The 60,948-nt window shown below is 34.1% G+C and overlaps 1 protein-coding gene across 1 annotated transcript; it reads left to right on the top strand.

The window, feature by feature from the left end:
- The first annotated feature begins 18,832 nt into the window (after positions 1 to 18,832).
- On the top strand, positions 18,833 to 19,502 carry LOC105792092 (14 kDa proline-rich protein DC2.15). Its single transcript, XM_012620490.2, has one exon. It carries the CDS (start codon positions 18,902 to 18,904, stop codon positions 19,292 to 19,294), a length of 393 nt encoding a protein of 130 aa, XP_012475944.1. The 5' UTR covers positions 18,833 to 18,901; the 3' UTR covers positions 19,295 to 19,502.
- Positions 19,503 to 60,948: the final 41,446 nt, after the last annotated feature.

Here is a 60,948-nt window from a genome sequence, read left to right as displayed (position 1 = left end):
CTACTTTTTATCCACTTTTATAGTTAGAGTTGCTGATGAGGCAATTATGAAAAAGCTAAAAGTAATTTTTTAACCCTTAATGTTTATAGTTTTTTAATTTAATAATTACTCTTTACAAATACATAAAATTTATATTTTTAAATAAAAATTTTGAACTTTCATTTAAAAATTTATTGAAAAGTTTTCCAGAAATTATGAAAAACTCTTTAAAATTAGAAAATAGAAAAAATTATTTAAATAATTATTTTAAAAAATTTAAAATTATGAAAAACATAAAAAGTTTCAAATTTCAAAAATGTGTAATTTACTCGTTGAATGGTATTAATGTTTCCCCAAAGTTTGAATTATTTGTTCATTTCAGTAATAAATTGGATTTGAACAAAATTTTTTAATTCAATTCAAATCAAAATGTTTTTAAAATTTTTATAAAATATTAGTGTAAAATAATTTTAAATATGATACAATTCAAATTAAATTTAAATAAATTGTATGCACGATATAAAAATATATAAAATAAGACGCCAAATTCAAAGGTAAAAATTTTATATTGTGTATTTTCAAAGAAAGTTCTAGATTGATCAGAGTTGGTATCATTTTTAAAACTTATTCTACGCTAATATTGTATATATTTTAAATAAAATATGATTAATATATAAATTATTTGAATTAAATTTAAAATACTTGTTTAAATCCTATTTAATATGCAAAGAACGAATAATTTAAACTTTGAGGGCCACATCTACAACAAAGTTGAGGAAAATGATAAAATAAAAATATATAAAAATTAATGTGTAGGACTAAAATTTAAATTACGCATTAATGCATTTGGCTTCCACTGTTTTAGTTAGGCCAAAACGACTCAATAATTGTGGCTATATTTGCCTCTTCATTTCTAACCATTTTCTTCTTTCCATTATTGAATATGAAAATTAGCTCAATATTTTAAATTTATTGAAAATTTTATGTGAATACAACTTGAAATATCACAATCAAATTAAGTAAACCAGTTTTTGGCTCATGTGATGTACAGATTTTATTTCTTTTCTTTTCTTTTTCAAAATTTTATAGTCATGTATTAACATTTAAGAAAATAAAATATTCATAATCTCAAAATAATATAATTCGAATAAATATAAATTAATTAAATGAGAATTTTTATAAAAATATTAAAATATTAAAATACATACCGTTTAGAATATTATTGAAAATATTTAAAATTGATTTGTGTTGGGAAGAAAGATGGAGAAGTGAGGAAGAAGATGAAGTACAGAGAGAGAGAACATGGGAAATAAAAGAATTAAAATATATCTAATATTTATTAATTAATAAATGTATTTTTAAGTAAAAAAATAAGTAATATTTTTAAGAAAATATAAAAGTTATTGTGTGGCATTTTTAATGGATTACAAACTATAATATCAAATTTTACCAAAACAATTTAAATACTAAAATAGAAAATGGATATATTTTAAGGATTAAATCGTACCTTATAAATACATATTTTAATCTTAAAAATGTTGTAACACAAACATAAAAATTACCACAAAGTAAAATAAAATAAAATAGGATGTCTCAATTGGGGCTTTTAATTGACCAAAACGTTATCGCTACTTAATAACGAGTGGATAATGAGGTCCCCATTGGGTATATTTGCCTACCTATTTCCAACCAGTTTTAGAAATTATATAAGTATGCCAAACCATCATATATAAAAATGATAATCATGCCTGGGTAAAGATAATATAAATAATTATATGAAACTTGAATTTGAAATATTATGTATAATAATTAATTAATTTTATCATTATAATAAATTTTAATAAATATGTATTTATATAATTTTTCACTTACCTAGTATATATGTATCTATACTTATGGGATGATGAAACACATAACACATAATAGACTCTAAACATCCTATTTATGTTACTAAATTTGTATCATTTTATAGTTCCTTTTGGCAGTCTTATCTTTCTAAATTTCAAACCTATGAACTCTTAATTAAGGCTATTCATTTTCCCTTCATTATGGTCAATGTTCCATTCGCATTAAAGCAAATTATAAAAATTAAAAGAATAAGAATCGAATATATATATTAATCAAGAGATCGTAAGTGTTTTCTTTGTTACGACATCTTGAAACATAATTATAATGTATATATATATAAATTAAATAGCGAGTAAATCAATCCAACCTTGATTCTAGTATCACGGGATTAGAATTTTTGCCTGACAAACCACGTGACTTTAGGCGATTTCTTGGGTTCAAATCCTGCCTAAGTTAGCTTACTCTCAAAAAATTAAAATTCTAATAAAAATTCTCCAAAGCATTGAAGCAAAATAGAAGCAAACTCGAAAAACAAAACATGCTATGAACAAGCAAAAAGCCACAGAAAATAGTGCACACCAAGTGTTTGAGTAAATGCTCTCAAAAGTATTCTATTACTTTGAAAGTTTACAATTAAGTGCCTACAAATGAGGGGGAATGTCTCTATTTATAGTTGAGTTCCCCTAAATCCAATAGTACAAATTGAGTTCCATCGACAATTAAGATTTGTGTCTATCTACAAAATGAGAGCCCTAAGGGATTTCAACTCTATATATCTTTATCCTTTAGGATTTTCATTAATTACCCTGGTAACTCAAGTTTTATTGGAGTGTTTCTCTAGGCCACCAAGACTTCAAGTAGACAAGCTTCTCCAAATATTCCACGAGTTGGGTCAGTTCAAGCGGGTCAAATGAGCCCTATTTAATCTGTTGACCTCCATAAGGCATTCTGTGCACAATGGTAATGGACTTTGGTCCAAGGCTTCTTCTCCAACCATCTCGTAATGCCATCATTGCATTCTCAGAATGACACTGGTTTGACTCATTCCGAAACAGTCTCAATGCCTTGGCTAATTCCCAACTACTCTCTCTGTTAGGTAGTTTCGCCTTTTGGAACATTTGCCTTGATTTATATCTCCGTTATTGCCTAACTCACACTTTATTTCTCTCTTGTACATCTCGATTGTAAGAGGCCATCGCTCTTACTTACCCCCATTGTGACTTGCCCCGATCGAGGCACAAATAGACTTTAGCACTCCCGCATTAAACACCAGGTTAACCTTAAGTATTGCTGCTAACTCTGGTTTGTAAGCCCCTCGACTTACTCACTTCAGAACTCTGAAAGGGAACTTGTGTCTTTGCTAACCCAATGAAAAGTCATAATGTAAAACACTACATATGTGTTTGAACTGTATCTCACTTGTAGCATTTACTCTCTCCCATTGTCTAGTTTGCATCATCACTTTCCCCCCAAATTTTGATGCACAACAATCCTTTCTCATAAGTGGTAACCCCGCTGATAACTCAATTGGTTTCATATTAGTATTTTGCCCCTCTAGCATTTCCAAAGGGGTTTTTGTAGCACATTGATCTACCAAGTTAATATTCCCACCACATGAAACATCCTTGCCTAGTTAGATTATCGACAGCACATTGGTTTCGCCCTTTATGTCTTGACTCACTAGGACAACACATTGTTGTTGTCGAGTATCCAAGATATAAGTGTAATCGGCAAAAGGAATCAACAAAGCATCAATCTTGTCACCAAGCACGAAGCCCTAATTATCTAAGTGAATTACCTTAAAGTCTTCTTTGTCTTTCTATTGATCGATCTGAAACTCAACTCATTGTGCTATTCCCAAGATTAGGACCTATTTGGAATTAATAGTCTAAATCTTCTTAGTTGATTTACTTACTGAGAGACCAAGTTTACCTACAAATTTTTCAGAAATAAATAGGTTTGATGCCCTTGTAACAACAAGAGCACTTCTTCTTTGCTTGTGATGTTGATGTCCACAAGCATCAACCCTTTCTACTTGCAATCTCTCTTCCCTTTAGTAAAATCGAGAATCATTGATCCAAGCTTTAAAGCTTTACTCTTTGGATTTGCTTCAACTTCTTTACTGTTTGCAGACAACTTAGATTGCTCTAGATTGTTGGAAAAAATTCAGTTTGAAAACAATTTTTTTGCACAACAGAAAATAAAAATATTGAAAATCAAGTCAGTTTATGATATTTATAGTAATAAACCTTTAACCAAATTTGCACATATGTTTTCAGATAGACAGATCCTTTTTTTTCCTAGCTTTCAATCGAATGACCTTTTCTGCTATTCTCGTACCACGAAATATTTCGAGTATGGGCTCAAACGATTCAAATCAAACATAGAACTAGAAATAGTTTTCTTTGTTTTAGTTTAAAAACGGAAAATCTTTTATTAATAGAAACCACCAGAATTGTTATTCTCGAAAGTAGTTTTAATACTTAGAGAATAAAAATCTTTCTATTTTCTAGCAGAGTAACAATATCTGAAAGTTCAGTATTTTGCCTTATTGGTGCCATATATTTAAAAGAAGAAGTAAATCCCTTATTGAATTGTAGAAGTTTATTTCAACTAGAAAAATAAACTCCTAGTCTAACTAAAAGTATAGGGGGTGACAACCCTAGTTAATAATACTAGGGTTTATCGCCCCTCCCTTTAACATGAGGAGCTTTTGGGCCTTTCCCATGTCAGGTCCAATTATAAGTACTTTTTGAATTTTTCACCCAATACTTTATAATTCGATCTAACCTAATATTTATTTTTCTATTTCCCAAAATAAACATCTCAATATATTTCTAATTAAATAATCTTCTCAACCCATTTCTAATTTTGTTAAAATCATGACGACTTTACCATAAAAGAATCTATGAGAAAATATATTTAATATTTCTACACTTAACGCTATGTTCAAATTTATTTTCATTTTCGAACTCCATTTAATTCAAAAAACTAAATTCATTTATAGGTCATTTTCATTTTGGAGAAAATCACATTCATTTTCAAATGGTTCCATTTCTCCATTTTCATTTTTCATTTTGGATAAAAGCATAATCATTTCCAAATATTTCTCATTTCTCCATTTTCACATTCCTATTCATTTCTGTTCATTTGATTCAACATGAAATTCATTTTTGGTTTCAATGAGTTAGTGGTGGGACCAATTGAACATATGTGATTATGACTCAAATGATTTATAATTAAGTTCCATCTTTTTGCCTATTAATTTTAAACTCATTTAGCCATGAAGTCATTCTACTATAGAATCGTGACTAAGCTCTCCCTAATGACATACCATCACGAAAGTAACTTGATTAGTGATCGTCTAACGACATTTTCATAAGTGTGTTACCCTCATAAGATATTCTTAATCTCTTTGAGATAACATTCATTCTCTCAATATGATCATATTTTATCTCATGATAATCATTACATCTTCCTTCATGAAAAACCAATTACTATCAAATAGTAATCAAATCATTCATCACAAAGACGAATAATTCGTGACCACGCTTGCTTTTCATTAACCATGTAATGTTAATGAAAGGATATCATTTACCCATGTCTCGGACTATGAATTTCACTATTGTGAATGACATTACATATTGTAGAACTCTATTTTTGAAACCAAAAGTAAGTTTTTTTTTTGAAAAGTTCTAATTTAAGCTACGAAACTTTATTTTTAAAATTTCAATTTTGAAAAGATAATTTTAAAGCACAGTTTTATGCGAGCTCCTATGCGAGCCAATGTTTTAAGAATATTTTGAAAATGATGGTTTTTAAACTATGTTTTAAAGCCATTTAACGTGCGATCTTTTTATAAACAAATGTTTTAGCTCTACTTTATGTGAGCTCTCTGTTTAGCTCTACTTTGTGCGAGCTCTCTGTTTAGCTTTTCTTTGTGTGAGCTTTCTGTTTAGCTCTACTTCGTGCGAGCTTTCTATTTTGTAAGCTCATTTGAAAGCCTTCTAATTGGTATACAAAAGACTGTGAGTACTCATCAACTTCTTAATAAGCATTATGTGACTAAACTGGTCTTACGACTTAAGGCCGACTCTGTACGAGATTCTGATATGTGCGAATTGGTCTTGCGACCTAAGACGGATCTTGTTCGAATTTTTCTAAAAATTATGTGCGAGCTAACCCTGTATCGGGTTTTTAAATTATTCTGAAAGTATTGACCTTGCAATTTTAAGGCGAGCCCTTTTTAAAGTAATTTTTTAAAGAAAGGATTATTAAGCATGATTTTTAAATTGTTTTCACAAAATATGTTTTTTTTATACAAGCTAGGTCTCACACTGCTTCGGTAGAATTTTCACTGCATCATTAATGATATTAATCTTGACATACTGCAAATTTTTGATATCGTGCTGTTGTTCAGATTATAATGACAGTGCTTAACCTGGGCATATCCTGGTATGACCATGCGTTGATATCTTTGAATTCTTGAAGTAACTCAACAATGTCATACTTTGTCTTTGAAGTTATATCAATTCCAATCTTCACCAAGCTCACAACTTTTAATGATTCTTTGTGAGGTAGGATCTGTCTATCCTCTACCATCCTCAATAAGTCTGGAGATAAGCTACAATCCATGTCACCTTCAAAGTTGTGAGATCCCTATAAACACATGTCTCACCCAAAAGGAGATTCTGAGTCTGTAGCAGTGTCACTCATGTCATTGATATTTGGGGACCCATGGTGGGTACCAAAGAATATACAAAAGAATGTATGAATAATATGAATGAATGAATGAATAATTTGGTAGAAAAAATCTAAAAGAATGAAAAAAAGAAAAATCGTAAAGAATGAAAGAACATTTGCTCAAAGATGTATTTCATTAAAATAATAATGTTCAGATGTGAGCCTATTTCACAAAGAAATTCCTATTGCTTCTAGGCTGAAAGCAACAAGTGTGTTCTGAACATTACTCTAACAGACTCTAAATATTTTAGGGGTTTCCTCTGCAGTCGCATTATTTAAAACATCTCTAAGACAAATATCTAACAAGGACCCTTTTAATTGTGTCTGCATATATGGCATCGATGTGCAAACTTCTCAACCACTTCTTCATACATTGCAGTCCCTCCATCCTCAATCATGATTGGGTAACGGATTTTCTGCACTTGATGAGTCACCCAACTTGACAATACCCATGTTGATGAATTTTTCAACTAACTTTTTGAAGGTAATGCAATTCTCTATTGAGTACCCCGTAATTCCCGCGTGGTAGTCACATTACGCGTTTGCATCATACCACTTAGGATACGGAGGTTGTGGAGGTTTTAAGTAATGAGGAGCAACTACATGCGCATCAAACAAGCTTTGATACAGATTCTTATATGACATCGGAATTGGTGTGAACTGGACCTTCTTAGTACCTGGTTTCACTCTAGATTCTTGTCTTAATAAACCTTGTTGGTTAGTAGCCACCTTTCTTGGCTGACTCACAATAACTGGTTTAGAGTAACTCGTGTTGTTCACCTCATTTTCTCTTTTCCTTGAGATTGACTCTTGTTACTCTCCTCTGCATCAATTTTCCCGCTCCTTATGGCGCTTTCAATCATTTCACCATTCATGACTATGTCAGAAAAGCTTTTTGTGGCACTTCCTAACATATGTGTGATGAACGGGGCTTTCAATGTATTTATAAAAAGCATCGTCATTTCTTTCTCTAAGAGCGGTGGTTGAACTTGGACGACGACTTCCCTCCATCTTTGTGCGTACTGCCTAAAGCTTTCGCTCGGTTTCTTCTCCATGTTTTGAAGGGTAATTCTATCAGGAGCCATGTCTGTCACATGATTATACTGTTTCATGAATGCTTGTGCCAAGTCCCTCCATGAACCAATCGTGGTACGGCTCAGCTGATTGTACCACTTAGATGCTGCCCCTGCTAGGCTATCTTGGAAATAGTGTATTAAGAGCTAGTCATTGTTAACATATCCAGCCATTCGCCTGCAGAACATGGTGATATGAGCTTCTGGGCAGCTTGTCCCATTGTACTTTTCGAACTCAAGCATTCTAAACTTATGAAGGAGTACTAAATATGGCACTAAACTCAGCTCTTTTGCGTTAATGCCTCGATAACTTTCGGTGACTTCCATCGCCCTGAATTTCTCCTCGAGCCATTTGCACCTTTCCTCTAGCTGCTTTGGTAACTCCTCATTTATTCTTTCCTTTTCAACCACTTCATCGAAGTTAGGAATGACAGAGTTAACAGGGTAGTTTTCGAGGTTAGAGCCCAATCTAGCTTGAAAGTTTGAAGCACTGGCCTGGGACTGCTGAAGCCTAATTGTGACAGTGGGTTTGTGTGGATATTCAACTTGAGTTTAAACATGTGGAGGAGTAAAGCCTGGAGGATAGAGTGGTTCATCGACATCAGCCACGGGACCCTTTCCCTTATCACCTCCTCCAGTCAACAGTTTGGTTAGCTTCGCCATCATATCATCTTGGGATTCTCGCATCTTCTCAGACATATGCTGTTGCATCTTATCTAACCGCTCTTGCACCTGTAGCTGAAGTCGGTCTTGCATCTCCTTTTGACACTGTTCGAGTTTTTCCAATCTCTGATCCATGTCCTTAATCTTTGCTCGAGTACCGTAACGGTGTTTGGTTGATTGGTTGGTTTCTAGGTTAACTAAGCAATGATTTTAGTTAATTAGGATCATTTAATAATCTTTGATGCATATGATGTAAAGTAATGCAAATGCATGAAATGAAATGTGAAAAGAGACGTTGATTCATGTTCAATTTTTACTAGAAAACTTTACTAGAAAACAAATCTCTTTACATAAAGCGGACATATATATACGGCTTTACCTCATACTTCAAGTGAAGACATCGACCCTTCAGATATTAAGATACATCTCACGAATTTGATCTCTTTTTTGTTTGATCTAGATCGTAAATCCTTGCTTATTCACGTTCCTTAGCTTCTTTATGAGATTGGGACCTTTGATGACTTTTGAATAAACTTTGACAATTTGGATCCTCAGGTCATACAACAAAGTCGTATACTCCTCTTGTTAGGCTTTTCGTGCCATGTTTTCTTCGGACCACCGTATTATCTTCCACCTTATCAAAAAACCCGTATTCCATAACAAGCTTTCTAATCTAGTAATCAAACTCAAATCAACATCTCTTTTCTAAGATGCAAATGCAATGCAATCATGATGTCATGCAACCAAAAAAAAAAAAAACACAAGTCAGTATCACACCAAAAAGATATAATCCAATACAAACATGAAATAGCAAGAACATTTATTCAGGAATCCACTAGGGTTTGGTATAGCTCTACCTAGGGCAAGTTCTTAAAGCTTACTATATAAGGTTTAGTTTCTAGAGTAAGGGTACCCGAACTAGCAGATTCCTCGATCCTCACCCATTATAGGCTCATATGAATCGAGTTCAGTTCAGGGGGATACATTTCCCTATGGCTGCACGGAGATGAAAATCTCACGAAGACATAGGTACGGATGTATCCCGGAAGCGGTCCACTACCCTGCACGGAGGTGAAAACCTTACGAAGGACTAGTTTCTCGCTCCCACTTAAAGGGGTAAAACTGACCAACTTATGAAATGCAAAATGCAAATACAAATTAGTCGACTCGGACCTATCATGCAAACATATCACAATGAATGCGAGGGGAACTCATGAAATTTTTTTAAAAACTTTTGATTTTCGACACAAAGACAAATATAATCAGTTTATGGCTCGACTCTCAAAGTCCCCAGTGGAGTCGCCAAGCTGTTGAAACCGTTTTTTGAAAGCAAAAATTTCAGTTGTCGACTTTAAAAATAAAACTGGAGTCACCACAAATCTTTTATTAAGGTGTGATCGGCCCACCTTAAAAATTATTTTGGTCTACGAGTTTTAAGAGAATGAGTTCGGGAGTCAGTTACGCATGAGGAAGGGTTAGCACCCTCGTAACGCCCAAAATCGGTACCAAATTAATCATTTAATGTCTTAGTGTCGAAGGTTAAAAAGATTTCTAAAACCAGCTCAAATGATGAAATTTGAAAAAGGATAATCAATTGTTCAAGTTATGTAAAGAAATCGAGTCCCAATACGTTAGGGTACAATTCCTCATAATCCCGAACTTTGAATATCACTTTTATTTTATGTGAAAATCTTCATTTTGAGAAAGTAACATTCCACACCTAATGCGTTAGGACACAACAAGTTAAGTTCCCAAAAATTATTTTTATACTCATGCATTTTGAATAAAGAATATCCTCGGTTATTTAAGATTAACAAAGAAAATCAGAACTCAATACGTTAGGGCTCAATTTCCCTCGAAAATCTCAAACTTCGAATATTGCTTTTATTCAAAAAAAAAAACCTTTGAATCAAGAAAATAACTTTGATGTATGGTTAAAACCAAACTATATTTCCAAAAGGGTATGTTAAAAATTAATGTACAATATGATACGAATATTTTAATTTAAAATATATATGTACATGTATTTACAAAATATGTAAACACATGCACAATATACAAGTAAATTTGAAAATATGTGTATGCATATATTTAACACACATATACAAGTATACGTATGTAAAAAACATGTACAATGTAACTTATAATAATCTCCGGAAAATATGTATGTGTACAAAATAAGGAAAATACATATGTCTTGTAAAATATAAGTGTACATACATATATACTTATTTATAATAACTATGAAAACAAAAGGAAAATATATATATATATATATAAATTATGCATGTATTAAAATATGTATATATATATGTGCATATAAGAATGAAAAACTATAGGAATAAAATAATATAAAAACAAATATGAAAGTATGAGGATATGTATATTTACAGAATAAAAGAAATGTATAAATATATATATAATATCAAATATATAAAAGTTAAAAGAGATAAAATATATATAAAACGTATGTAAAATGCATGTATTTATATAAGTTTTAAGAACATATATATTATATAAAGAAATATGTATATATACTATATATTAAAAATGCGTGTATACATATAGAAATAATAATAAATGATAATAAATTATATAGTAATAATTTTAAAAATTTAAATTTAAAAAAACAAATTGCAAAAACAAAATAATAAAAAAAATGAAATTAAAATTGAACGGGACCAATTTGCAACGCGCGCATTATATGAGGGGGATCCAAAGGGAAATTTACCCAAACCTCTCAAGCACTACGCAGTAATGTGGACCGAATTGAAACAGAAATAAAATATATAGAAAAATTTGAAAGAAATAAAAGAGTAAATTTAAAACAATTGCAAAACCTCAGAGTCCAATTGCGCAAATTACCCATTTAGGGTAGAGAGGCGCGGACCCAACCTGCGGGTCGGGTCAACGCGCGGACACCCCCAAAGAACGGCGCCGTTTAGCTCTTTAGTTTTATAACAATTTTTCTTTTTTTTTGAAAAAACATTTGCAGTAGAAAGGAGGAAAAAAAACAAAATCCTCTGCTAGGGTTTCTTCAACCCCAGCCCGTTGCGCCGCCGATCACCTGGGCCAGTGCTCCGATGGCGACGGAGACGCCCAATCCGGCGAAAAAGGTAAGTTTCTCTTCCCCCTATCCCTTTTATAAATTAATATAAACACAAAAATAATGAAAAGAGGATAAAATCGAAAAAAAACACCTTTATATTCAATGGAAAAAATGTATTTCTCTCTTCTTTTTTCTGTATTTCGTATTTGTTTTTGTATTCCTTTACACTGAAGAACCCCCTGTTCAATATAAACACGACTTTAAATAGCCGAAATGAAAAATGAGAAAAAAAGAATCAAAAGAAATCCCTTCTGTTTCTGTTTGCTATCCTATTTTTCCATTTTCTTTGCTATATTGTTAGTGTTTATTGCTATTATTGCAGCGATGTATGCTATTTTTTCGCAGGTTTGGTAGCCGTTGAAGAGGTGCGCTTGCACGGAGGGTCGTGCTGTGACAATCGTGGAGGCGTGGGAGGGTAAGGCCGTTGCAGCGCTAAGTTCGCTACTATTGCCTAGGGTTTTCTAAAATTTTAACGCTTTTGGGCTGGGGTCTGTATTGGGCTTAGGTTTAGTTTATTGGGTTTGGGCCTGTTATTTTTTGTTTTGGTTTATTATGTGGGCCCAGGCATAATTGGGCTTGTACACTTCACTTCTTTACTTTGGTTAGCTCTCAACCTCTAACTCCGATGCCACCTCCGCCTCCAAGTTCCTGCAACCGCCTAAATTTAAGGGTCTGTGCTCCGGTGTTGGGATTTCTGGCCTTGAATGTAACGGTTGGCGAAAACACAGCAGCACGATGTTGCGCCCTCATTGGTGGTCTGGTCGGTACTAATGTAGAAGTTGGTGCTTGCATTTGCCCAGGACTCGGAGATACATTGGTTCGTTTACTACTCAATCTCTGTGATAGGCCGGTACCCTCAGGCTTCAGTTGCCCTTGAACCATGCAATGCATGCATGTCTATCTACTCAATAGCCCATCATCAATCCTTTCCTTTAAATACCACTACTTCGTGGATTGCTTTTTTTTTGGCACGTTGTCTCACGTACCATAAAAGCAATCGGCCTTAATAATCCTGGACTTACAATACTTATTTGTAATTCCAATATAATCAGTACTATGTTCCGATATAGAATAAAATGATGGGTTTAAGTGTGTTCTTAACATAATTATCGAGCTCCATTGTTTTTTATTATATGCGTTTCATGATATTTTTATTTTTTAATTTCTCTTTCCAAATAAAGCTGTTAATAGTGATCCTCGAAAAACATCCTACTTATATAAAAGAAAACAACATATGATAGTATAGAAAAATAAAGGAGCTCATTAGCCACCAATACGGAGGTTGAATTTTTTATTAACGAGTTTTTCGGTAGAGACATGTTCCTTTTTTATGTCGGTTTGGAATTGGATAGTTGAATTTAGAGTAAAAACAAAAGCAAAATTAAAGAGAAAAAAAAATATAGACCATGCAATTTAAAAAAGCCTTAATGTATTGTATATTACCCAAACAACAATTTTAACCCCCAATTAAAAAGATATAATTTTTTTACACAAATTTGTTTGTTATTTTCTTCCTCAATTTGTTTATCTCATCAAGCATTCAAAAGAACATGATACTTCATCATTTAAAAAAAATTGCTCCATTCAAGTGTTTTAGGGCTAGTTACATTAATAATTTTAGTTTAAAGAATGAACTAGTGTCACAAGTCGCGGATCAAAGCCCGTGACCATTGCGTACAGAATGTCACATGGAGGTCAATAGATAAAATGAGACTCATTTGACCTACTTAAACTGTCCCGACTTGTGGAATATATGGAGAAACTCATCTACTTGAAACATTGGTGGCCTAGAGAAACACTTTGGTAAAACAAAAGTTACTAGGGTAATTAATGTAAATCCTAAGGGATAAAGATGTAAGAGTTTAAGTCTCTTAGGACTCTCATTTTGTAGATAGGCACAAATCTTAACCGTTGATGTAACTCAATCTGTACCGTTGAATTTGGGGGAGTTTAACTATAAATAGAAGCATTCCCCCTTATTTGTAGACACTTAGTAACCTTCAAAGTAATAAAATACTTTTGAGAGAATTTACTTAAACACTTGGTGTGCACTATTTTTCTATGGCTTTTTGTTCATTCGTAGCTTCTTTTGTCTTTGGAGTATGCTTTCTCTTTGCTTTTATGCCTTAGAGAAATTTTGCTAAAATTCTCATTTTTTGAGACTAGGTTGAATTAAGAAGGATTTTAACCCAAGAAACCACCTAAGGCCACGCGATTTGCCTGTAACACCCCAAACCTGACCGAGAAGATTCGACCAGAATCCGGCATGCCACATTAGCCATCAAAGTGACTCTCCATTAACTCCCAACCTAACCTCCAACACACCACTTATAGATAACATGTTAATAAGGTGTTTAAACTTTAACAAAGCAAAGGAAATCATACTTTTATAAAACACAAGAGTTTGCATGCAAGATAGATCAGAGTACATAATCATACGAAACAATAATTCCATATACTTAGCAACATTTATAGGTTCTCATTATACTTTAGCACTCCCACAATACCTAATTATCATAAGAGATCGCAAACCAACACACAAGCATGAGCTCACAAAGCACAACAACTTGCATGCAGTAATATAAAACTTTAAGTTCACAACAGTTTGCATAACGCCTAAAATTCTCATAAATCATAGTTTCACTAGATATCAGGCTTAGCAAACAAGAAAAATATGCATGCAAAATATTATTATACTTAACTAGGGTTTGCATAAAATCATGGGTTCGCACACACATAAGGGTTTGTAAAGCAAAGGGTACACATGTAAATATGATAAACATACCTAGGGTCTCACATGTCATAGAACCATCACAACAGGTGTACGCTTGTAAATATGATTCACAGTACACAATGATTCACATGTAAATAAACTAACACTACAAGCGTACGCAAGTAATTTATGCAATGTTAAGTATGACTCTTATTTCAGTCAAATTTGAGAAATAATCTTCCAGTTAAACTCTATTTATTTGTTTCAATCAAACTCTTATTAGTCTAGATTATTTTATTATTATTTACCTTATAAATTTAGCCTATAAATAGGCTCTTTTACTGTAATGTCCCAAAATTTCTAATTTCGTTATTGTGAAAATATGATACAAATATCTGTCAGCTTTAGTGGTTATGTGTTTTGGGAGTGTTTGGGAGGTCCAAAGTTCGAGCCTTCGCTTGGGAAAATTTTGGTATTTTGAATGAATTAGACCTTACTCTTGTTCAGTAGGCTTTTATTTGATTGTTGGGTAAATTATATTAAAATAAGTCTGCTGGTCTGGAGGTTAAATGGCATGTTATTATGGTGGAGATCTTGTGTTCGAATCCCTATGCAAGCAAGGGTATTATTTTTTTTGCTTAGATTTTTGGATAGAGTTGTGTAATAGGGGGATTCTGAGTAGTGGATGTGTAGTGGGAATTAGGGGAGAAGATAAAGGGATTTTGGGGGTTATCGGGATTTTATTTTATTTTTTCCCATAATCGAATTCTGACTATCTTTTCCAAAAAAATTATGTCGTCTATTCTTCTCCCTCTCCTCTTGCCAAAATTCTCTGAGTTTTTTCATATTTCTCTTCTTTTTCTTCTTCTTGATTTTTCCCTAATCCATTTATTTCCTTCCGTTTTCGCACGCGGTTAGTGCTCGCTTAGTTTCAGTAAGTATTTCTCTTCGTTTCTGTCATGAATCTCTTAGCGGCTGAAGCGGTAATGTTTTTTCTCTACGATTTAGGCGTAGGGGGAGGCTCAGATAGGTGAATTCAGTGTTCTCGTCTTAACAATAGTTAAACAGAGGGTTATCGTTGGTGGTAAGTTGGGTTTCTGTTCGTTCTTGGTTGTCAGTTCGCTTGTAAATCTGTTAAATTGATGTTCTTGATTATAGGCTTTGAAGTGCTCGGGGACTATTTTAGCATCAAACAAAACCAGGTGTGTACCCAAAACTCAAAAAAAAAAGGATTCGGCGAAAAGCCAAAATTGCTTGCTGTTTGGACAATAGCAGTAGGCTAAATTTGAAAAATCGCCATAAATTGTAGAAATCGAATTAGAGGATAAAAAAAATATGGAATTAAAGCTTATTGAGCCTAGTTTCTCATAGAAGAAATGATACAAGTAATGAAATTGTAAATCATGAGGTATAATAAACTTTGTGAGACAAGGTTAGAATGAATTTTGGTTCCCCTGTTCTCACTTTGGAAAATCATCAAAAATTGGAGAAAAATAATTAGGGGTTAAAATTTAATGTTTCAATTATTAATGAGTCTATTTTCAATAAAAACAAATGGAAACATCATCCAAATATTGTACTAAGAGATAATTAATTTTTAGCAAAGAAGGGACAAAGTTGTCAGACAACAGAACATGGGTAAGTTTGAAGATTTTACTGTACTTATTGGCTGAACCAAAAATTTTGAAAATTTTATGGCAAAAAATTATTTGAGTCTAGTTTCAAAGACATCAAGCGGATCTTAATTCAAAATTCCGTAGCTCAAGATATAAATAATTTAGTAACAGTGACTCAAGTAGACAACTTTGAAGGAACATATAAGTAAATAGTGAAAACATATATGAATAATTAACTAGCATGGTTTTTATTAAAAATGGATCACGTGGCCAAGGCCAATTTTGGCCGAGTGGGCCACGTGAGCATGTGAGCTCATTTTCTTGAAAAGTTCTGTAATGTTGCACGGGTCACCCAAGTCGACTGTAGACCTACTATAGGGTCAATAAGCTTTACTTAGATCCTATATGTGTGATCTATCTGTCTGATTTCTATACCGAGCATGACTTATGATATCTGAATGTATGTACTATTAATTGCATAATGGCATGACATATTTTATATGTTACACTGCATCGGGGTGGGTTGATGATATTTGGAGGAAGTGTCTGAAAGGCTATTAAGCCTGTTATCTGGTAGCTCAGCTGCAACCTTTTGATTATGTGCCGCATTTCGGTACAACATGGTGTGTAGGGATGGTGAGGTTGATTTAATCCCCACATGGTGTGTAAGGTTGGACGGAGATGGTGGGTAGAGGCTGGTGGGTAGGATTCTGATTTACTATATCTGCATTCTGTATCTGATATGGGCCAAGGCCCTAATGTATTTCTGAAACTGTATCTGAACGGGCTAAGGCCCAAACTGATTCTATGATGGGCACAAGCCCCAGATTGTATCTAACTGAATTATGTTGATTATGTTTTCTATGGGGATTACACACTGAGTTTGCGAAAACTCACCCTTTCTCTGTTTAATCTGTATAGGTAATCCCCAGACTTGACGTGCCGGTGCAATGGAGGACTCAACGGTGGCCACACGTAAATTTTAGACTATTTTCCATTAATGCCTAGAATTTATCACTTATTTGGGGTTTTTGATGTATCTTCTAGATTATGGACTGGTTTGCTTTAAATTTGGGACTTTATACTATTTTTTATGGATTTTTTAAAATTACAACCCCACAAAACACGATTTTTTTCTAAAAACTAAGGTTTTTCGTAAATAGAAACGATTTTTCCTAAATTAATTGGTTACAACAGCTTCCGCCAAGAGACAAGTTTTAAAGCAAATTAACTCGTTTTTTTCGAATTAAATAAAAGCTAACTTACTGTAACGGTTTTTAAACTCAACAATCTTGTCTTCAAATCCCTTTCCATGTGACATCGCCAAATTCGGCCATAACGTCTAGGCCGGGTTTGGGGTGTTACATTTACAACCTTAGAAAGAACACCCATTAGAGATTAGAACTCATTAAACTTTTAGAAAATTTTGTGTTTATGTTTTGAGGGTTCTTTGTTTTCTAGTTTTTGGGGTTTAGTTTTTATCTCCATCTTTTGTACTTTTCATTCTTTTGCCATTATAGTAAAATTATCTTTGCCTATGGTATTTAATCCTTTTTAGAAGGGTTTTTCCACGTTAAATTTGTCTGTTCAATTTCTCAATTTCTTCTGTATTTTTTATTTGTTCGTTGCTTAATCAGGTTGATCCCTAACATGCAACATAAATGGATCACAAATCACGATACTCAGCAAAATAACAAAATACTCATGCATGATTAACATCGATTTATTAATAACAAAAATAGAACATACATTTCAAGTCATGGTTCTCAAGAATAAAATTAAACTTAAAAAACATAGCATATTATACTTAAGCTAAAGAAATTTATGCAGTAATTAAATCAAACATATAAAATAATGTTCTAATCTACATAACATAATCCTATCTCTCATCTTTATGCTTCGCCAATATCAGTCAGGTGCCTCATTAGATCATCGACCTCGCCAATGCTATCCGCGACCTACTTACCTAAGAAGTAAGACAGGAGTGGGTGAGTTTATTGAGAACTCAGTTAATAATCAGAAACCATTAGGTTATGGTTAAAATTTTTTTTGTAAACAATAGAAAATTTAGTTTGAAAATGCTTTGCGTGCGTTTGAAGATAAAATGAATGTGGACTTGGTTAGGTTTCAGTAGTTTATGCAGTCGAGAGAAGCATCCGGTTTCCAATCAATGTGTGAAAAAGAAGGGAAAAAAATCACCTGGTAATGACAATTAAATGTATATTAATGTAAATGGAATGATTTCTTTTTCAAATGAGGGCACTGTTCCAAATGGATCTCTTGTGGAACCCATGGTAGGTCTCTAGGTGCTTACCCGTGACACTTCAATCCTGTTTTTCAAGCTTGAAAACTTCCATTGACAATGTGCCAAGAATAGGAACAAAATCGGTTTGTTAGCAGTAACTACGAGCAATCTCAATGGTATTATTATAGAGGAAAATTAAAGGATTAAATAATGAAGACTCTGAACGTTTCTAGTTGCATTAGCTCATTACAGTTAAGTTTTTTGACAGCAAGTTGTATTGGGATCTTGAAATTGGAGTTCAATGTGAAAGATATGGGTTTGGTAGGATGACATACATGATACAGTCAGATTGGAATATAGCGAAATCAAAACAAAACAAAAAATGAAACCCAAGAATAAGATGAAGGTCTGGCAAGCTATACTTCAACAGGGAAGTAATTATGTTGTTCTGAATCTGGATCCATTTTGTCTTCAGCAGTTAGCTTTTGTGAGTTGTAACTATCCTAGTTCGGAACAGAGCCAGAGAAGATATTTTGTAAAAAAATAAAGTATTAGCTACCATTGTTTAGAAGACTATTAAAATCTGTCCCAATATTAGATTAATAATAAGGCTATTAGGATGAATGATATAGATAGATTAAGTGATTTGAGGGTCCCATTTTCTTCCACCATTAGAGGCTGGGACTTGCTAATATTTTGGTGTAAATCTCCACCTCACAATCACAAACGTCTGAAGTTAACGAACAATCTTCTGCCTCAACCAATTCAAATCGCAAACATTAAATTGATTTATGGTAAAAGTTTATTAACTAAGCTTACATTATAATACAACCGAGTTGTGCTCTTAAAGCACTATAAAACCCCCTTCCTTCACTCCAAATTCTCCATACTATAATTTGTACATTAGGCAAGATGGCTTCAAAAAGAACAGCATCGCTTGCCCTCTTCTTTGCCCTCAACGTTCTCTTCTTTTCTCTAGTCAGTGCTTGCGGTTCTTGCCCTTCCCCCAACCCAAAACCAAAGCCTACTCCTTGCCCATCCCCCTCAGGCAAATGCCCCCAAGATACCCTTAAGTTAGGTGTCTGTGCTGAGGTGCTTGGTTTAGTCAATGTAACTGTTGGTTCGCCCCCAGTGCAACCATGCTGCTCCCTTCTCCGAGGCCTTGCTGATCTTGAAGCTGCTGTTTGCCTTTGCACAGCACTCAAAGCTAACGTTTTGGGCATCAACCTTAATATCCCAGTTTCCCTCAGCTTGCTTCTTAACGTCTGCTCAAAGAAAGTTCCATCTGGCTTCCAATGTCCCTAATTATTGTTTCCAATTCTTTGTCTTCTTGGTGTTTTGTGTGGCTTTGAAGGTCTAATTAAGTTATTATGGTGATTGGTAATTGCTTGTTTCTTAGTGGATTGAGATTGAATAAGTGTACTACTTTCATTTATTAAAGTTTGTTCATCTAGTTTAAAGGAAAAGTATTCAGTTTGTTTATTTGAATAAACCATCCATTGTTGACTTGAAAGTGATGCTTGTATTTGGTCTTATTATATAGTCATAAACAATTTTTGTTAATTTATTACATAAAATTGTTAAATTATTTTATTTCTTTTAAATGTACAAATCCAAGACACCTCGCTTGTTTATATTGCAAGCCCTAGCAAAATATATATGAATTGGCTATATATGTATATATCAAATGAAGCCTTCCTTCATGACACTCCATTATATTTCTTTTCTTTTTAATCTTGATGGACAATTTTCAATCCTAATTCTTTATTTCTTTTATTAAGATTATATTTAATTTAAATTTGATATTTAATCTTTATATTTTTAAAATTTTTATAAAATTTTAAATATTTTATACTAATTAAAATAATTATGTGAATGTAAGAATTGCTAACTCTATTAAAATTATTTGTTAAATTTAAGTTCATTACAATGTTATTTTTTATTATATGACTACCAAGTATTTTTACTTTCAAAAGTCACGTCAACAAATTTAATGAATAAATTTTAATGGTGTTGATAATTAAACCTAAATTTTAAATTCAAAAAATAAATGGACTAAAATTTTGAAAATAAAGGTGTGAGGACTAAATGCTAAATATACAAAAAGTACAAAAACTTAGAGTTCATTGTGTCTTTTAATCTTTTACTTTATAATTAATCAAAATGTGTGGTGTGGTGGTTTGCCACTTCATCCTTTAACCATGTGGTTGAGGGTTTGATTTCCGCTCAAAAAAATGGAACACATTCTATAGCCAACACATTTATCTTTTCGGAGAGCACCTGTGATGAGGAAAGTAATCACTGCTATCGACTAACCTAAAAAATACTTAACCTAATGTGAAACCTGAAACCATACTAGTGTGTGTATATATATATACGGGTTAATATTTGGTACACATACAATTTTTTTATTCTACAAGCAGCTTTAAAAATTGTTATGTGTCTCTTTTTTTGTTAATATTTATTCTTTTAATATTTTATTATATCAATATAAAACATTTGTCAATCCTTAACTCCTGCTCCCATTGTCGAGTTTATGGGTGAATATTTAACATATTAAGAATATACTTTTTTATACAGTAGAGTCTAAAAACTCCACAAATAATATATTAAACCTCATATAAAATAAAAGATGCTATTATGTAATTATCTATAAAGCTTCGTTTATAATATTCACAAAATAACTAACCTTTGTATATTTCTAAAATGAAATTATTGAATGAGAATAAAGAAAGAAAAAGAATGGAAGACGTGGTAGCGTAGCATTGCTGATTTTGATTTTGCAAACTGTTGACCACAATCAGATATCCTGGTGTGGGACATGTAAGTGGGTTTACCACAAGACGTCGCAATCATTCTTAAAATTTTCATGTCGTTTATTCCTTGGATTACTAGAGTAAAGTAGAGATGTGATTGATAGACAACACAGTGGCCGTGGTCCATGGCGCATTACAACCAATGAGGCACAGTGTTGAGCCCGTGACTAGCAATTTGTTGAGGAAGCTGATGTACGCCTTCTCACATGGTAAGGGAAAAGAAACCTCAGTTTTTCTTCACGGTCATCACTGCACAAAAAAGGCAAAGATTCCTTGGCCATTCTTACTGTTTGATTTCCCACTAGCAAAATCTCCTTAGAATTAAAACAAGCTCTTCAATGGTCAATTCACTCTTGGATTTGTGACTAATATGATAAGAAATATATCTGGTTTGGGTTTCAACTCTTCCTTCAGTTTACAGCTTTAAGGAGTCCGTCTCTACCGTTTGATTCATGTAAGTTACACTTTTAAGGTAATTTAAAATTTCATAATAACATTAACATTTCATTTCACATATTACTTTTTACCCGTAATCTTAACTTTACAATAGTGTTATTTCATAATATAAGACTAATCTCAATAGTAGATCTTCCTCAAGTAATTTTATATTCTCGTGATAATGTGAGTTTTTGACATTTTACCTTCATCTTTAATGACTTTATTCATTTTACTTAAATCGAAATAAATAAATAATAGCTAAATGAATTAAATTATCTGATTCTTTTATATATTTTTAGGGTAAGCTATAAAATAGTCACTTAATTATTAGTGTTCTTGTTTTGGCCACTCAAATTTAAAATTTTCTATTTTAATCACTAACGTTGTCAAAATATAATATTTTAGCCACTCCTTTATTAAATAACCATAGCCTCTTTTTAATGGAATAATAACAAAATTTTAACCCTTCAATGTTTATAAATTCTATCAATTTAGTTCTAATTCTAAAAATAAATAAATTTAACCCTTCATTTTACATATTCTCTTAATTTAATCTTCCTTCTTAAAAATTTAAAATTCAAAATTCAAAATTAAAAATGAATAAAATAACATCATCCTCACTAACTTAATAACTTGAAACATGACTAACTACCACTAAATATCCATGACTAACAAATAAACAACCCATTAAATTAGCCATGAAAAAAAACATATGAATCAATGGTTTAACTTAATTTCCTAAAATAACACTTGTTGAGCTTGACACCATAGTTAATGGCCCCTTTAACATATCTAACCACCTTTTTTTGCAGCCTTTAAGTGTAATTTGCTTGCACAATGCATGAAATGAGACCAAATGCTTACAACATACAAATTGTTGGGCCTTGTTGATGTGAGATACATCAAGCAACCAACTTACTTTTGTAGTGTCCTTCATCCACTTTCTCAACTCTATCATCTTGGCTAAGCTTCTCGTTGGGATTCATAGGAGTACCCATGATCTTGCATTCTTCTATGTGGAACTTCTTTAGAAAATTCTTTGGCATACTTCCTTTAACAAATGAAAAAATTTTCTTGGTTTTGTTTGATCTCCATTATAAAAAAAAGTCATCAATTTAAGTTCAGTCATCTCAAAAACAATCATAATTTCTTGCTTAAATTTAGTAATGAAAGTTACTTGTAATTAGGAGATCGTTCACATAAAATTAAATAATGATAATGTCAGAGTCATAGTGTTTAACATAAAGAGTAAATTCAGAAAGACTTTTACTAAAGCCTAAACTTATCAAACGCTCATCAATTCTACTATACCAAGCTCTCAATGCTTGCTTTAAACCATGAAGAGACTTTTTTTAGAAAATAAACTTTGTCTTCCTATGCTTTTACTAGAAACCCTTCAAGTTGTTCCACATAAATCTCTTCCTGAGGAAGTCTATTGACAAATGCTAACTTGACATCCATATTATACACCTTCCAACTCTTTTAGGCTGCAACCGAGTAGCAAATTGATTCTAACTAGTCTAGCCAGTAGTGCAAATGTGTTTGAGTAGCCTACACCAAAAATATGAGCATAGACTTTGACCACGAGCCTGGCTTTGTGCTTATTGAGAGAGCCATCAACATTCTAACTTGGTTCTGAACACCCATTTTTCCCTAATCACTTTCCTGTATAGTGGTTTACCAACCACCTCCCAAGTCATGTTTTTTTTTTTCAATCATAGACAGTTTCTCCTGCATTGTGGTTATCCATTTTAATCCTTTTGCTCCTCCTCATACCCAGTAGGTTCGCATACAACTACATTGTACCTTTGATAAATATCATAAAGAAACCTAGTACATCTAACATGAGGTTTATCCACTATCTCATCAGAATTTTTCTGGGTACCATTTGGATCTTTTCAGCTTCATTGTTCATTTTCTATAAAATGCATATCTCGACTTATCATAAAGTTTCTTGTTTTAGGCTAAAAAACCTTGTAAGCGTTGGAACTCTGCTATAACCCATAAAAGTGCCTATGGTAGCCTTTTTATCTAATTTGACTCGCTTAACCTAAAGCTACTAGGTAAAGCACAAACAACCAAATACTTTAAGAAATTGAAAAGAAAGTTTATACCCATACCAAGCGTCGAACATAGTCTAATCCTTCACAAATTTAGTGGGAAGCCTATTTTTAAGAAATAAAGCAGTGCTTGCAGCCTTAGCACAAAATTTCCGACTCCATGTTTATACATATCAAATTCAGAGCTTAGTTGAACTAAGGGTCATGATTCGAGTAAAAATTTTTGGTGAGATTGCAACAAAGAAACAAACTTTTGAAGTTGACTTTCAAGTCTTTATCTCCTTGTGATTCTTAAATTAAGTGATAGTAGGATTGTTGGGTAAATGAAGAACTTCGTAAGCCTCTTGTAGTACTTTTCAAAGATCCAGTGCATAAGTATCCATTCTCATTGTCCAAATCTAATAGTTGTCTCCATCGAAAACAAGAGGAGCAACAGAAAAACTAGTTTTAGCTTCCACGGCTTGAAGGCTTTTGACTAAAAACTATTTGGGTTCACTCGGATACTCTCATAAGAAAATAAGTCAGATACCTATTGTTGTTTGATGAGGCTATTTAGGAATATGAAGAGAAAAAAAGAAAGGAGGAATAATGATATTTAATTGAAAATGAAAGGTGATGGTTCAAACTGGAGTAAAAACTTGAAGTTATATAAGTGAAATTTGACTAAAAATAACATCATGCCCACTAACTTAGAACATGACAAAGTAATAAAAACTTGAGAACGATGGGTGTAACTTATTTCCTAAAATAAAGCCACTAATGCATGCAACAACTTTTTCCTTTGAAAACCAAAATGTTAACCTTTTTTCTCCCTTGAAAACCAAAATGTTAACCTCTCTATTTATTTTTGTATTATAAAGGAATTTGGAGGAGCAAGGAGAGTACACGTCCTGGCTAGCCAAACTAAAAAGTCTTTTATTGTAAAATCTTGTTTAATTTTTAATTTTTTATTTTCCCGTTTAAGATTCAAAAGCTTAAAATTAAATTTTTACAAAATAGAGATTTAAAAGTGGTTAAACTTGTAAAAATAATAAATAAAAAAGAGTGAAAATTTAAATTATATATTCTTCAGCCATCAAAATATAGAAAAGATTCAATAAATTCCACCCAAACACAGTAATTGCAATTTCATTTACCAATTATATCCTCCCAACATGCATTGTTCTAGATTATTATTACTTTGTCTCTTTTAACTTCAATTATCACAATTCTTTCTGGTTTCAAACTATTGAACTTGTACCATATGAAATGTTTCATCTTAGTTGAGTTAAATCATGGTCAACTAAAACCAACAACATACATGCACTTCTCTCCACCAAGCTTCTGTTGTATTGATAAAGTGATTTTTTTTTTGGTTTAAATAAACTTCTGCTTCACATTAGCTCTATATCCTTATTTTAAAAATCTAGTTTTTTTAAGTTCCTCAACATACCATTTTATTCAAGTTGTACATATATTTTAATTTGGTTATCTTTAGTCTCTATATTTTTAAAATTTTAAAATTTTAGTCCAACCACATAACAACTTTTAAATTAATTAGGTTAAATTTTTCTATTTCTAAAATCTTATACCCCAAACATATTGTCTTGTCAACTTACTATTTTCACATAATATTCACAAAAAAAGTTATGTTGTTTTAGTTAAAGGATATAGCAACTACAATAAGGGGCGAAGCCAGATGGGCTGACAAGAGCCCAAGCCCCACTAAAATGATAAATTTCAACTTTAATCCTTTTATAATTTATAAATTTTAAATTAGTATATAGTAAAATTACACTTTGGCCCCGCAAAATTGAAATTTTTTATGTAATCCTTTAAAACTCATAAAGATATAAACTGCTTAAATAGATGAAGTGTCGTTGACAGCACCAAAAATATCATATCCCTGTAAAATAATGAAAAGAATAGTATAAGGGAAGTAGAGTCAAATCCTCAAGGAGTAGATTTGCACAAATTTGTGTTCCTTGAGATCTTGGGCAGAGTCATGCCTAAGAAAAAGCGGTGTACCTGGAAAAAAATTAAAAAATAGAATTAAAAATATGGAGGGATTGAAATTGTATAAATTGAAATCAAAATTGTAAGGAGAAACAAAATTGAGAAAAGAGATCCTTTGATTGAGAGATTCCAGCCTTCGGTTATCTCGATCCTCCTTGGGTTCAATTCTAGGCTTTTAGGTGATCCTTCTCGAATAGAATAAGCCAGTTATAGTGGAAGAGGATGCCTACAACCACCAGCTCCACTTAGATTTTAGACTTACAATTAAAGGAATCTGACTCTAGCCAACCCTCACTTTTGTGGGACCGTCTTACACTAGATCATCACTTCTCAATGGCGAATGCCACACCATTTTGTCTCTTGGGCTCAACAACCACTGACGCAGTAGGCTAACGAATCGACTATGCAACCTTCCCAAAACATACAACGCGGCCGCCTTGCGCAAGATGAAAAGATCACTTTTGGAAGGACATGGACGAAAGCGTCAGTCCAGTAATGCGGAGAAACGATGAATACCCGTTGAGAAAGCTAAGTGCAGATTCTAAGCCTCATAAACCTTTTTTGAGGAATCTTGACAACCTTTGGCTAGATAAGTTTAGTGGCTCATGTTTCTTGAGAAAAAAAAGAGATAAGTTTAATCAAATGGAATTTTATTAAATAATAAAATAAACAAAAAGCTAGAGCTTTTTGGGAGAGGGAGCTTTCTACAGAAAAGATGAGTGCAATTTGTGTCACTCATCCCCTATTTATAGTACTTAGAAACCTAGTTTGTTCCTATTTAAATTCTAAAAGATAAATGAAGATAAAAGCTAAAATTAAATCTAAATAATAATTTTAACAATAATCCTAATATAATTCAAATTTAAATAGAGTCTTGTGTTTATAAAATCTCTTCTTTGAACTATTGCTCCCAAGTCTTCCACACTTTGTATTTTCGGCACCACCTCTTTCCTATTTTGCATGCTGGCCCATTTTGGCTTTAAATTCACGCTTTTTGCCCCTAAATTTCCTTTTGCCTTCAATTTAATCCCTACCAGATAAAAAACCAAAAATAGCTCAAATTAGCGAGATCATACTCAAAATAAATATGTATTTAATACATAAAAATATGTAGAGTATTATCAAATTCCCCCTACTTAGCCCATGCTTGTCCTCAAGTATGGTTCCTATCCACTGTGAAATTTAGATTTTACCATGAAAGAAATATCACTCCAAAGTTTTATAAAAATTAGGCATAATGCATATGAAAATAAAGAGAACCTTTAGCTTGCTTTAAGTAAAACTGAAAAAGTATTCCAATTTAAACACACAAAAATCAAATTCGACTTAGATTACTTCATGAAAATTAGGTAATTTACTAAACTTACCAAGACACCCTATTTGTTTCCACCTTTAGCCCCCAAATGCAATTCTTTATTATTATTTTTACTTGTTTTTCCTTCTATTTTTTTAAGAATATATTGAACCTTTTGACGCGAAGAGAGATGACAACCAAGCACCCCACCCCGGTTACTCAGCCCAATATACTCTTAATTTATTATAATTATATATGCTTTTCTTTTCTTAAGAATATATTGAACCTTTTGACACGAAGAGAGATGACAACCAAGCACCCTCTCCCGGTTACTCAACCCAACACATTCCTAAAAAAATTTTGTTTAATTCCGGTTAGCGGAGTTTTACCTAACACATCACACAACCTTTTGACGCGAAGTAGGATGACTATCCAAGCACCCTACCCCGGTTACTCAGTCAGTCACATTTTAAACTGCACTCATAACTATGGAGACATCAAAATTTATTATAATGAAACAAAATTTTAATTTGGAGGACTAAGAAAAACAATCAAGTGTCAAAAATAAGTTTCGGGAACTCCCTAACAGTCATGAACATAAATTTAGCATACAATTGTATTAAGTGTCCTCTTTGCATTAAACTTAATCAATTTTACTATAAGCAAGATAGGGTTAACTCTATTAATCATAATCATTTTATCCTGATTGAAATAAAATAGTGGAGATGAAATCAATATAGAAAAATCATAACTAACCCAATAGATAGGAATCATGCTCGCAGATCAAACAGTGGGCAGTTTCTGGTCAAAATCTTGGGCATGAAAAAGGGCAGTATATACTAAAAAAATGTAGGCAAAACAAGTACAAGGCAGTGGCAATAGTAACAAAACAACAGATAAAACAACAAAGACAATGAGGAATGCCTCCCCCTACTTAAAACACATTGTTCCCGATGTGAAAAAAAACTTCTCATGTAGTCACTGTCGTTCGCGCAGAGCTGCAATGAGATTAGCCATCTGCTACTGAAGGTGTCGAGTCATGCCTCAATGCACTCCAATCGTTGTTCGATCGTCACAGAAAGGTAGTCTTGATTAGGTACCTCGTGCGAATTTTGCTGCCGAAAAATTCATTCAATCGGTGAAGATCGGATACCTAGAGGGATAAAACAAAAGGAGGAGGGAGTGCCAAAAAGCAATCCCATCGAGTCGAGACAGTGAGCATCTAATGGATCAGCTTGGCAAGAAATATGTAAGTCTAAAATAGGAACATTAGAGCCATGTAAAGAAAATAACAGTTGTATAATAAAAGAGCCTAAAATTAAAAGACGCTTTGCATTTATAATATGCTCAAATTGAAGCGCATACCAATAGCCCAAATTTATTGGATGACCGGTGTGCATACACCATAATAAGAATTGTAGTAGGCCTATTTTGGCCAGGCCCTAAAGCATGCCCAAATCCAAACAAATGAATAAATAAATAATCAAACAAAACCAAAATACAATAAAATAAACCCACTACAGGCCCAATTTCAAAACACCCAAAATTTTAACCCAGACCCGAAATAGACCCAATCCCGACTGACCTAAACTAGTAGTCAGAAACCCTACGGTTTCGAAAATGACACAAGTGCCGCAACAGTGACTCCCAGCAGGCTCCCCTCCACGCACACCCCCAGCTGGCTCCCGTACATACCACGTCCCCTAACGCTGCACTCCGTACCTGCAAGAGACGAACAAACAAGCAGCAAAAATAGACAACAACAGCAAAAAAGGAGAGCATATAGCAGATTGACAGCAAAATACTAGGAAAAATAGGAAGAAAATGTAAAATTTAGAAAAATTTATTTTTTCCTCAGATCGGCTATAAAAAGGACCGATTGAACTACGTAGTTTTTTTACGCATTCAATACACAAGAATTGAGAATACAAAAAAATCAAAAACAGAGAAAGGTGATTTTCTGGGTTTTTATTCTCTTCTATTTTGCTGGTTGCTTGATTCTTCTCTTTGCTTTTTTTTTTAGTTTTTATGTTCATCGATCGTCGTTTAAAAGAGAAACAATAGAAAGGAGAGGGGAACGTACTTGGAAGAGCGATCCTGGCTCTCTCCGTTGCCATCGGAGCAGTGGCTAGAATCAATGACTGCTCAAGTACCCTTAACGCCCAGAACGGCGCAGAGAAACTTAGTTCTCTTAGGGTTTTCAAAGTTAACAGATTTTAGGTTTTTTTTGTTTATTCAAGAAGTTGAAATGTCGTCGTTAAAGTCAGTACAATGACTTTAAAATGGCGTTGTTCTGGGGACCGGATCCAATTGGTGACCCGATCCAGGAAGGATCCGCGCATCACGGATTATTTGGTCTATTTCTTCAATAGGTCCTTCCGTGTTTAAGGGGATTGCGATTGGATTTCCTTTAATGTTTTGTAATTTGTACCTCATATTTAATCTTATTTTCATTTAGACCCAAGCTTAAGCGGTGCCGTTTTGGTTGTTGATTGGGATTATTTCATTGATTGCGTATAATTTTCTGATTGGTCCCTCAGTTCCGAAATAGATTTCAACTTAATACATGTCTAATATTCTTTTCCAAATTCGACAAGTGTTTTTTAGTTTTTTTTTAAATTTTAGAATCAGTTTTTACTTTCATTTATTATAAAATTTAACGTATCTTTTTTATATTAAACTTTTAATAATGTTTTAAATTCATTGTTGCTATAGTTTTAAAATTTATTTGATTATCATTTTAATTTATTATTAATACTTTCAAAGTTATTATACACTACTAGTTGGAACTTGCTCTACATATTTATTTAATTTCGTTTTCTTTTCAAATGTTATTTAAACTCTATTTTATGTTTTAATATAATTATTGTATCACTTTAAAGTTTTTTATCATATTTAAATTAGTCTCACAAAAAATGTTTTTAAAACAAATAAATTCTTATTTTGATCTATTATTTTTAACACTATCTTGATATTCGCCTAGTATTGTTTTCAAACTCTTTTATTAATACAAAACTTTTAGAAAATAACCCAAAAGTTCTTTCAAATTATTATTTTAAAAATATTTTAAGTTCATTAAATATTATTTCAAATTTCTATTGTATACTTTATTTTCAAATCTAATATTATAATTGGCTCCATTATTTTTGATATATTTATTTGCTACTTTATTTCTTAAAATAATGTAGTATATAACTTAAATCTTATTTTCGTAATAAAATTATATGATTCTTTATATATATATATATATATATATAATATTTATACGCAAATATTTTTAATATTCATATATATGTATATAATACATAGCAATTAATTTTGATTTTTTTCATAGTTTTAAACATAAACATTTCGTTACTTAAACTCTATTTATTTTATTTGTTTATTGGTTGTTTATTTATTAATACTCAAATTTGTATGATGTGATTAAAGTTAATGTTGGTATTTGTACAACACTTTCTTAATTGTTTTTAGTTTCAATTTAGATTGTATTTCATGTTTTACATTGTATGTATTGTTATCTAATCACATTCCTTTTGCGAGAATCGTATTTTATTAAGGCACTATAGTTGTTTTATTACTTAATCCCTAAAAGCTCGATGTTCATAAGTTCTCGAAAGAATCGTGCCTTAACTTACTAGGCTTCGATTCTTCTAGATGAATTTGGATAATCAAGTATTTAATTTATTAAAATCATTCAATTTTTAAATTAAGCATTTAAGATTTCGAAATGTTGAATCTTAACTCACTGGATACAACATTTTGTTGTCTCGTTTTTAAAATAAAGGCAATATTTGAGGTTTAAGAATTTAGAGAAATTGAACCCTAACTTACTGGATTCTGATTTCTCGATTGACTTAAACGATCAAGTAACCTTTTTTACACTCATGATTTCCTTAAAAAAAGCACATTTAATTTCAAAGATTGAATTGGAGCACCCTAACTCACTGAGTGCAGAAATTTATTTCTTCGAAATAAGTGTCTTATCATTCAATTTGGTTTATTCAAGTTTTCTCATCAAGGATCGTATTTTAAAATCTTTTCAATATTTCGACATTAAGACATCAAACAATCAATTCGGTACCAATTTTGGGCGTCACGAGGGTGCTAACCCTTCCTCGTGCGTAACAGACTCCCGAACCTGTTTTCTCAAAATTTGCAAACCTAAAATTATTTTCAAGGTGATCCGATCACACCTCAATAAAAGATCGGTGGCGACTCCAATTTCCATTTTCAAAGTCGATCCCCGTTTTCCAAATTAAAAGTGGTTTCGACAGCTTGGCGACTCCACTGGGGACACCAAGAGTCAAGCCATAAAATTGATTGTTTTTTGTCTTATTATCGAAAATTGAAATTTTGATTTGAAAAATTACGATCCTCTTTTTGCACTTGTTTGTATGATTGCTGTAAGGCGAGTTTTATATCTTGGCATCATATTGCATAAAGACTGTTGGTCTTACCCTTCTAAGTGGGAGTGAGAAGCTACTCCTTCATGAGGTTTTCACCTCCGTGCAAGATAGTGGATCACTTTTGAGATACATCTGTACCTATGTCTTCGTGAGATCCTCATCTCCGTGTAGCCATAGGGAAATGTATTCCCCTGAACTGAACTCGGTCTATATGAGCATATAATGGGTGAAGATCGAGGAATCTGCTGGTTCATGTACCTTGACTCTAGAACCAAACCCCATATAGCTGACTTAGGAGACCAACCTGGTTAGAATTATTCCAACCTCTAGTGATTACCCGGATAGGTGCTTGATTTTCTTATACCTGCTTTGAATTGTTGTTGTGTTATACTGACATGTTTGTGTTTTGTTGATATGTTGCATGTCATTGCATATTTCAAGGAGTGTCAATTCAAGTTCAGTTACTAAATTAGAAAATTATCATGGCAAACGAAGTTCTTGATAAAGTGGAAGATAATGCCATTGTCCGTATATGGTCAGAGAAAGTGCAATTAGAAAAGGGAGACAGTCTAGTTAAGGATTATGTGTCAGAACTATGGGACTACACTCGTATTAGTGTGACGCAAAATAACCTTCAAGAGTTAAAGGAGATATGGGATAGCTGGACTGACGAGGCCAGGCAGTTGTTCTATTCTAATTATGGAGATCTGACGTATTTGTTGGACATCAAGGTGGATGAGCAATTGTTTCGGGCCCTTGCTCAATATTGGAATCCTGCATATAGCTGTTTCACTTTTGGCAAAGTAGACATGGTGCCTACAGTGGAGGAATATACGGCTTTACTACATTGTCCAAGACTTCAAGTAGATAAAGCATATTCTAGAGCTGCGTATGTCCCGGCATTATGAAAGAAATTGATGAATATTACTGGAATGAGCGAGCAGTGGATCACGACCAGGATCAAGCAAAAGGGTGAGTGTAAATGTATTCTATGGAAGAATTTGCGAGACTTGATTTTAGCGCATCCGGATGGGAAAAAGAAGGTCGATGTGTTCGCTTTGAGTATCTATGGGTTGGTGATCTTCCCTAGGCACTGGGGCATGTTGACAAAGCGGTTTCAGATCTTTTTGATCGACTGGATAAAGGGGTCACGCCTGTTCCTACGATTTTAGCTGAAACATTTAGATCTTTGAACGCATGTAGACGAGCTGGCGAGGGCAGATTCATAGGTTGTGCGCAATTGTTGCTAGCTTGGTTCCATAGTCATTTCTAGAAGGTCAACAAGATTTCATATCGAGTTTTCTCTGAGCATTACTCCCCATTAAAGGAGATAGTAGCTACACCAAGAAGGGATGACATATCGGAAGAAAATTGGCTAGCAATTCTTCAAAATCTTCAAGAGGAAGATGTAGAGTGGAGAGCCCATTGGTTAATTCCTGACAGAATTCTTTACCATTGTGGGAGTTTTGATTGGGTTTCGTTGCTCGAAATTTGGGGAGCCGTCGGGTATGCACCTTTGTTGTTACTAAGGTAGTACAATTCAAGACAGTTTGTGCCGACAACGCATGGTTTAGCTCAATGTGAATTCTCGTATCGATGAGACAATTACAAGAAAAGGGTAAAAGAAATTTCTCAGGCTTGGAATCAGGTTCATAAGATGAAAAGGCTAGCGGTGGTTTTGATGACGACTTTAGAGTATGGTGAGTGGCGAAGTAAGAGAGTTAATGATAACATTCTGGAGTTAAACTCAGAAGGTGTTCGACCAATAGAAGAGTACCTACAAGTGATTCCATCATAGTTGGAGATTATAAAACAAAATTTTGAAAGGAAGAATTTAGAGCTTGAAAATAAGATAAAGCGGTTGGAAGAAGAAAAGATGTATTTGGGACTAGATGCTGATGTTCAAAAGTTAGAGGCTGAAAAACTTAAGAAAGGGAAAAATAAAATAGAGGAGGACCTAGATAGCTTAAAGACGGACTACAAAAAGCTACGAGTATCGATGAGAACTGCTAGGATGGGAAAGATTCAGACCAGTGGCAACAGGAGATTCAGGAAGAAATAAACAAAGCCGATCGGTGGGAAAGAAAAGCTCAGGAGACTCAAGTACAAAAGGAGGGTTTAGAACGACAGATGTTAAAAACTCAGAACCATCAAGTAGAATTTAAAGCTAAAATAGTAGAGCTCGAGAGATCACTCGCTCGATATAGAGGTCGTAATTCTGTGATAGAATTAAAAGTAAGCTTGGACAAGATTGGAGAGATGAAAAGAAGATAGAAGAATTAGAGCATGCATTACAAGGTTGTGGACAAAGGATTGAATTCTTGGAATGAAATGAAGAGCATTGGAAGGAACAACTTTATCATTCTCAGAATCAAATTCAGAACAGAGATTACATTATGGGCAAGGCCATGGCTCAGATACGAGAGGTAGCTGATCATTTGCAAACAATGGTGATTTAGGCTGACGTTTTAAGTGTAAAGTATGAACTAGAATCGGACTGGGGTCAGGAGTTAGCTTCATTGTTGAAAGAAGTTAAAGCTCTGAGCATTAGGGCAAAGCGATATCTGTAATCCATTTTATGTAAAGAATTTTGTTTATCAATAAAGTTTTCTAAAAAGAAATTGAATCAGAATTGACTCTCTTTTTGCATTCATTTCATGCATTTGCATTACATGTCATTATATGCATTCAAGATTATTAAAAAGGGTTTTAATTGGTTAAAATTGTGCTTCAGTTAATCTGGAAACTAGCAAAAACTCATCAACCAAACACCGTTACGGTACCCGTGCTAAGTCAAAAATTATGGACCAAAGGTTGGAAAAGCTAGAGCGACTTCAGAAGGAGATGCAAGATCAGTTGCAGATGCAAATGAAAGAATAAATGGAAAAGATTCAGCATGACATGACACAGAAGATGCAAGAGTCTCAAAATGACCTGATGACTAAGTTGACGCAATTACTGACCAAAGGAGTAGATAAGGGGAATGGTCCTATGATTATTAATGAAGAAGAAAATAATGGCGAACCACTTTATCCTCTAGGTTTTACGCCTCTGCATACGCAAGTTCAGACTGAGCTGCATCCACGAAGACCTTCTATTTCGATTAAGCCGCAGCAGTTTCAAGGTAGTGCCTCAATGCTGATGAACTTTCAGGCCGGATCAGGTTCTAATCCCCGTGATAACCTGAATAATATGGCTGTCCCGGATTTCGATGAGGTAGCCGAGAAGGACAAAGCGAAGGAAGAATTTCCAAAACAGTTCGATGAAAAATGGAAATGGATGGAAGAAAAGTTTAGAGCAATGGAAAGCATTGAAATCTATCATGGAATAGATGTAAAAGATTTGAGTTTAGTCTCGGACTTGGTGCTTCCTTACAAATTTAAGATGTCGGAATTCGAGAAGTATAGTGGGACCAGTTGCCCCTGAAGCCCATACCAATATGTTCTGTAAGAGAATGACGGGGTATATTAATAATGATCAATTATTAATACATTGCTTTCAGGAAAGTCTTACAGGAGCAGCGTCAAGATGGTACAATCAGCTGAATCGAACCAAATTGCTACTTGGAGAGATTTGGCGCAAGCTTTCATGAGACAGTACAGTCATGTCTTAGAAATGATGCCTGACAGAATAACTTTGCAGAATCTGGAGAAGAAATTGAACGAAAGTTTCAGGCAGTATGCACAGAAATAGAGGGAGGTGGCGGTTCAGGTGCAGCCACCGTTTTTGGAAAAAGAAATGACGATGCTTTTTATTAATACGTTCAAAGCCCCGTTCATCGCTCACATGTTGGGGAGTGCTTCAAAGTATTTCTCAGATATAATTATGAACGGTGAAATGATTGAGCATGCTATTAAAAGTGGAAGAATAGATGGAGGGGAGACTAATAGAAGGGTCACCCCGAAGAAAAGAGAAAATGAAGTGAATAACATGAATGCCTACAGTAAGTCTATTATAGTGAATCAACCGAGGAAAGTGGTTGCCAATCAGCAAGGATCATCTAGACAAGAGTCATGAGCTAGAAAAAATACTAAGAAGCCCCAGTTCACGCTAATCCCAATGTCATATAAGGAGTTGTATCAGAATTTATTCGATGCACATGTTGTTTCTCCTTATTACTTAGACCCTTTACAACCCCCGTTTCCTAAATTGTATGATGTGAACGCACAATGTGATTATCATGCGAGAATCACAGGGCATTCGATAGAAAATTGCACAGCTTTGAATAAGGTGGTTGAAAGACTTATCAGCAAAGGTGTTGTCAAATTTGACGACTCACCTAACGAGGAAAATTCGCTACCTAATCACGCTGATAAGGGGGTGAATATGATGAGCGAAAGTATGGGAGAAGAAGTCAAGAATGACATTGCTGAAGTAAAAACTTCGTTAAAATGAGTTTGGAGAGAAATGACGAAGAGAGGGTTAGTTATTTCAGATCTTGAAGGGTATGAGACTGAAAAATATTGTGAATTTCACCGTGAAGTAGGACATGAGATTCAAGAATGTGAGGGATTTAGGGCTCTGGTCCAAAACATGATGGATAATAAGGAGATGAGGTTTTATGAAGAAGTGGAGGTTAAAAGGAATATATGTGCATCAGAGTTGGGGACGAAGACTCCGGAAAGGAATCATCCTGTGGTCATTATCTCACGCCCTAAGAGCAATGAGGCTAGGGTTCAAATGACACCAAAAATCGTAATCCAGAAACCATCAAATTTCTCATATAAGGATAGCAAAATGGTGCTGTGGAATTATGGGTGCAATGTGACAATCACGGGAAAAGAAGTTGAGAGAAGTCAGGAAATGGGTTCTTATACGCACAATGGAAAACGATATGATGCTCAAACAGAATTGCCAAGAGAAAAGAATTTGATGGCGGAACAGAGAAAAGGGAAAGCAGTGGAAGACGAGCCGTTGGTTAATGAACCAATAAAAGAAGAAGAAGCAAATGAGTTTTTAAAGTTTTTGAAACACAGTGAATACAGCGTTGTGAAACAACTGCGCAAACAGCCAGCCCGTATTTCTATATTAGCTTTGCTCTTAAGTTTAGAAGTACATCGAAATGCACTATTGAAAGTACTAAATGAAACATATGTGGCTGATGATATTTCAGTAAACAAGCTGGATCGGTTGGTCAACAATATAAGTGCTGACAATTTTATCTTCTTCAGTGATGACGAAATACCATCTGGAGAAAGGGGTTCTACTAAAGCCCTGCACGTTATTGCCCAATGCAAAGGGTACACACTTCTAGGGGTCTTGGTTGATAACGGATCTGCACTGAACATATTACCTTTATCTACTCTTAGTCGGTTACCAGTGGACAGTTCACACATGAAAGCGTGCCAGAGCATAGTAAGGGCGTTTGATGGAACGAAAAAAAGGGTTATGGGGAGAATTGAGATACTGCTAAGGATTGGCCCAGTTACTTATGAGATGGACTTCTTGGTAATGGATATTAAGCCTTCCTAAAACTGTTTATTGAGAAGACCATGGATACACTCAGCCGAGGCAGTACTTTCATCGCTACATCAGAAGGTGAAGTTAGTATCAGAGGGTCGGTTGATAACAATAAATGCAGAGGAAGATATCATTGCAACAGTAACTGGTGATGCACCTTATGTGGAAATTAACGATGAGGCAGTGGAATGCTCTTTTCGGTCATTAGAATTTGTGAACGCGATGTTTATTGCTGAAGGAAACAGAATTTCGGAACCAAAAATATCCAAGTCCACATAGATAGGGTTGCGATCGATGATTGGAAGAGGAGTTTCACCCGGGAAAAGATTGGGAAAATATCTTCAAGGAAAGATTGAAGCACCGATGCTGAAGGAAAAGTTCGATAGTTTTGGCTTAGGATACAAGCCAGACATGAAGCAGAAGAAGAAAGAAGTGAAGAAAAGACAAGAGAGAAGAAGGCTACATTTGTGCGAATATGAAGTTAAGTGGGTGCCTTTGACATTTCCCCACATATCTACATCTTTTGTGTCAGGTGGGTTTATTCACCCTGAGCGAGGAGTGTCTAAAAGCGAAGGCATTGAAGAAATGTTGGAAAATGTTCATGTCAACGCTATAGAAACAACGGAGAAAAATGCCCTGTTGGAGATCTGCCCTTACGAACCTAGGAGCGAACTAAACAATTGGACTGTAGAAGAAATCTCTGTAGTCTTTAGGGCTTATTCAGAGTAATACTCAGAAAATTCTTGTTGTTTTTAGCCTAAGAATTATAAGAAATCCTTTGTGAAATAGGCTTGAGTGTGAATATCATTATTATAATAAAATATATCTTTACATTCATTTCGGGCAATTATTCTTTTATTCTTTCCATGCAAGTAAATATTTTCCATTTGATTGATTATCTTTCAAATAATTCTTTTATTATATTCGTAACCTTATTGTACAAGTAATTATTCATAAATTTATAAGTTCTTTGTATATCCTTTGATGTATTCCTTCATAGGTCCCCAGATATTAATGACATGAGTGACGCTGCTTCAAACACGGAGCCTATTTTTGAGCAAGACATATGTTTAGAGGGATCTAATGACTTTGAAAATGACGAAGACTGTGGTGTATCTCCAGACTTGTTGAGAATGGTGGAACAAGAGGATAAGCAGATCCTACCTCATAAGGAATCATTAGAAATTGCGAGCCTAGAGGAGAGAAAAGAGGTGAAAATTGGAACTGAAATCACCGCAAGGACGAAACGAGACCTCATTGAGTTGCTCTGAGAGTTCAAAGATGTTTTCGCGTGGTCATACCAATATATGCCCGGGTTAAGTACTAGCATTGTGGTACATCGTCTGCCCATAAAAGAATATTGTAAACCAGTTCAGCAAAAGCTCAGGAGAATGAGACTTGATATTGTGCTAAAAATAAAAGAAGAAGTCAAAAGCCAGTTCAATGCTGGATTCTTGCAAGAGGTCAAATATTCAGATTGGGCAGCAAACATCGTCCCTGTTCCCAAGAAGGATGGAAAGGTATGAATGTGCGTGGACTACAGAGACTTGAACAAAGCTAGTCGAAAAGATAATTTTTCGTTGCCTCATATTGATACTTTGGTAGATAACACGGCGGGCTACTCATTATTTTCTTTCATGGATGGCTTTTTCAGATACAACCAAATAAAGATGCATCTTGAAGAAATGGAGAAAACCACATTTGTTACTTTATGGGGAACATTTTGTTACAAAGAAATGCCCTTCGGATTGAAGAACGCAGGGGCAACCTATCAAAGGGACATGGTGACTTTGTTTCATGACATGATGCATAAGAAGATTGAAGTCTACATTGATGATATGATTGCAAAGTCTAGAACGGAAGAAGAACATGTTCAAGTCTTGAGAAAATTATTTTTAAGATTGAGGAAATTTCAACTCAAGCTCAACCCAACAAAGTGCACATTTGGAGTCAGATCAGGGAAGTTATTAGGCTTCATAGTCAGCGGAAAGTGGATTGAAGTTGACCCAGATAAAGTTAAGGCAATACCAGATTTACCCCCGCCACGTACTCAGAAGGAAGTCCGAGGTTTCCTAGGGAGATTGAATTACATTGCTCGGTTCATTTCACAACTGACGGAGAAATGTGATCCAGTATTCCGTCTTCTGAAGAAACATAATCCGGGTGAATTGAATGAGGAATGCTAGAAGGATTTTGACAAGATAAAGCAATACTTGGCTAATACTCCAGTACTTTCATCGCCAAGTCCAGATAGACCATTGATATTGTATCTAACGGTGTTTGAGAATTCCATGGGATACGTATTGGGCCAGCATGATGAAATGAGAAAGAAAGAAAGGGAAATATATTATCTCAGCAAGAAATTCACTGATTGTGAAATGAGATACTCATCAATTGAGAAGTTGTGTTGTGCTTTAATCTAGGCAACCCGAAGACTAAGGCAGTACATGTTGTATCATACAACTTGGCTGATCTCAAAGTTGGATCCTTTAAAGTACATGATAGAATCAACTGTTTTAAATGGGAGAATGGCTAGATGGCAGATCCTCCTCTCTGAATTTGACATAATATAAGTAAGTCAGAAGGCCATAAAGGGAAGTGCAATAGTTGATTTCCTAGCTAGTAGAGCTTTGGAGGGCTATGAGCCTTTGAACTGTGATTTTCCAAATGAGGATTTGATGTATGTGGCAAATACTGAAGAAAATTCTCAAACGGATCTCGTATGGAGGTTAAATTTTGATGGAGCTTCAAATGCTACAGGAAATGGAATTGGGGCAGTCTTGGTATCCCCAAGTGGAGATCATTACCCTGTCGCTAGCAAGTTAGACTTTGATTGTACAAATAATATGGTAGAATACGAAGCATGCATTATGGGCACTCTTGCAGCTATTGAACGAAACATTAAAGCGCTAAAAGTATATGGGGATTACGCATTGGTGATATACCAACTCAGAGGAGAATGGGAAACTAGAGACCCTAAGTTGATCAGTTATAGAAAGCTGGTTCTGGAACTAATTGCTGAGTTCAAAGACATCACTTTTTGTTACCTTCCACGGGAAGAAAACCAAATGGCTGATGCGTTGGCTACGCTAGCCTCGTTGATCCAGGTAAATAGGTTAGAGGTGATAAAGCCTATTCAGATAAGTATCTATAAGAACCCAGCTCATTGCTACAACATTGAGGAGAAGGAAAAAGATGATCATCCTTGGTATCAGAGTATCCTACAATATGTGAAGAATCGAAAGTACCCTGACCAAGCGATAGAGAATGAGAAGAGAACACTGAGGAGAATAGCCATTGATTAAGTTTTAGATGGAGAAGTGTTGTACAAAATAGGAAAGGATCAAGTACTGCTAAGGTGTGTGGATGCCATGGAAGCTAAAAAGATCCTGGAGGAAGTCCACGAAGGCATTTGTGGAACTCATGCAAATGGTTTTACAATGGCTAGACAAATCATGAGATTTGGGTACTATTGGTCTACTATGGAAGGAGATTGTATCAATTATGCCAAGAAGTGCCACAAATGCCAAATTTATAGAGATAAAACACACGCGCCTCCTTCACCTCTCCACGTCATAACCTCTCTTTGTTCGTTCTCCATGTCTATGGATGTTATTGGGCAAATATCACCAAAGGCTTCTAATGGGCATCGCTTCATCTTTGTGGTCATTGATTACTTTACCAAGTGGGTGGAAGCTGCTTCATACGCAAATGTCATGAAATCAGCAGTCAGCAAATTCTTGAAAAAGTAGATCATTTGTCAATATAGAATGCCTGAGAAAATCATATCCGACAATGCATTGAATTTGAACAATAGCACAATAGATGAAGTGTGCAGCCAATTTAAGATCAAACATCATAACTTATCGCCTCGCCCAAAAATGAACGGTGCAGTTGAGGCAGCCAATAAAAATATTAAGAGGATTGTAGGGAAAATGACCGAAACTTACAAAGATTGGCATGAGAAGTTACCATTCGCTCTCCTAGGTTACCGAACATCTGTCAGAACTTCTACTGGAGCAACACCGTTTTCTCTAGTTTATGGGATGGAAGTCGTTTTACCCATTGAAGTGGAAATTCCTTCCCTCAGGGTATTGGCTGAGCTAAAATTAGATGAAGCGGAATGGGTTCAGTCTCGATACGATCAGTTAAATATAATTGAAGGGAAAAGGTTAAAAGCCATTCAGCATGGTCATATGTATCAAAAAAAAATGATGCGAGCCTATAACAAGAAGGTTCGTCCCAGAGAATTCCATGAAGGGGATCTGGTGTTGAAGAAAATTCTTACTATACAAAGGGACTTTAGAGGAAAATGGATGCCAAATCGGTAGGGTTCTTATGTTGTAAAGAAGGTCTTTTCCGGTGGAGCTTTGATTCTGAGTGAGATGGATGGTAAAAACCTACCAAATCCTGTAAGTTCAGATTCGATTAAGAAATACTTTACTTTAAGAAAAGGGAACCAAAGTGAAAACCCGCAAAGGGCGCTTTGATTCCTAAAACAAATGATGGAAAGGCCAAGGTGAAAACCCGCAAAGGGCGCCTTGGGACCAAAGGGGATTTGAGTCGAAAACCCGAAAAGGGCAGCTCAAATATTGATCGGAATTGGGCATGAGGTGATTTAGGCTGCTCAAATTTTGATTAGATTGGGGCATATGATGATCTTGCTATACCTAAATCAACAGGAAAGGGTATGCGACATCTTGGAACATCGATAAGTACTGCAGATCTCCTAAACTCATGTCAAACTCAGAAAGGTCTTCAAAAAGGTCGTACAGAGAAATTCAAGCTGTGCTAACTAGGGCACCTAGTTCTTATACTATTGAATGTGCTATTCTTGAAATACCTTTTTCTTTTTTCCAAGATTAACTTCTTTGTTATTCTCTTTGTACTTCTTATTATTGTATTTCTTTCAAGTAATGCTCAAGAATTGACTTTACCCTTATCCATTGTTATGACCTTTTTTGCAAGCATATTACATTGGAATAGTGGTTAATGGACTAATAAAACTTTCACAAGGGAAGTTTTACATATTACTCTGAAAAAGTTCCTAAATAATACAGTAACCCAAAACAGGACTACTGTCTAGAACGAACCAAGTTTAAAGGTTAGAAACCTAAGAAGGAAAGTCTGAATTAAGACAATCCCTTTTGAATTTTGTTGACGGAAACATTGATTGAACAAAATGTCACCAATAATCATGAGTTAGTAAGAAGAGATCTCTTTGAAAAATCTTCGTGCGTAAATATTGGATGTGACACCAAAGAATGACGCGCTGGGTATCCTTAAATTACGATGGGAAGGGATTGAGAAAAGACTAGATCTTCTTATTTTTGAGTTGCATATTGAGAAAGAAGATACAACTTTTCGCGACCCAGTGAATCAAACTTGGAGGTTTACAGTGGGGGCAATTTAGTTAAGTGTTTCATTGAAGGCGCTAGCCAAGAAGGAAGGTTTTAAAGCACGGCCATGACAACGCCTTAATAAACTTTGAGTATTGATAACCTAGGTGATAAAAAAAAGGGATCACTCTCAAACAATAGCATCTGGCATTCGTGCAAACACCATTCACACATGTCTAGTTAGGAGCATTTGAGTCATTTTGATCATATCATCCTAATCATTAGGCATAATTAGATTCATTAAACAGGTCATGTTCCCCGAGAACAGATCGTTGAGATCACACCAGGACTTATCTCTCTGAGGTTGCAGCAGAGTAGATCGAAGAAGCAGGTCTTATATCCCTGAGGTTACAGTGGAGCAGATGGAAGCTGATAATCCTATCTCCCTGAAGTTACAGTGGAACGGATTGAAATAATAGATCTTATCTCTCTGAAATTACAGCAGAGTAGATCATATCAGGTCTTATCTCCCTGAGGTTGCAGCGGAGTCGATCGAAGAATCAGGTATTATCTCTCTAAGGTTGCAGTGGAGCAAATGGAAGCTGATAATCCTATCTCCCTGAAGTTGCAGTGGAGCGGATTGAAATAATAGATCTTATCTCTCTCAAGTTGTAGTAGAGAAGATCACATCAGGTCTTATCTCCCTGAGGTTGCAGCGGAGTAGGTCGAAGAAGTAAGTCTTATCTCCCTGAGGTTGCAGTGGAGCAGATTGAAGCAGATAATCCTATCTCCCTAGAGTTACAGTGGAGTGGATTAAAACAGTAGTGTAACAGCCCAATTTTGACCCTAATCAGACAAAGTGATTTCGAGACCACGAATTCGAGTCTAAAAATATTTTAATATTATTTTTTGTGTTAAATATGTGTGAAATTATATATGTGAAAGTTTTGTGAAATAATTTTACTGTTTGTATGCTTAATTTGAGAAAATGGCTAAATCGCGTAAAGTGAAAATTTGAGGGTTAAATATGAAAGTGCTTAATTGTTTTTGTCTTTATAAATTGGAGGTTCTATGTGGCAATTAAGCCATTTTCCAAGTTAGTGGACAGCATTAGGTGATATATATGGTTTTCTTATGTTATTAATATAATATATATATGTTATAATAAGGTATAATATATTATTATGTTATAATAAACATTAAAAAAGCCATTATCATTTTTTCCTTCATCTTCATCACGAAACAAAACAAAAGAAAACAAAGAAACAAAGCTAGGGTATTCGCCATTGTTGAGCTTGATTCAGGTGAGTTCTAGCTCGGTTTTGATAATTTTATATTTTTGAGATCGTTGCTTGAATACTATCCGACCCATGCTAGAATTTTTGATTTTGATGAATATTTTGAGTTATGCCATTAATGAATAATTGTGTTCTATGATGTTTGATGATGGATTATGAAATATATGTGTTAGATTAACATGTTTTGTCTTTGAATTTTTGGTAAATTTGAGTAATTAGGGCTAAATTAAAAAATAAATTTTTGAGGGACTAAATTGAAAAATAAATGAAATGCATGGACTCGTATGAATACAAGGAAGATTCGGCATAGCTATGTTGTTGTGAGATTTTGTGTAAATTGTGTTTTATGCAATTGGGATTAAATTGCAAAAAGTGTAAAACATTAGGGGCAAAATGGTAATTTGCCTATTTATGTGTTTTTGGATTAAATTGAATGTTTTAATTTTTAAATTAGCTCATTCTGGATATATTTAGATCAAGAACCAAAAAAATCAGAGTTAGATCGGGGGAAAGCTAAAATCGTCGAATAATCGTCCGGTTTCGATTTTTCACCATCCGAGGTAAGTCAACTAGCAATTTAATGTTATTAATTAATATATATATATACATATATATATCTATTGTATTTGGATGAGCTCAAATTGAAAGTATATAGCTTGAATTTAGTCAAAGTAAAAATGATATGTATATATATAAATATATGATTAATGTTGAATATACATATATGTATACACATATATGTAAGCTCTTAATTTAGTTGAAGAATGAATATGGCTTATGTATAAATTCTTGGTTATTAATCGAAAGGTATGTATAGTGTATATATATATATAAGATTGAATGTATATGTATATGTAAGTACATATATGTACAAACTATTGGATTGATTAAAATATATATGTTATATTTGCATAAGTAGTTTTGAAATGGTATGTACATGTGAGTTGGAATTTATATGTATATGATAGAATTGAATGAGCACATAAATATATATTTACATGTATATGTTTTTGTATTGAGTTTGGGTATAATTTTATATAAGTTTATATGAAGTTCGGAAATACAAATATAATTGAATATGTTTTTGTGTTAAATTTAGGTATGACTATTATATAAAGTATGTATGAGACTCGAATATATACAAACTTATATATGTACATGTTTATGTATTGAATTTAGGTATGATAATTATATAAGTTTATGTGAGATTCAATTATGTAATTATATTCATGTGAAGCTTTTGAATGGAGTTGAAGGTACAAAATTGTTAGCTTGGATTACTATAAGATGTTCGAATGTATGATATTAATAGTAGGCCTAAATGTATTAAGTTATATATATGTATATGATCATATGTACAATTAAGTTATTGAGCTGGATTCAATATCTGAACTTTATATACCTATGTGGTTTAAAGGTATAATTTATATATATTAAGCTAAATTTTTATACATGGAATCTTATATACATATACATTTTGAAAGTGATTTGTATTTATATAAATTGAGTGTTCAGGCTCGGTGCCTAGCAGGCTTGATGCCAGTGATATGTTTCAGACTTTAAGTCTAGCAGGCTTGTCGCCGGTGAAACATTTCAGACTTTAAGTCTAGCAGGCTTGACGCCGGTGAAACATTTCAGACTTTAAGTCTAGCAGGCTAAGTGCCAATGTATTGAATCAGGCCTTAAGCCTAGCAGGTTTTGTTCTGGTGAATCTATTCATATCATGTGTTTACATGTATCGAATATGTGTATGATTTAGTCATATGGATTTATAGAATATGTATATACATTTGGTCATTCTGTTTGATGAGCATATAAACATTAGTTTATATGTATTTGATGAGTACGGACTTATATATATATATATTCAATTTTATGAAATTGTTAGGTATATTCGCATTCAGATAGATGTATGTGAGAAATCTATATATGCATTTTGGTAAGTATAAATGTATTTGGTTATATTCGTTTGATGTGTATGTATATATATATTCGGTTATAAAATTTGTTAAGTACATAAATATGCGTTCGGTTACACACATATGAAGTGTATATGCATTCGGTTTTAGGTATTTGATAATGATGTATGCATTTGTTTATATGTAAATAATATATAAAAGTATTAGGTTGTAAGTTTTTATGAGTATTTAAATATACAATTGTTATGCATATTGTATATACATATTTATATATTCATTGGTAAGCATTCTACAGTACATATATTTGATTATAAATAAGATGATTATGAGTAACAAATATTGAATAGTAATATATGTCGATTTGCGATTTCATAAGTTTAATTATGAATTTATATTATTCTTCTTTTATATATATTTTAGTTATGCTATAGACTTACTAAGCTATGTAAGCTTACTTTGTTTGTTTACGTCTATCTGTTTATAGATCAAAAAAAAATCAAATCAAGCTTCAAGCTCAGGTATTGTCAGCAAGTTTATCACCTTATCTATTGTCTCGATATTTAAAATATTTAAATTCTAACTATGGCATGTACAGACTAGATAAATGTTTTGAAGGTCGTACTTTGTTGTATTGTATATGAATATAATAGCCATACTAAAATGGTTTATTTCCTTATAGATTTGCTAGTTTGTAATGTCTTTACTAGTTGGATTATAATGTCTTTGTTTATTAAAAATGGTTATAAGAGAAGTTTAACATTTTGCATATTTAATGTATATATATATGTATATGTATAATATATATGTATTGATTTTGAGATGGTTGTGTTTTGTTCAGTAATGCCTCGTAACCCTAATTCAGCGATGGATACAGGTTAGGGGTGTTACAAGTAGATCTTATCTCTCTAAACTTGCAGTAGAGTAGATTACATCAGGTTTTATCTCCCTGAGGTTGCAGCGGAGTAGACTGAGAATGACATATCTCGCCTCCCCGACATCACAGCTAAGCAAATTAAAATTATGAGTTACAAATCCTATTTCCCTGACGTTGCAGTGGAATGGATCGAAGCACCAACCCCTATGCCTCTGAAGATGAAGTAGGATAGGATGAGGCTACTTGAAGAAAACGAGCATCATGAAGGCCAATGTTTGACAGAGCCAAGCAAAATAGGTCATTTTTAAAGTCTTTGCTTCATTCTCGTTACACGACAACGAGTAAAGAGGGGCAGCTATAGTAGGCCTATTTTGGCCAGGCCCCAAAACATGCTCAAATCCAAACAAATAAATAAATAAATAATCAAACAAAACCAAAATACAATAAAATAAACCCACTACAGGCCCAATTTCAAAACACCTAAAATTTTAACCCAGACCCGAATTAGACCCAATCCCGACTGGCCTAAACTAGCAGTCAGAAACCCTAGGGTTTCGAAAATGACACAAGCGCTGCAACAATGACTCCCAGCAGGCTCCCCTCCACGCACGCCCCCAGCTGGCTCCCGTACGTGCCACGTCCTCTGACGCTGCACTCCGTACCTACAAGAGACGAACAGACAAGCAGCAAAAACAAACAACAGCAGCAAAAAAGGAGAGCATATAGCATATTGACAGCAAAATACTAGGATAATATTCCCCGTATCACTGAATTTAAGGTGGTTGCTAAGTGCTGAATCCACCAAGTAACGGATAATATTCCGAGTGTTCAAAAGGGATATTGGAAAGGTGAACGTACATATGAAATGGAAAAAATTATGTGAGGAATATTGGGTTTGATATTTAATCGACCCATATGTAAGATGGTATGAAATATTAAAACTATAACAGAGTAAATTTAGAAATAAGACAGTTTTGAACAATAGCAATTGAGCAACTTTTAAAATTCACCATAAATGGTGGAAATTGAATTATAGGCTGAATAAAATATTAAATTGAAGCTAAATGAGTCTATTTTCACATGAAAGAAACATAGTAAGAAAAAGAGTTATATATTTTGAAATATTTGAATTTTAGTGAGACAGATTGAATTGATTTTGAAATATCCTTTTCCAAATTTGGAAAATTACCAAAAATTGAAAAATAATAATTATGGCTTGTAATTTACATGGTTGAATTTCTCAATGAGTCTATTTTCAAGAGAAACAAGCAAGAGCATCGTTTGAATTCTGTACAAAGAGTTAAGTAAATTTTAGTAAAGAGCGAGGTCATAGCTGTTGAGCAGTGAAACAGGGAAAGGTTTAAAGAATAAACTGTACTAATTGGATAAACCAAAAATTCTGAAAATTTTATGGTAGAAAGGAATACGAGTCTAGTTTCAAGAAAATTTATGGAACTTAATTTGGAGCCCTGTAGATGCAGATGAAAATAAATTAGTGACCATTATGCAGAAAAACAGCTTGCTAGAAATTGAACAAACAATGAAATTTATGTGTGAATCAAATTATATTTCTATGAAATCATGTTAGAAATTTTTTTATTTGTCATATGCTTACTTACTAAGCTATATGCTTATCCCTCTTTCTTTTCTTTGTTTTATAGTGTTGCCAGTTCAGCTCGGAATTCGAAAATAGTCGGGAACTCATCTACACTATCCGTAACTTTTGGTATTTTGTAATTAATACTTCGAAACTATGGCGTGTATAGAAGACTTGATTTTGATGCTTTATGTTACAAAGTATTTAGTATAGATGTAATATATGTTTTTTTATAAATATTTTTATGCAATCTATACGATAGTAGTTAAAATGTTAAGTATGATTTTAATTATGCTTGAGGATATAAATGTTGGTTGAAACATTAGATTTGGTCGGGTTATAATCTTGAAATTTGCAGGGGGTTTTATGTAAAAATAAGCAGAAATGCTGCCAAAATTTATAAAAAGAAAAAGTAAAATGAATGGAGTAAACTAGTAAAATTTATAAGAATTTATGTTTTATTTTAATATGTTAGTTATTTATCTAAGAATTAATTGTAAATTGTTTGATATATCCGGTAGTGCCTCGTAACCCTGTTTTGGCGACAATTTGGGGTTAAGGGATGTTACAAATACAGCTGCTAGAGGGAGACCATCCCGAAATACTAGAAATATTAGTGGTAGTCGAGGTGCAATGAGAGATTTTACAGTGAGATCCGAGGCACGGGCGCCAGCCAAAGCTTATGCTATTCGCGCTCACGAAGATGCACTGGCACCAAATATTATCACCGGTACTTTTTCTCTTTATAACACTGATGTAACTACTTTGATTGATCCCAGATCAACCCATTCTTATGTATGTATAAATTTAGTGTCTAGTAAGAGTTTACCGGTTGAGTCCATTGAATTCATGGTTAAAGTGTCAAACCCCTTAGGTCAGTACGTCCTAATTGATAAAGTTTGCAAGAATTGTCCTTTGATGACTTGGGGTTACAGTTTTTTGGCCGATTTGATGCTTTTACCGTTTGATGAATTCGATGTGATTTTGGGCATGGATTGGCTGGCTCTGCATGATGCGGTTGTAAACTGTAGATGAAAGCTTATTGAATTGAAATGTCAGAATGGTGAGACTCTTCATATTGAATCCAATGATTTTAATTGGTTGCCTATTGTGATATCAGCTATGTTAGCGCAAAAGTATGTGAGAAAGGGTTGCGATGCTTACCTTGCATATATACTAGATACTAAAGTGTCTGAATCAAAGATTAAATCAGTGCCAGTAGTTTGTGAATATCTAGATGTATTTCTGAAAGTATTACCCGGGTTGCCATCGATCAAAGAGGTTGATTTTGCTATTGAGTTAGTACTAGGAACATCACCGATATCGATAGTTCCGTATAGAATGGCTTCTGCAGAGTTGAAAGAGTTGAAAGCTCAATTGCAAGAATTAATAGATAGAGGTTTTACACGACCGATTTTCTCACCCTGGGGTGCACCAGTTTTGTTTGTAAAGAATAAAGATGGTTCAATGAGATTGTATATTAACTACCGTCAGCTCAACAAAGTTACGATCAAGAATAAGTACCCATTTCCATGAATTGATGATTTATTTGATTAGTTGAAAGGTGCAATGGTATTTTCCAAGATTGATTTGCAGTCTGGTTATTATCAGTTGCGGGCAAAAGATTCGGATGTGCCAAAAACTGCGTTCAAAACCAGGTACGAACATTATGAATTTTTGGTTATGCTGTTTGGGTTAACTAACGCTCCTGCAATCCTTATGGATTTGATTAATAGAATTTTCAGACTGTATTTAGACAGATTCGTAGTTGTATTCATTGATGATATTTTGATCTATTCCCGAGATGAGTTTGAACACGCCAAGCATTTGAGATTTGTGTTACAAATTTTGAGAGATAAACAATTATTTTCTAAATTTAGCAAGTGCGAGTTTTGGCTCTATGAAGTTGGATTTTTGGGACACATTGTTTCAGCAGAAGGCATCAGAGTTGATCCGAGCAAGATTTCAGCAGTTGTTGATTGGAAACCACCAAGAAAGATATCCTGTAACACCCCTAACCTGTATCCATCGTCGAAATAGGGTTATAGAGCATTACCAGAATAAACAGATTTAAATACAGACATTTCATATTATTATTTAACATTCATGTCAGATATTATTCATAAAGTCCCTTATGATAGTCCTCGAGGCTCAAATTTCACTTTACAATCGAACCGGGACTAAATACGAAACTCAGAGAATTTTTCATGAAATTTCAAAATTTTCAAGGTGCAAAGGACACACGCCTGTGTGGTCAGGCCGTGCAAGTGACACACCTTTATCTTAGGCCGTGTGGTATTTAAAGTAAGGCACAGGGTCGTATCTTCAACCCGTGTACATTTAAGTGTAGGGGTCACACGGCCAAGCCACACACCCATGTGTCAGGCCGTGTGAAGATTCCTGAGCATTCTGTTTTGAAATTTTAATATGCAAGGGACATACGGCCAGAACACACGCCCATGTGTTAGGCCGTGTGTCACAAACGATTGAGACACAGGCTCGTGTGGACAAAATAAGGTCATTTTCGAGCCTTATTTCTCATCCAATTTCACCTCTCACCTACATAAACACTTAAACACATTCACCAACCAATTCAAAACATTTAAACCAAGCCAAAACTAAGTCTTATGCATGATATTTCATCACATGTATTCCTATACTCAATCTTACCTAATTGATTAAATTTACATATATGCATACTTTATCAATTATGCTATCTCTATCCATTCATCCATATGCTTACCATCATTAAACCAATTCGATTTCACACATCAAACATGATAAGGCCATATATATATACACATTTCAAAATATACCAAACACAAGCCATACCAATGGCTGGTTACAACCAAAATATTTAAAATGCCAACAATGGTCAAGTTAACCTATACATGCCATTATAACCAAAATTAGTTTCATAATTGTAATGAAATGGGTGAGTGGATAGTGTGAGTGATCTCCGCCAAGCTTACAAACCAACAAGCTTCCGAGTACTGCAGAGGAAATACAATTGAGTAAGTACTTAATGCTTAGTAATTTTGTATAACGGGAAATTATCTTACCATTCATTTACTCATGCAATAAACATGCATAATACATCCAAAGCAATTTGACAATTAACCTAACATAAATAACCTCAACAAACATGTTAGTCATTTATTTCATATGAATAACAAGAACAAGGATGACCTCATCAGGTATCGAGTTTCCAAGGATTTCATGTATATACAGATAATAGTTTCATTTTGATTTCACATGTTTTCATGTCTGAAGTTCACTCTTTGAATCACTTGAAATCCTGATGGATACTTGGGTAGTACACCTAAAGTGTATAATACTATAAATCCGTCAATTCATATCCGGGAGTGATTTTACGAGCACTTAAACAGAAAGCTCTCTCTCAAGCACTATAACGGGAAGCTCATTGAGCCTTGTAACTAGAAGCTTATCTGGGTAATATAACGGGAAGCTCGCAAAGAGCCTATATTGGGTAGCTCCAAACAGCAATTGAAAAATAGCTCCGAAGAGCAATTAACAGGAAGCACTGGATAGCCATACAACGGGAAGCTCAAATGAGCACTAACGGGAAGCTCACAAAGAGCTTATAATCGAGAAGCTCACGAAAAGCCATATAACGCGACACTCATACGAGCTGCGGTGTGCCCACAACGCATGTAGGATCACAACCGATCAGGATGCTCCGAAGTGCATTTAATGGGAAGCTTGCAAGAACATTATAACGGGAAGCTTGAGAGGGCTTGTAATGGGACGCTTTTTCGAGCTACGGTACATTCACAATATTTGCAAGAACACTACCATTTCGGGAAATATAACCCTGTACCATCGAATCTCATTATCCAAACGAGACTTATTTATTTATCAGGGATTTTCATTTATGAGATCAATTACATACACATATATAACATTTACACAATTTACATATTCAACACTCAATATAAGCATATAAATATACACACGAACTTACCTCGACAATTGTTCGTGACTTGTAAACTACTAATCCGATACTTTTTTCTTTTCTACGATCTAACTCTGTTTTGATCTATCCAGATCCACACGAGTAAATTTAACATCAATTTAATACAATTTACATTCAATTCAATCCAAGTCACATCTTAGGTAAAATTATCATTTTGCCCCTATACTTTTAATTAATGATGATTTCGTCTCTAGGCTCGGAAAATGAAATTCATGCAGTTTAATCCTTATTCCAAGCCAAGCCAAATTTTACATGTATCAATAGCAGCCCATGTATTTCACAAAAATCAAAATTTTCCATAAATTTTACATTTTCACAATTTAGTCCCTAAATCACATTTTCATCAAAATTCCTTTAATAAAAGTTGTTTATCTATCAACAAAATTTTATTTTCTACCATAAAATTCATAATTCAACTACATTCATCCATGGAAAAATCCTATAACTTTGATAAATTTGCAAATTAATCCCAAAATAGCTTAATTATGCTATTACAATCTCGAAAACATAAAATTACTAAAAATAGGACAAGAATTCATACCTAATTTAGCCAAGAAACCTTGATAGAGCTCTTTTCTCTTAGCTAGGGTTTCCATAAAAAATTGGGAAAGATGATGATATTTTATTTATTTAATCACTTATCATCTTTTAATATCTTTTACTTCAAATTTCATCATTTTCTTTAATTAAATTTCCATGGATGAATCATCATCTTTATCTACTAACTTCTCTTAATGGTCTATTTGTCATATAAGGACCTCAAACTTTGAATTCCATAGCTATTTGATACTTATAGCTACTAGAACCCAACTTTTGCATTTCATGCAATTTGGTCCTTTTATCAATTAGACATGTAGTAAGTAAAATTTTCTTAACAAAATTTTCATACAATTTTCCTATTCTAATTTAGACCATGAAATAATATTAAAATAATTTCTTTTTGGATTCAAATTTGTGGTCCCAAAACCACTGTTTCGATTTAACTGAAAACAGACTGTTACATATCTGAGGTCAAAAGTTTTCTGGGATTAGCGAGCTATTATCAAAGATTTGTAAAAGGGTTCTCGATGATTGCTCCACCAATGAATCGGCTATTACAGAAAGACATGAAGTTTGAATGGTCTGATAAATGCCAACAGAGTTTTAATCAGTTGAAAGCACTGTTAACTGAAGCACCAATTTTGGTTCAGCCTGAGTCCGGTAAAGAATTTGTGATTTTTAGTGATGCGTAATTGAACGGTTTGGGATGTGTTTTAATTCAAGAAGGCAAAGTGAAATCTTATGCTTCCAAGAAGTTAAAGACGCATGACAAGAATTATCCAACACACGACTTGGAATTAGCCTCTATATTGTTTGCATTGAAAATTTGGCTACACCATTTGTTCGGTGAAAAATGCCACATATTTACTGATCACAAGATTTTAAAATATTTGATAACACAAAAAGATTTAAATTTGAGATAGCAAAGATGGCTTGAACTGTTGAAAGATTATGAGTTAGTGATTGATTATCATCCGGGGAAAGGAAATGTAGTCGCGGATGCTTTGAGTAGAAAATCTTTGTTTGTTTTGCGAGAGATGAATACACGATTAACTTTTTCTGATGATGGTTTGATTTTAGCTGATTTAAAAGCTAAGCCGTTGTTTATTCAGCAAATTTGTGAAGCTCAGAAATATGATAATGAATTGCAAGCTAAAAGAGTACAGTGTAAGTCGACTTCTGATTCTGAATTTCAAGTCAGACCCGATGGTTGTTTGTTGTTTCGAGGTAGAGTTTGTGTGCCAAAGAATACAGAATTTATACAACAAATTTTGTACAAAGCTCACAATGGTAGCTTGTCTGTTCATCCGGGAAGTAATAAGATGTACAGTGATTTGAGACAGATGTACTAGTGGTTAGGTATGAAACTTGACATTTCTGAATTTATGTTCAGATGTTTGATTTGCCAAAAAGTTAAACCCAAACATCAAGTGCTTTAGGACTGTTACAGCCAGTAATGATACGGCAGTGGAAATGGGATAGAGTTACGATGAATTTTATATCGAGCTTACCCTATCTCCGAAAAAGAAAGATATTATTTGGGTTGTTGTTGATCAGTTGATGAAGTCTGCAAATTTTATTCCGGTACGTACAGACTTCTTGCTTGATAGATTAGCTGAGTTGTATATTTCTGAGATTTTCAAATTACACGGAGTGCCAGTCTCTATTATTATGGATAGAGATCCACGGATAGAGATCCACGGTTTACATCATGATTTTGAAAGAAACTACAAGAAGCTTTGGGTAGGCGTCTGCATTTTAGCACTGCCTTTCACCCCCAAACTGATGGTCAGTCTGAGAAGTGATATAAATTCTCAAAGATATGCTTCGTTACTGTATTTTAGAGTTCGAAGGTAGTTGGGAAAAATATCTACCGTTGGCGGAGTTTGCGTATAATAATAATTTTCAATCAAGTATAAATATGGCACTGTATGAAGCTTTATATGGTCATAAATGTCGAACTCTATTATATTGGACCAAACTTAGTGAGAAAAAGATTCACAGGGTTGGTTTGATTAGGAAACCCAAGAGAAAGTGAAAGTGATTCGTGACAGTTTGAAAGCAGCTTTAGATCGACAGAAATCTTACGTGGATCTAAAACGTAAAGATATTGAATTTCAGATTGGAGACAGAGTGTTTCTAAAAGTATCGCATTGGAAAAGAATAGGGTCAGTGGCATATCGACTTGATTTACCGTAAGAACTGGAGAAGATTCATAATGTGTTCCATGTATCTATGTTACGATGGTATCGATCAGATCCTTCGCATATAATCCCTCTAACAGAAATTGAGATTCAGCCTGACATGTCGTATAATGAAGAACCTTAGTAAAGAATTGCCTTAGTAAAGGATCTTTGGCATCGTCACAGGATTGAGGAGGCTACTTGGGAACCCGAAGAAGCTATGAGAAAACAATACCATAACCTATTTTCATGTAAGATTTTCGGGGACGAAAATTCCTAAAAGGGAGAGAGTTGTAACGACCCGTTTTCAGTGAAATCGGAACAGTGGTTTTGAGACCACAAATTTGAAGTCAAAAAATTTAGTTTAATATTATTTTAATATCTACAGCATGATAATATGATAGTATAACAATTTCGTTAAGAAATTTTACAGTTTGCATACACAATTTGTGAAAAAAAGACTAAATCGCGTAAAGTGCAAAAGTTGTGTTCTATTAGCTAAAGGTGTTAAATAGCTATAGAACTTTAAAGTGGAGGTCCTTATATGGCAATTAGACCATTAAAGGTGATAGTGGATGTGCATGGATTGGAAATTTGGTAAATAGTAAATTAATGAATAAATTAAATAAAACTAAAAGCCATCATCTTTCTTTCTTAAACCTACTGAAATTTTCAGCAAATATTGAGTTTTTTGAAGCTTGAAAATTCAGCCAAGAAAAGTCCTTGCATGTAAGTGAATTTGGTGTTTGTTTTTGTTGATTTTTATGTTTTTGGAATCGTTGTTACTTAACCTAGCTAACTAGGGGACTAATTTGCAAAACTATTGAATAGTTTGAGATTTGACATTGATGAAAATGCTAGGGTTTTGAATTTTAATGGAAGAAAATGAATCTTTTTTGTTAGTTAAACTACTTTTGTTAAGAGATTTTTAATGAAATTGTCAACTAAGGGTTAAATTGAGAAATGTGTAAATTATATGCATGTATAGAAATCGTCTATGCTTTGGTATGGATGAAATTGCATGAATTTCATTTTTACGAGCCTAGGGACTAAATTGTAGAAAGGTCAAAAGTATAGGGGTAAAATAGTAATTTTACCAAAATATGAATTTTGGATTGAATTAAATAGAGTGATGTTTAAATTGCTTAAATTTGATTATATAGATCAAGGAAAGCAACATCCAAAATTAAATCAGGGAAAAGACAAAGTAGTGGACTAACCGATCATTTTATCTTCATACGAGTTTGAGGTAAGTTCGTGTAATTAAATTGCGTATTTATATGCCTTAATTGAAATATATGTATGTGAATGGTTTAATTATTATGTATAATTATCGAGCGCATAACCGATGACATACGAAGAATATCGAGCCTCGTTTGAACCTTAGGAATTCGTAGGATACAAATGACATATCATTAGGGTTACCGATTTGGATATGGTCCTACATGTGTTGCAGACACACCACAGCTTGTATGAGATTATCGATTTTAGCTTGTGAGAGCTTACCAATTCTCAGCTCGTATGAGTTTATCGTATTTCAGCTTAGAGGAGCTTATCGATTATGGCTCGTAAGAGCTTACATGTATAGGAATTGACAGACTTACAGTTTAGTACACCTTGTGTGTACTACCTGCGTATCTAACGATATTCTAAGCATTTCAATGGCCATAGTGTTATTACGAGATTACACAAATTCAATACAAACTAGTACAAGTATTTACATAGAAATAGTTTATATATGATATACGAATACACGGAATAAATGGTACAAGGACATGGAATTTAATAATTGTTGAATTCATACATGATTCTCTGTTTTATTTGAATACATGGCTAATTTGGTTAATGATTATGTGATAGGCTTTGACCAAATTGAATTATGTTATGCTTTGAGTTACTTACCTAAATTTGTGGCTAAATGGTAAGTTTAATTCTGTATTATACGAACTTACTAAGCTTAATTGCTTACTCTGTTTATTTTCTCATGTTTTATTGTGATTCGAAAACTCGTTTGAATTAAAAGTTGTTGGAGACCGCATCACACTATCAAACTTTATTTTGGTACTTTTGACTTTATATTTTGGGTTAAACAGCATGTATAGGTCATTTTGGCCAATGGTAGCCTATATGTCTTGTTGTGTTTTGGCCATTTGTGTTAGATTGTTTTGTGAACATATTTTGGTTATGCAAATATGTAAATAGCCTTTGTATATAGTTTATAGTTTTCATGTGAATGTCTTGTTTGTGAATTGGTATTTTGGGTACCAAATGGTTGAAATGGATAAGTGACATATATGTTATGTTTTAGGAACAATGATGTATGTAGGTATTTTTACCATTTAGGTATGCTTGAGATACATAGATTGCATGAATATATGTGGTCAACTGAAGTGCTTATGGATATCATGATGGTGTGTGATATTTTAACATGTTACAAACTTTATATTGGTTGGTTTTGAATGCCTATTTATGTCATGGTTGTATGTACATTGTTGAGCTTAGGTTGGTACCATTTTGGGTGAGAAAAATGGCTTGAAAAATGGTCTATTTTTGTCCACACGGGTGTGTGTCTCAGCCGTGTGTGACACACAATCGTGTGTCCCCTGATACTTTTATAGAAATCAAGTTAGTAGATTCACACGGCCTAGCACACGAGTGTGTGGATTGGTCGTGTGGCATAAGTCAATATACCCTCCAATTTTCACACGGCTTAGCACATGGGCATGTGGTCTGGCCTTGTGACCCAAGTCAGTGAGTTACATGCCCCAAGAACACAAGTAAAGACACGGACGTGTGGCCCATTTCAAATGCCCACACCGCCTGAGACACGGGCGTGTCTCTTAGCCGTGTGAGACACATGGTCTAGCCACACGGACGTATGTCCCCTGCACTTTGAAAAAATTTCAATATTTTTCTAAAAATTTCTTGATTAGTCAATTTAGTCCTGAACAATTTTTAATGTCTATTTGGGGCCTTGAGGGCTTGTATTAGGGACAATGTGATTGATTATTAAGGGTTTCTTATTTGAATGAGAAATGTACATGAAATGTTTGATTGATTGAGCTATAAATTTGGTAATGCTTCATAACCCTGTTCTGGCATTGGATACAGGTTAAGGGTGTTACATAAGCTCGTTGACTTTCACTAATACGTCCTCAAGGACTCCTTTAGGATGCACAATAGACTTGTCTACTAGTTGAATGATAACACATGTTTTCTTCAAAAAAATCGCGTTAAGTGATTCATAAATGGGAAAAGGCATTACATTTATAGAAGCTCCTAGATCACACATGACTTTTTAATTCCTAAATGGCCTATTTTGCATGGTATTGCAAACTTGCCCCTATATTTGCATTTCGCTGGCATCTTCCATTGTAAAACTGCAAATACATTCTCACCAACGCTTACCCTTTGATTACCAGTTAATTTTTGCTTGTTGGTACAGAACTCTTTAAGGAACTTGGCATATCGCGGAATTTTTTTGATGGCATCCAACAGTGGCCTGTTGATCTTGAAATTTTTAAATGTTTCGAGGATCTCCTTATCCTCTTTACCTTTCCGATGTTGGTTCAACCATCCTGGAAATAGAGGTTGAATTTTAGGCAATGGAGGTTTCGTTCGGACCTGTTCATCGTTCCCGTGCTTCTCTTGGGTAGAGTCTTGGCTAGGAATTGGTTCCAGTTCTCATCCACTTCTCAACATCACTGCATTTGCGTTTTTTCTTGGGCTAGGTTCTGTTTGTGACGACAGCTTTCCTTGAGAGTTTATTTTCGTAATTGATGTGGTCAACTCTCTTCTAGAGAAGTACCTGAATCTCGCGGTTGTTGTGGAAACCAATTTTAGTATGGCTGGTTCTACCGTGGGTTGACCCTATAACTCAAGTTAGGATGATCTTTCCATCCTAGGTTATAGGTATTAGCGTAAGGGACATCGCCTTTGTGGTGGCCTAGGAAAGTTTCCCACAGCATCCAAATGGGCTATAGTATCATCATACAAACTAGGACATGCATCAGTTGTATGTTTAGGTGTTGCACAAATTTCGTATAGTCGGGCTGGTTTTACTTTTTCTACAATAAGAGAATTCTCAATATTAGTAAGTCTGTCAACTTTATCTTCTAAGGTTGAATTAATTAGCTAGTGAACCCTTCTAGTGGGTTCAGGATTGGCTCAGAATTGCTGAGTATTTGTAGCCATCAGGGATATCAAGTCCCTTGCTTGTTAGGGAGTCATATTGACTAACGACCCTCCACTGGCGGCATCTACCATGTTCATTTCTATAAGTTTCAAGCCTTCATAAAAGTATTGGAGTAGAGACTGTTCCGTTATACCATGTTGTAGGCAACTTGCACACAATTTCTTAAATCACTCCCAATAGTCGTAAAGAGACTCTACTTCTTTTAGCCTTATCCCAATGATCTCCCTTCTTAACTCAGCTGCATGCTATGCTGGAAAAAACCTGTTGAGAAACAAATGGGAAAGATCAGTCCAAGTTGCAATAGATCTAGAGGGTAGATAAAATAATCATTCCCTAGTAGAATTTGCTAGGGAGAAAGGGAAAGCACGCAATTTGATTTAATCCTCAGTTACGCCTTGAGGTTTCATACTAAGTCAAACCATATGAAACTCTTTTAGATGTTTGTGTGGATTTTCATTTTGTAATCCTTGAAAAGTCAGAAGCAACTGGATTAATCCTGACTTAAGTTCAAAATCAGTATCCACAATAGGATATGCAATGCATAATGGTTGTTGTTCCGCTAGAGCTTCGGCTATTTGCCGGATTGTTTGAGCCATAGGTTGATATGCTAAATTCGGGTTTTCGTTAACCCTAATGTTAAGCACTTCTTCTGGTGGACCGACTCCTACTATTTCGTTTTGTAGTGTTTGAGTAGGGTTTTCGTTAACCCTAGATTCAACCTCGTTGTCTACTTCTATTTCTGGCGGTGGGTTACTTTGAGTCCCTACCACCCCTGACTGCTTTTTGCATAGCTTTGTTTCCTTGCGATTAGCTCTCGTAGCCTTCTCTATTTCTGAATCAAAAGCAAGAATACCTAGAATAGATCTAGTCATAAGAAACAAAAGAAACAAGACTAGTACGTTACCAGTCTCCGGCAACGGCGCCAAAATTTGATGCATCGTTAAGAGAACCAAAAATATCCTATCCCTATAAAATAGTGAAAAGAATAGTATAAGAGAAGTAGAGTCAAATCCTTAGAGACTAGATTTGCACAAATTCGTGTTCCTCGAGATCTTGGGCAGAGTCGTGCCCAAGAAAAAGTGGCATACCTGGAAAAAAAATTAAAAAACAGAATTAAAAACATAGAGGGATTGAAATTGTATAAATTGAAATTGAAATTGTAAAGAGAAACAGAATCGAGAAAAGAGATCCTTTGATATAGATATTCTAGCCTCCAGTCTCGATCCTCCTTGGGTTCAATCCTAGGCTTTTAGGTGATCCTTCTCGAACAAAATAAGCCAGTTATAATGGAAGAGGACGCCTACGACCATCCGCTCCACTTAGATTTTAGACTTACGATTTAGAGGAACCTGACTCTAGCCAACCCTCACTTTTGTGGGACCGTCTTACACTAGATCATCACTTCTCAATGGAGAATGCCACACCATTTTGTCTCTTGGGCTCGACAACCACTGACTTAGTAGGCTAACGAACCGACTGTGCAACCTTCCCAAAACATACAACGCAGCCGTCTTTGCGCAAGATGAAAAGATCACCTTTGGAAGGACATGGACGGAAGCGTCAGTCCCATAATACGGAGAAATGATGAATACTCGTTGAGAAGGCTAAGTGCAAATTCTAAGCCTCATGAACCTTTTTTGAAGAATCTCGACAACCTTTGGCTAGATGAGTTTAGTGGCTCATGTTTTTTGGAAAAAAAGATATAAGTTTAATCAAATGGAATTTTATTAAATAATAAAAGAAACAAAAAGCTAGAGCTTTTTGGGAGAGGGAGCTTTTTACAAAAAAGATGAGTGCAATTTGTGTCACTCATCCCCAATTTATAGTACTTAGAAGACTTAGTTTGTTCCTATTTAAATTCTAAAAGATAAATAAAGATAAAAGTTAAAATTAAATCTAAATAATAATCTTAACAATAATCCTAATATAATTCAAATTTAAATATAGTCTTGTGTTTATAAAATCACTTCTTTGAACTGTTGCCCCCAAGTCTTCCACACTTTGTATTTTCGGCACCAACTCTTTCCTATTTTGATGCTGGCCCATTTTGGCTTCAAATACATGCTTTTTGCCTCCAAATTTCCTTTTGCCTTCAATTTAATCCCTACTAGATAAAAAACCAAAAATAGCTCAAATTAGCAAGATCATACTCAAAATAAACATGTAATTAATACATAAAAATATGTCATTCCAGAGTATTATCAATAGAAATTTTTTATTTTTGCTATGGTAAAAATATACAACTTAATTCTAGTCTCTCCTCAAAAATAATATACAACTTGATTCAACATGCAATTCATTTTTAGTTTCAACAATCTAGCGGAGGGACTGATTGGACATATGTAATTAGCGCTCAAATAATTTATAATTAAGTTTCAGCTTTTTGCCTATTAATTGTAGACTAATTTAGTCATGACGTCATTTCACTATAGTATCGTGATTGAGCACTCCCCAATGACATACTATTACAAAAGCAACTTGATTAGTGCTTATCCAATGGCCTTGTCATAAGTGTGTTACCCTCATAGGATATCCTTAATGTCTT

This window comes from Gossypium raimondii, chromosome 8, assembly GCF_025698545.1.
Source record: "Gossypium raimondii isolate GPD5lz chromosome 8, ASM2569854v1, whole genome shotgun sequence".
NCBI classification, from domain to species: Eukaryota; Viridiplantae; Streptophyta; class Magnoliopsida; order Malvales; family Malvaceae; genus Gossypium; species Gossypium raimondii.
This window is presented reverse-complemented; position numbering and strand designations above follow the sequence as displayed.

What these genes read in the sequence shown, in the direction of transcription:
- LOC105792092 (XM_012620490.2), top strand. Translation starts at nt 18,902, where the DNA reads ATGGCTTCAAAAAGAACAGCATCGCTTGCCCTCTTCTTTGCCCTCAAC.